This window comes from Ascaphus truei, chromosome 3 (genome assembly GCF_040206685.1).
Source record: "Ascaphus truei isolate aAscTru1 chromosome 3, aAscTru1.hap1, whole genome shotgun sequence".
Lineage (NCBI taxonomy): Eukaryota > Metazoa > Chordata > Amphibia > Anura > Ascaphidae > Ascaphus > Ascaphus truei.
This window is the reverse complement of record NC_134485.1, coordinates 324,898,636-324,970,724: the sequence shown is the minus strand read 5'-3', so window position 1 is coordinate 324,970,724 and position 72,089 is coordinate 324,898,636. Positions and strand designations below refer to the sequence as shown.

At 44.0% G+C, this 72,089-nt stretch overlaps 3 protein-coding genes across 8 annotated transcripts in view; all 3 read right to left on the bottom strand.

Annotated features, from left to right (window-relative positions):
* Window positions 1–13,288: 13,288 nt before the first annotated feature.
* On the bottom strand, window positions 13,289–42,145 carry CS (citrate synthase). Its single transcript, XM_075591297.1, has 11 exons — window positions 41,921–42,145; window positions 23,766–23,813; window positions 23,530–23,637; window positions 21,684–21,749; window positions 21,462–21,593; window positions 20,789–20,977; window positions 17,783–17,982; window positions 17,495–17,624; window positions 17,305–17,406; window positions 16,933–17,142; window positions 13,289–15,217 (listed from the first exon to the last, which is right to left on the bottom strand). The coding sequence occupies exons 1-11, from the start codon at window positions 41,969–41,971 to the stop codon at window positions 15,047–15,049; spliced, it is 1,407 nt and encodes a 468-aa protein (XP_075447412.1). The 5' UTR covers window positions 41,972–42,145; the 3' UTR covers window positions 13,289–15,046.
* Window positions 42,146–58,076: 15,931 nt separating this feature from the next.
* CNPY2 (canopy FGF signaling regulator 2) lies at window positions 58,077–65,727 on the bottom strand. 6 transcript variants are annotated; one of them, XM_075591296.1, is made up of 6 exons: window positions 65,425–65,646; window positions 64,011–64,131; window positions 63,708–63,823; window positions 62,144–62,341; window positions 60,466–60,562; window positions 58,080–58,699 (listed from the first exon to the last, which is right to left on the bottom strand). In XM_075591296.1, exons 2-6 carry the CDS (start codon window positions 64,111–64,113, stop codon window positions 58,656–58,658), a joined length of 558 nt encoding a protein of 185 aa, XP_075447411.1. In that variant the 5' UTR covers window positions 64,114–64,131; window positions 65,425–65,646; the 3' UTR covers window positions 58,080–58,655. The 6 variants fall into 6 exon arrangements, with proteins under 6 accessions (XP_075447410.1, XP_075447408.1, XP_075447407.1 ...); XM_075591295.1 differs by lacking the exons at window positions 60,466–60,562; window positions 65,425–65,646 and adding an exon at window positions 65,657–65,727 and having other exon boundaries at window positions 58,077–58,699; XM_075591293.1 differs by lacking the exon at window positions 60,466–60,562 and having other exon boundaries at window positions 58,077–58,699; window positions 65,465–65,646.
* Window positions 65,728–68,955: 3,228 nt separating this feature from the next.
* Window positions 68,956–72,089, bottom strand: part of SKIC8 (SKI8 subunit of superkiller complex) — a 12,021-nt gene continuing 8,887 nt past the window's right edge. Inside the window, exons 10-11 of the mRNA XM_075591290.1 lie at window positions 71,777–71,855; window positions 68,956–69,401 (exon numbers count right to left, since the gene is read on the bottom strand). Coding sequence (XP_075447405.1) covers window positions 69,312–69,401; window positions 71,777–71,855 — 169 coding nt within the window. The 3' untranslated portion in view covers window positions 68,956–69,311. The remainder of the gene's footprint in view (window positions 69,402–71,776; window positions 71,856–72,089) is intronic.

Below are 72,089 nucleotides of genomic sequence, written 5' to 3'. Positions count from 1 at the left end.
AGATGTCCTCGGCTGAACATGCTAAGAGTTACATATGTGTATTCGTGGGACCAAGCCGCAACTAACGAATACAGACACCTGAGGTTCAGCCGGTTCGAAGAGACAGATATTAATATCTCTCTTAATTTTAATATTACACTGTAATATTTAATCTCGTTGGGAGCGTCATGCGTGCCGGAATGTATTAATATGTTTCGCGTGCCGGTAGGTACTACTGAACTGAAGTTATGAAGTTATTTAGATAGGAAAAGCAGTTTGTAAACGTCCTTGGGTGGGAGGAGTTTTACTCTGAGGAAAACTGTCAACTTCACCGCTGATTTATGAGAGGGGCTGGGTTTAGGTTGTGTTCAATGGGAAATAATTGTATAAGAACCAGGCTCAGCCTATGACTATTGTCTTTCATGTCTGTTGTGTCTTGATGATTATGAAGATTGCTGTATGAACTGCCAGTCCAGATGGGACTGTTTCATCATTCTATTTTAAGTAAGTGTCCATATTTTGCCTGTTATTTGTATATCTTGTGTGTTCACCTTTATCAAGGAATAAATTATATTTTATCATATCTAAGTTTCGTCCCAGTTCAACCCAGTTATATATATATATATATATATATTTGGTGTGTATTATTAATAGCCTGTCACAAAGCTCCCGTCACAGAGAGGAGAGAAGATCTAGACAGTGTGAGCCTCAACGGAGGGAAAAGCAAGAGAGGGAGGAATAGGAAGGGTTCAGTAGCTTCAGATAGAGGAGAGTGGAGCCCCACACCTCAACCCCTGCCATCAGGGCACGGAGTGTAGGAGAAAGAAAGGCTACAATAAGAGAGGGCAGCTTCCAGCGCAGTCAGACTGAGTGAGCTAAGTCTCAGTTATAACAAAGAGAAGCAGAGAGTGAGAGAGAAAGAAGTCATGCACAGCAAGGAACTTATTAGAAAGGGAGCGTGCATTCCAAAGGGCACAGGAGAATGGGAGAGAGGAGGGAGGGTGATAGGGATGGGTATGAGGTTAGAGGGGTTGACACCAGAGGGAGTGGAAGTTGCATGTGGGAGGCGAGGAAATAAGGTCATGAATAGGAGAGAAAACGAACATTACATTAATTATAGGAATCCATACCATGCACTTAATGTATCCCTCTAGTTATTCCAGTAATATGACAGAATAACCATGGAATATCTCATTATTTTACAGGCTCTGAGTTGACATAACAAATTTACTCTGGTCCTGTTTATTGCAATCTCTACCTTAATTTGCGCCCTAGGATAAAATACAAAGAGACAGTGTAGATCTTAATGCATTGTTCCTGGCAAAATGCATGAAGACAGTATGGGCAGGCAATCTGACATAGCTAATGGAATTACTGGTATTTTTACCTAGAAGAGCATCTGACTGGCACACGCAACATCTTCTGAGTCCAGCGGCTGCAACGGGAGGAATTATGAGGACTATACTTAGATTTAAATGTACAAGTGAACTCAAGGACGTACTGTACAGTAACATGAGACTAGGAAAATAGGGGGAAAGTCAGGTGGCTGTTCAGACAGCCCTGCAGTTCACAACTCTGTGCTTCGTCCATCATTCCGGCATTCAGATGTTAAAAATAAAGGGGTTATTTGTCAATCTATCGGCTACAGGTCCAGTAAAAAATAAAATAAAAACAGCACTGCATTTATAAAAGAAAACATATCCCACTGATTTCTAAAAGATTTTTTACTTGCATAAATCTGGTCTTTTTCCTAACATTTTCAACTAGCTTCGCATCACACATTTTTCATAAAGAACCCCCAAAGAACCTTCAGTTGTGTAAGTGGAATTAAAAATGATGGTACTGCACTTAAATGATGTACCCTCAGGCAAAAAAAAAAGGGTAAAACATGCAATGACCAAAAAGTAATATTCTGAACTTTGTTTTATTAGGTTAAATTTTATTTCTTCTTAGATGATTACATCTTTCAGGGGTTAACTATGGTCAATTGAGAACCCAAACAGAAACCAAGTGGTAGTTTTACATTTAGTTTTGTAGATCAGGTTTACTCTGTAATCAGCTGGTGCTAAGGAGACGTTTCATTTTCAATGACGTCCCTCTCTTTTGTGCGATAGTGATGTCATTGTGTATTGGGGAGGACCTGCCCTTCCCTTCTCCACATCACCAGCTTGGTTCTTGGACAGGGGGGGTGTAGGTCAAAGGTGGATTACACACTCAAGAGACATGAAGTCTGATTTCTCAGGGTCCTTGGAGTAGCAATCCCCCTACTCTTCTTTCATATTCTGGAACTGAGCTATGCTATTTATAGCTCCAGAGCGTGCTTCCTGCCGCCACCATTATATCTACTGCAGGCATCAGTGCCATGTTTTAGGCTGAGTCCCCAGTGTAGGCTGCGGCGAGCGCTTCGGACATTTGATCATACATATATATATATATATAATATATATAAAAGTATACATTACCGCATAGCAGCAAAAAGGAGACAGCACTCAGGTGAATGAAAATGAATGTATTAAATACAGCACATAACTCCAACGTTTCGATCCCACAGGGGGATCTTCCTCAGGGTGCTGCAGTAGCAGTTACAATAGCAATATTGTATATATGACCAAATATCCATGTGGACTTTGCTATATTGGTAAAAGCAACAGAATGCTAAAAACTAGGTTTATAGAACACAAAAGCAAGATCAGTCACTGTGCTGAGGAAACCGCTCTCATTAAACATTGCTCTGAATTTAGTCACACAGTCTCCTCACTTAAATTAATGGGGATTGAGCAAAAAAAAGCCAAATCCGGAAAAGAAAAAGATGTTTTATTGCTGCAACGAAAAGTGTAGCCAGGTCCCCCGGTTTTCCCCTTACCTCCGCTGAAGGTTGGAGAGCTGCGGGGGCGGCCGTGTCACCGGGGGCTCCCGGAGGTGTCCGCACAGGGCGCTGCCATTGTGAGAGGTTCGCGCATGCGCGATGACGCAAGAGTTGTGGCGGGCCCCTCCAGACAGTTGCGCGTGCGCAGTATCCAGCGCGCGAAGCAGGGCCAATCAAGTAAAGGCTCTGAGATGGGACTACAGATCCCATGAGCCTTAGCGACGCGCCATCTGACCATGCCAGCCAATAGGGCTTAAGGGTTAGCTGCAGAAGGGAAGTAGGAAGCTGACAAGGGACCACGTTAGTCAGTAGGAGCCACGAAGGGAAAGGGGTAGGAAGTGTCTGTGCAGAGAGGCAAGTAGCCTCTGCACTAGGACAGTAATTCCCCTAGGCCCCAGATAGGCCCTGAGACACTCTGTAGATTGTGGCTGCTACAGGGACAGGCCCCAGGATAGGGAACCTGCCCCATTAGAGCTGCATAGCAAATGCTACACAGCAGATGCTACAGACCCAGAGAGAGAGAGAGGACTGGGACCAGGTCTACCCCACAGAGGGAGAGACTATCTTCAAGGCGGGACAACCTCGGATGGACCATAGCTCCGGTGGAGTCCAGGACGTCGCGAAGAAGAGCGGGGATCGCGGATCCTTTTCAAAGTTGTTTGCGGGCCTGGGTGCAGGAGCACCCGGCAGGTATCTTAAATAAGTGCACCAACATTTTATACTATACCGGTACAACACAGGTGCTGATCATGCCTAAGGTGGGGGAGTCATACTTGGGGGACACTAAAGGGCTAAGTGACTGAGGGACTCCTACGGCACGTTGGAGGGTTGCGCCCTGCGAGGTGCATTGGATAGTTGTACTCTTAGTGAGCTAGGGTATGCTATGTCTATATATACATTAGTGATAAGAATATTAGTATTACAGTAAAGACTATTGTATTTTATGCTACGTGTGTACTGTTATTGGGTCCTGTGAGGGGCAAATCCCACTCCGTTGGGATCCCTCCCAGGTGGAGGCGTTGCACCGAGTGGTAAAACTATATCGCCCCAGGCTCTCCGTGGCAGAGGCTCAGGCCCTGCAAGCCAACAGGTAGGAAACAGGGGGAAACAGGGCTACAGAAGCATACTGGATCCATACATTGGATACTGTATACCGCAATGGATTGAGTGACTTCTTATCATTAGGTTGCTTTATTGGGGAAAGATAGCAATAATCAATTTATCTTCAGATATAGGTTGCTGCCACTGTCTGCTGATATGGATCCACCTCTGTAAGGTCAGTTTACCTCTGGGATTCTGTAACATAACAATAAATATAATTGTGAACTACTGCAAGAAGAGTACTATTTTGTATACATTGTTTCACTATATTCACTGGACACAGTAGGGTTAAGGTTTATTTTGGATAGAGACTGTTTACATCCATGGTGCTGATTTAGCCCTTTCTTGTGTTTTATGTACTCGGATCACCAATGACAATATGCAGATGAGCATCACCACGAGACGGCAACCATTACCCTGGGATACGAGATGCTACAGCGGCGAAACTGATCACTGGAGGATACAGGATCAGACAGACCAGGCGCCTCCAATTGATGACGAGGAACGTAATGACATTGGGGGACCAGGAGGATAGGACTGCTGACACGCAGCGCAAGAAGGATGCGTTCCACGCTATGGGAGACATGACGACGTTGTGGGACCAAGATGACATGATAGCTATCATTCAGCGCGCGAGGGAGGCATACTACAGTGCGGCAGCAGGTAGAGAAGCCGGATTGATCTCAACGCGGACTACGACAAGAGGGAGTAAAAAATACATAAGGAGACAAATGCGCAATAGCTGGATGACACACAGCGTGAGGAGGTGGGGCATCTTCACGATCTGATAGATGGCGTCGCCAGATGATGAGGACTTACTTCAGCACATATGAATTTCATCAACGATGATTAAACAGAGAGCATTGTGGGTGCTACATAATGGACTTCATAGGACTCAATCATTATGCCACTTAGACTTCACTTGATAAAGACCGTTAAGGTCGAAACTTTGTGTTTAGCTCAATAAATTAGTTTGAATACATCAAATCCGTGTGCCCTTCAGCTACTACATGTATTGGATTGGATACAATAACCAAAAAGAAGGGCTCAGCCTAATTCTAATAACAGTAATCAAAAAAGAAACAGGGTGCTATAGGAAAACTAACACTTATTAACAGAGTGGGTCCCAGCAGAACCCGAAAAAGTTCCTATATCTAGCACTCACTGTGGAGAAATAGTAGATGAGTAATTACTCAATGCGATATTAAAGCTGCAGTTCAAGCTCCCTTTTTTTTTTTTTTTTTTACTTCAATAGCTTCATGTGGGCAATCTCTACTTACCTAAAGAACTGCATAGCTGCCGGTCAATTCGATCTCCATGTATTGATCGGCGTAGTTTGGCGACATCTTTAAATATGGGGAATGTATTTCCTCTGTTTCTGTCACTCAGTGGAAGCTCATGAATATTCATGAGCACTCCTCCACTGACATGTGCAAGAGGGAGGGCAGGGCTCACAAAGGGGTGTGCCAGGGCTTGTGACAGGACATGAAGGGGCAGTGCCTTAGCAAATGGCTGTTAAAATAGAATACAAGAAAATTGGTCTTTCAAAGTTGTTTTTTTTAAACAGAAAATGCTAAAAGTATTTTTTCTTACTACAGAACTGATTTATTAAAAAAAACCCACACATGCAGGATATTGACTGAACTGCAGCTTTAACATCCCCAACAAGTAGGTGAGGATAACCATCCGCTGACATATATAATACATATATGTCCACATAGGGCTAAAAGTGAAGAAAAAAAACCAATAACATTTTAATCAACATAGAAAAATCACTCATGAACACAGTGTGTGGTGTATTAAATCCCCATGGGAAGTGGGCGTCACCTATATATCAAAAGGCATACACATCAAATAGCCAGATGTAAAAAAATAAATATATATACATATATATAATTATATACCCCATACACATTAAATATAAGGCAAATGGGTGTGTGTGTGTTGTCATGTGACCAGTAACCTTTACACATGGCGTAACAGTGGAGTGTCAGATGACTGAGCGGATTGTTGTGGACTGCGGAGTGTCTCACAGGGTGTTGTATGAGACAGTGTGAGCTGCAGAGTGACAGTGTGAGCTTCAGAGTGACATTGTGTGATAGTGTCAGTTGCAGAGACATTGTGTGACAGTGTCAGCTGAAGAGTGACATTGTGTGACAGTGTAAGCTGCAGAGTGGCAGTGTGTGAGTTGCAGAGTGATGACAGTGTGATATACTGAGTGACGCAAAGTGTGAGCTGCAAAGTGACAGTGTGTGAGCTGAAGAGTAACATTAGTGACATTGTGCAGCAGAATATGATCAGTGAAAGTGTTTAATACAAAGAGATACACACTATGTGATACTAAGTGACCATGATTGCCTTGTGTCTATAGTACCAAGAAAGACCAGTGTGACAGAGTCACGGACTCAATAGGCTGGAACAGTGAATTCAGAGACGCTGCAGCCAGTACACAGAGCGTTAATCTCCTCAGAGAGAGAACAGAAGCAGCTGAGGATTGATTAATCAGGCGCTGGACTCCACAGAGAAACAGGGATGTGCTTTAAAAGACACAGGAAGACTGCTTTACTCCACAGAGAGGGGGAAGTGAAAGTTCTCCCAGCCGGGGAGAGTCTGGCTGTATTGGACCCTAGGACTGATGGAAGCAGGCCTGCGGGTTCCAGCTGGGAACCACACCCAGGATAAAGACAAAGACTGACAGATAAGAAGGTTTTCTTAAAGAGGCAGTAGCACTAATGCTTTGGTTGCTGTTTGGTGGCTAATAAACAACTACAGTTTAAAGTTTAAAAAAAAATATAGGGCAAATGGTAGATATGCCAATGATAACAAAATAGTGCCGCAGTGATACACTATTTGGTAATCATTGGCATATCTACCATTTGCCCTATATTTATAGTCATCTACTATTTCTCCACAGTGAGTGCTAGATATAGGACATTTTTTGGGTTCTTCTGGGACCCACCCTGTTGGATTGGATACAGCCTATCGTTCAAATATAGGAGCACCGGTAATTGTATCTTTGGTTTTATTCCATTTGATTTTGGTGTGCAGCATTTACCCTTATTCGTATTTAAAAGAGAGCAGGCAGGTCAGAAACTTTTAAATAACCGAAAGGTTGGTGGTTCGGGATCATGCAGGGAACCATGGCCGGACCCTTTCCCAAACCCACCCATACATACATAACATAATTTCACCATTAAGGGTGGTCCCCAAAATGGCACTGGGGAAATTTAAGGCTAATAAAGCACCCATCATATCCCAGGGCCAAGTGAGTTTATGAGGCTTTTGATCAAGAAGCATGTCATGTACAAAACCAATCATCGATAGGGCCATCGACATAACAGGGGCACTAATGGCAAAAATATACATAGAATCAATTTTTCAGCTATTGCCACTGCACCCAGCAGTTTGAGGCTCCTGGGGTGCAAACTAGAGGGGTAATACTATGTGAATATGTGTCTTTTGATGGGCTGCGCCATTTCATGCGCCTCTTGAGATCTTTGCATATTCATACATTGGTGCATGGAACAAAAGTCAGGGAGGGATACAAATGCGCATTACCTAGACGATTTCCTCCTGGTGGGACTGCCCAACTCCCCAGTATGTGGGGGGCTGTTACAGCATAGCGTGAAGTTCATGAATGACCTAGGTGTGCCTATAGTGCAGGACAAAACTAAAGGCCCTGTCAACACGGTATCATTTCTGGGTATAGAAATAGATACAGTGGCCATAGAGTCAAGGTTACCACGGGATAACGTGTTGAAATTGAGGGGCCTGATTCAGGGATGTAGGAGAGAAAGGTCACACTGTAGCAAATGCAGGCAGTACTGGGCCTTCTAAATTTCACATGCAAGGTTATACCCATGGGCAGGATTTTCGGTAGAGAGAACAACCACAGGGGTAATCCATATACTGCATCGCATGAGGGTCACAAAGGAGTTGAAAGCTGCTTTAAGGATAAGAAATATTTTCTTAAAGGATTTTAATGGAAATAAATTATGGATAGGCAGATGCCAGCGCAAGCAGGAGATTTAGGCCGAGTCCATGGTTAGTGCGTGCGAGTACGTTCGCACGGCGTCACACATGCCTGTAGCAGGAGATATTTTGAGTCCTGTCCGTAGAAGCAATGGAGAGGCGTTGGGTGCATGGCCGTGACGTCACGGAGCTGGTTCGCCCTCATTGGGCGAACCGCTCACGTGACCCCGACATTGCGCAACAATGACATAATTTTGTCTCTTGTAGCGTCACTCTTCCCTACGCTCACGTGCACTATACACGATGCCATTCACCAGTGTTTCGTCGCGCGGTCAACATGGACGCGGCCTTATACGAATGCTGCAGGGTCCCTGGTGCATACATTAAAGGGGAATAGTTTGCGGAGACAAGGCCTCAGACATGGGGATGGGGGAGAGAAGACAGGATTAACAAAAAATATTGAATTTTTAGAGCTTTTTCCCATAATATTAGCAGTGGAGATATGGGCCAGGAAGCTGAGCAACAAGCACATAGTATGTGGTCGGATAACCTAGGGGTAGTGTGCGCAGTAAACAGCCTATCAGCAACATCACGCCCAGTGATTAGGCTCTTGTGGAGGCTGATATTGCGATGGATGATATACACGTCACACGGAGACTAAACACAATAGCAGAAGCCCTGTCACGGTTTAATTGAGCAGCGTTTAGCAGCTAAGGCTTTCGAACTGATGGACCTAGTACAAAGGTCGCTAGCCCCCCAAACCTGTAAATCCTACCTGTGCTTGACAATCATGGCTCGCATTCTGAAAAGCATCCAGGACGGAGGGTAGGACAGGCGGCAGCATACAGCTAGCCTAGAAACATGCCGGGATAACACGTGCCAGGGCAGGAATCATGCAGGCGGGGTTCAAGTTTTTCCTAAAACTCCACAACCTCAATAACCAAACATTTTATAGCGAGGAGAATCCAGATAGGTTGGGAAAGAGGTGAAGGCAGAAAGGCAGACAAAAGGGAACCAATAACGCTAGCCAGGCAGGAGGCGATTATCAGGGCTACAAAGCAGGTGTGCACAGGTGGAAGGGGAGCTTTTCAGAACAGCATACGCAACAGCATTTTTTGGCACCTTCAGGGTCGGCGAGCTGGTGGTGGCATAAAAAACGAGGACTATTTCAGGTTTCTTGCACGCAAACGTAGTCATTAACAAAATGACGATTGAGTGCAAAATACACAGGTCCAAACCAGATCAGGGCGGGAAGGGGACATGGGTCCACTTCACAAAAAACAGCAATTTGAGGCTCATAAAACATTACCCTGAGGGCAGGCACAAGGCAGGGGGCAATTTCCTCATTGACCAGGGCACGACCCCGCTCACCAAGTATCAGTTCCAGAGCGTCATCAAAAGTGCGTAACCACAGGGGGTATGTACCCCAATTGGGACACATTTAGGATAGGGGCCGCAACAGCAGGGGCGGAGGAGGGCTCTTTGGTAGAGCAAATCAAAAAGCTGGGGTGATGGAAGTCCAATGCATATAGGTTTTACATCAGATGCAAAGGGCTCACAAAGCTATAACACAAATGTATAACACTTATGTTGGCCACGAGGTGCACCGGGGAAGTGTGGATAGTGGGCCACTCATTCGTTTATTGAACGCATGAGAGAGCAACAGAACATGGACTCTGCCTGCATCTGGGCCTAGGAAAAGAGAGAATTAATCTGCGATGGTTGGGGAACAGAGGTATGCGCTGGGATGACCTGCTACCAGCCCTGGCAAAGGCCGCACCCAAATTTAAAGGTAAAGTCGGGACAAGATTCTGTTGCACCTAGGCGGGAACAATTTGGCACAAAGCAAAACGCTGGAACTGATTTACCGTTTAACTGCTCCCATTTAAAAGGCTCTATGGAGGGGGGTAGTAATCATCTGGTCGGAAATGGTCCCAAGGATGACATGGAAGGGGCAAAAAACTAGGTGGGTGTGGACAAAGCCAGGAAAATATAAAACACAGCTATGGGCATATTCATCCTCACTTGTGTGTGTGTGGGGGGGGGGAGGAGTACGCAAACAATGGGAGATTAATACAAAAGACAGCAGTTGGCAGACACGACGTCGTGCATTTTTTGGAAAATGGCCTAGACACATTCTTTAGGCATATCAGGCAGGAAAAGACGAAGGGCCAGGTAAGAAAGGTAACGGTTTAGGGTGGTGCGTCGGCACCAACTTATCCGGTCCAAGGTTGTGGGTCCTCCGGTGCCGGCAGGCCTGCTATGCCCAATCAACGCGTGGGAAAGCAGCACAGCTGTACAGTTGGGTCTACGCAGCCACTAAGGGGTACGTTGAGCCAAAGCACCCTGAGCAGCCAACAGGTGGAGGGCTGCTGATAGGTTGCCCCCTTCTCCTTCGCTGTGAGGGACGGAGTATGGCCATTTTATAGCTGGCGAGGAGGTCCCACCTTTTGCCACGTTGAGGCAACAGGCATAACGGGCTTCCAGGCAGTTTAGGGTTTTTAACATGTTAAAAATAAAGCTGTGACCTTTTTCATCATACGTAATGTGGTCGTTTTATTTATTCCTGTGTTGGGGTATGTATGGCAAAGGAGGATCAGAGCATCAAACCTTTAATACACCATTATCTACCAGTCACATACTAATTGACTATTTATTCATAGCAGGTTTATCATACTGATTGTGGTGCCCCCCCCCCCCACCTGAGTATCTGTTATATACACACTATACTTTTATTTATTATAGGGACTTGCAGAAGTTAATGCAGCTACGCTGCTCCCCATTACTATGCCTGCTACGTCAAATTTAAAATAGTTCTCATGTAAGATAACATGCAGCAACAACTAAGAAATCAACAGGGGAATCACCTTTATTATTCAATACAAGGACCTTTGTGCTATATTGGTATATAAATTACCCACATAAAGATAACCATATATAACCATGCATTATCTGGAATCAGGCTAACAGAATAAAATAGATCTAAGAAATTATTAATGTATGATGTTAAGACAGATTTCTCTTCAGCATCACTCCAAAAGGTGGACGTCTTCAAGGGTTCTCCAGGAGCTGCTCCCCTCTGCACAGACAGTGCTAAGTGTTAACATCAGAGATTGCTTGCAACGTATTTGGTCAGCCCTGTCATCTGCAATTTTTATTGCCCTGGACTACAGGGCTTGCATTGCAAAGCTGAACTCATTCATAATCGCCTCAAAAGCAGCAACAAAAGGGTGTCAACCGTTTGCTAATGTTACAGCTGCTCTGTTACAATCCAAAACACACCTATCTTCTCATTCCCCCACACCCTATGTTTCCACCTACCCTTTCATATAGACTGTAGGCTTCATGGGGACAGGGCCCTACTTACTACTGTAACCATGTATGGTCATGTTTGTTATTTTATGGTCTTTCATCGTCCAACCCCATTGTACTGCGCTATGGATTATGTTGGCACATTATAAATAAATAATATTTGATGTACTTATCCCTATGTGTAATACAGTTTATTGCAAGGCTCTTCAAGCAGTTCTCCCAAGGAGCTAGATTAAAAAAAAAAAAATTTGAGTAGAAGGGTTACAAGCTTATTAAAATTGAATTTTTTAGATACATTTAAAATCATGCATTATATTTCAATATTTTGAATGCATTTAAAATATCTGTACCATATATTTATAAATATATATTTATATTACTTTAATTTACAAGTGAGTTAGTGTGCAAAATTGCACTTTGGCTCGGCTAATTTCATACTAATTGCTCGGACAGTGGAAAGTCTAAGGACCTTCGCAAGCCATCAGTTGAAGAGCTCTGCTTTAAAGAAGCACTGCTGGTGACTATTTAGAAATCATTTTGTTAATAGGTTTGAAGCAGGGGGTCTATGGAGCTGAAACAAGTTAATTTAAGCCCTGGGGACCCCTGCTTTCCGAGATACCCCGGAAGGAGGTGCTGGTAGCAGCCCAGGCGGGGCTATCGAAATGGCGACTTTAAATGTCCCGCAGGCCAATAGGAAGCTGTGACTTCATCCCCGCGGCTTTCTATTGGCCTATGGGATGCAGAACATTTAAACAGCAGATACAAGAACCCCCTTTCACGGTAATTATCTCTGGAAGCAGGGGCTCTCGGGAGCCGAAATTAAAGTGGTCCAGCTCTGCGGACCACTGCATCAAACTTATTTTTAAAAAAAAAAAAAAAGGGTCCCTAGGAGTGCTGCTTTTATGTATTATGTACATAAATTGGCAGACTAGGTGAGCCACAAGGGGGCATCTCTTCAATCTGTTTCTATGTTCTTTGTTTCGTGTGTTACCTCTGTAAAAGGCTCCATATATGGTTGGCATTACATAGAATATCTACAATAGTAAGAGCTTTCTTCAAGGGTGCATTCAGAATATTACAGGGGCAAGCTGGAGAAACAACGAGAAGCACTGAAATAGGAGCAAAAAGCTCCAAGGAATTAAGATGCAATATACTGTATATCGGAGAAAGTACCATATTACACAGTACGTTTAGTGTTGTAATGAGCATTCCATTCTGTTCTACATGCCAAGCTTCAACACACGGGATCCCCATTACTTATTGCATTTACTAATTGCACTCTATTTTCAGTTAATGTATTTATTTTATATTACTATGTTTTACCCAGAGTCCCACATTGTACTACATAATAAAGAGCAGTCTTAACAATAAAAACATAAGAAATAATGCTGTGTATTGTCCGAATAGCAACTGCATTCTTTCATGTTGTGCATATGAAAAGGTGCATAGCGGTATCACATTTTTATTATTTTTCATACACTTTTCCAAAAGCTGCCTCGTGGGAATAATGATGCAGGATAAATATTACACGTCACAACTTTGGGAGAACTGATGTTTCCAGTATAAATGGACTGTGTTGTTGTAAACATAACCGAAAGGAGGTGTACATTTTTATTGAAGTTCCACAACTAATAAACCATGCCCATTTAACCACTTCGGGTTTCAGATCCTTTGGGGCAGCAGAAGAACCAGGGCCACCAACAGAAAACTTTGGGCTCAGAACAGGGAGGGAAACTATGGCCTGAGGAAGAGTGACAAGGTATGAGTCCAGGGAGGTGAGAAGGTATAGGCCCGGGAAGATGGGAGAAGGTATGGGCCCAGACAGAGGAAGGAGAGAAAAGATTGGCCTGGGGGTGGGGAGGGGCAGGGTGCGGAGGAGTGTGATGGTACCATGTGGTCCTTCCTGCAGTCTCAGAGGAGACTGCTAGAGGCCTTCCTGGGGTCCATAGACAGGCCTACATGCAAGTGCCCACAGATGTGTCTGTCTGACCCCCGTGGACAACCATGAGAGGAGTTAACCATGATTCCCCAAACAAGATTCTCAGTGTCACACAGAAGTGATGTAGTTGTTAATAAAAACATTTATTTTGCATTTTTACAGAACAACCTTAAGTCTATTGCGAATTGGAACATTCATCCATAATTGTTGCACAGCATTTGCTGGCGTGTTTGTCTGCACGGACGACAAAGTGGGGCAGGAAGAATCACTGAGGAATAGGGAGATTGTTGGTGGTGGAGGAGTGTATTAAATATTGTCCAAATTCATTAGGCATGTAGATGACAAATGACGCTGCACAAAAAGAAAGTTGCAAACAAAACAGAGGACTTGGGTAAGGATAGAAGAGAGTTCATTTCGCTTTGTTTTACGTCCGCGGGAGGTGGGACCTACAACCCATTGCTCTGCGGACAGGTCATATTCTGCAAAAACTTCATTAAGGATTTTCGTCCGAAAACAATCTGAACGGCTGCTTTGACTTATATAGAATTACCCCAAAGGTCCACAAGACAAGGGAGGGACAAGTCAAGGTAATGGAGGCAAAAGTAGTCTAAAGAACAGAAGTAAAACGGGGCTGAAAACGTGACCGTCGCAGTTACAGTGATTCTGCCTTTCAACACGCACAAGAAAAACACACATTGCTCTCACATTTTCGTGGTCTGACAGGTAACACGTGAGGCGAGGCAGGAAAGAGAAGGGATAACTTACATTAAAAAAAATAAAGCCGCAAGCTTTACTTAAGGAGGGACCAAAATCAGAAAAGACCAACAGCTGCAGGTATACACAGCAAACGGCCCTGATGGAAATTTCCTGGATCTCCTCCTTTATAAACAAGCTCAAGTGATAAGTTGATGGAAGAAAAACTATGCCACTGGGGGACAAAATCCTAGGAGAGCAGCCAGCAGGTAGTCTAACAGGGAAGAATGGCCAGGTGATGGCATCTACCATGACATGATTCCTTTCCCTCCTACCTTAATGAGTGTCAGAGAGGTCTGAAATATAATGCTTTGCAATGTGTCATACATGCCAAGGGCACCAGAGGGGATACATTGGTGATTTCATCCTATGAGTTGCCTTGCCATGTGCCCCTCTGGCATTTAATGGGGTTGAAACCTGCAGTTCATGAGATCAATACGAATATTTACTAAGCAGTGCTGTGCCAGAAGACATTTGCTGGCACCCACTGAAGTGAATGGGACATGAGGTGTTTTCCCGCATAACACCGCTTAGTAAATATTGGCCATAGTGTTTCAGAACGGAAAATTAGGCTTATGGTATTTGTGCCACTAAACTCTTAAGAGATGCCCATTCATCTGATAAAGAACTAGCCCACAACTCCCATCAACAGAAATAAGCAAATGTATCTTTTAGTGGGCATTTGTTTTTGAGTACTAGCCAGGCTGCTTCTGTATGGTTTTAATACAGTGCTAAATGAGCACGGGTACATTGTGTTATGAAGGAGCCCGGTAAAATCGATGTATTCTCCTAGACATTTATCAATAGGCAAAATGAAGAGGATTGTTAGGTGTGGAATGGTGTACGATCTAGAGAAGCTCAGTACCCCCTACCCTCCACAAGGTCGGATTTCTACCGGCAGCACAAGAAACCCTTTCATGATGGAGAACTGAATGCAGCTCTCCACCAGGGAAGGGGTAAACAGTAAGTTGAGATGTGTTTTCAGCATAAATAACCAGAAGTGTTGTCTTGTCAGCGCTCAGAAAATAGTGGGGTGCAAAGCAGTCTGTTGAAACGAAAGGTGTACTGTCTTTACAACAAGCCCTCCACATGGAGGGGTGACGCTCCTGCACTTCTCATTCCGATTAACCAGACTTGGGTCCGACCAGCTGCATCAGGCCATCTGTGCTCATGGATTTGGGCCTCTCGAGAGGGAAGCTGAGTGCCCGGCTCCAGATGAGCTGAGCCAGTACACCCAGGGCCCGTGACACCCCAAAAAGAACAGTGTAGTAATTCATCTCCTTCATGCCGTAATACTGCAGAGAGAAAGAGAGGAGGTTAAAGGAAGGATCAAGTAATTGCACGAATATAACAAATAAAATATGTAAGAGAATATTAGGAATATATTTAATAAGATTAAAAACACTGCTCTTTAACCCTTTCGCTTCCAGATGGGCCAACAACACATTAAAGGTTTGTGATAAAGAACACATTCAAAATAGTTGAATTGTACATGATTTGTTTAAAGGAAGATGTAAAAACCATTCAAACAATAAAGCTGAAAAGGGTTCGTTTCTCCTCTTTTTAAGGCATTGATAAATAATGCACTGTTCTTTGTAAATTATTTCTTAAATAACTAGCATCATTACACGTAATTTCAAACATCTTAACTAATGGGTCTTCAAAACCATAACCACAATTTTCCTGGATTAATAGGCAGTTAAACCGAGGAAATGAAGCAGGACTAAAGTTGCTGTTTTGCAGGTGTGTGTTTCACACAGGAATTGTAGAATGATGCAGGGCAAGTCTGATGTTAAATGGAAAAGCAGTGTGAATGCGGGAATCAGTAGTGGAATAGCATGACATTAAGATTTAATTGGCTTTTGGGGTATGTTTGTGAGCTGATTACTATCAATTGAGAGAGAAATTATAATCTAATTAACTATTTTGTAAGTCTGAGTTGATTAGACAAACCCCTCCCTTAAGTGTTAGTCAAATGCATGTGAATAGGGTACTTAAGTCACTGTAGCATGGCTGTTTAGCCATAAGGCTGTGTAACATCAAAAGCGTCACATCAGAAGTGTCTACAAGAGTTAATTTTGGAGTTGAAATTGTAAGTGAAGATTGGAGGAAGATCTGGACTCTGCATTACAACGTTGCCACTGTGAGACATTAACTTTTAACATCTGTGATTTATTTGTACACTTTGATCCTCCAGTACCTTGGAACTCTCTCCTCCTACATCTCACTACGCCCTCCCTATTTTTTTTCTGTTTACTGTTTCCTCACTCATTTGTGAGCATGTCTGTTCTCTACAACATCTCTACTCCCCACTGCACCATTATTTATACACCTCTCACCCCTCAATAAAAAACACCCACACAAATCCTCTATTCACACCCTCTATCTACTCCTTCCTGCTACTGGGGATCTCCGCTAAGCCTGAAGCCAGGCATACACACCTGATCTCACTCATGCCTCCCTGCCACCGCTTCCCCTGTAAATGGTGTTAACCTTTTCATTTAACACTGACCTTCCTTAAATTTTACCCCACAAATCAAGCATTCCAATAGCCTGCCCTCATGGCTAATGTCCCACACTCAGTCACTCCTACCACCCATTGTGACCAAGAACTGCCATCTACAGCACTTACTCCCTCACCTGCTGTCTCTGTAAGTTTCCCATTAAACCTCTTAGATTGTAAGCTCTTCGGGGCAGGGATTTCCTTTCCTATTGTCTGATTTTGCTGCACTTATTGTATAATTATAATTCCCTGTACTGTATTCTTTGTGAAGCGCCGAGCACACTTTTGGCGCTATATAAAGACATACAATACAATGACATTGCTGCAGGACAAAGTTACAGTTAAGTGTGCAGCTGTGTAACAGGATTCGTACAGGAGTACGAGTGGTGCAGACAAAGCAAGAGGAGATATGGGCAAGGTTGGAATCACAGTTGGGAGGAAGGTAACAGGATAGTTTAGCACCTGCCTGCTGTACAAAGGGAGCTCATGCTGTTAATCCCTTCCTACCTGTAGGAGGACTCCACTGTGAGCATCCACATTAGGCCAGGGGTTCTTGGCTTTGCCCTGTTCCAGCAACACATTGGGCACAATCTTGTAAAGCTGAGCCACCAGTTTGAACATAGGGTCGTTGGGAAGGTGCTTCATGGCAAACTCTCTCTGGCACATGTAGCGGGGGTCAGTCTTCCGTAGCACGGCGTGACCGTACCCAGGTACCACCTTGTAGAAAAATGGCAGATTAGATACTGGCGATAGTCACATTTCTGGCTCTAGAGATAACTTACATTTAAATTAGTATTTTCAGTTTTGCTACAATGGTGCTGTGGACTGCTTCCATTTTTGTGGCTCTAGACTAGAGGTTAAAGTATAGGTTGTCCATACCCTGCCAGAGTTCAGTGTGTTCCAGATATAATCTCGAAGCTGCTCATCTGACACCTCCCCACCTAGATCCTTCTGCAGGCTTGTCAGCCACCCAAGGACTTCCTGTAAACAACAGAAGATGGCAATGAGAAACATAAGGGTTTCAGAAATAATAGTTCAACTGACGCTGGTTGGTGTAGGAGACACATACTTGGTTGGCCAGTCCATGCAGAGGACCTGCTAGTCCATTCATTGCAGCAGAGAAGGAGAGGTAAGGATCGGAGAGGGCGCTGCCCACCAAATGGCTGGTGTGAGCGCTAACATTGCCACCTTCGTGGTCACTGTAAGAAAAGATCAGGAAAAGTCAGGGCTTACATCTTGTACTGCAGCAGCTCACACACTAAATAGCAGGGAAGAATTCCAGTACACACACACACACACACACACACAACGTGGGCAGTGCCAAAGCCTTGATTACGCAAGCAGAGACATAACTTACCTATGGATGGTGAGATAAAGCCTCATGAGTTCAATGAACTGTGGCTCTGTATAACCTAGCATGTTGGTGAAGTTATGGGACCAGTCCAGGTTTGAGTCGATGGCTCCGATGCTGCTTGCCTCACGGTACAGATTGCGGTAGATCTTGGCGGCAATGCAGGGCAGCTTGGCAATGAGATCCATAGAGTCCTCATATATCAACTACAGATAGTAGGGAAATGCAGAGTGTCAGTTTATATGTATAAGTGTGTGTGTGTGTATATCTTAATATATCAATTTGAAGTTTGTATGGTTGTTGGTAGATGTGGTGAATCTGATTGGTCCTCAGCCTCGGGCCAATCAGATTGGTGGCTCTATGACTTCACCCAACTGCCACTCTTCTCCTCACCCGCAGCTCACCTTCCCCCTCGGCCTCACCCAACTGAGACACACACACACGGCCAGCAGCAGCATCCCCATCCACCCCATCACGTGCGTCGCCCTGCACTGGCTCCCGGACGGAGGGGAAGCGCGGCGCTCCTGCCCCAGCCGCCAACTCCAGGCTCCCCCCGCTCGCTCCCAAAGAGGAACGGAGGGGAAGCGCGGCGTGGCCCTCTTAAACCAGCCGCCAACTCCACGCTCCTCCCCCCTCACTCCCAAAGAGGAACAGAGGGGAAGTGCGGCCCTCCTGCCCCCCCGCCAACTTCCCAAGCCCACCTCCTGCCCCAGCCAGATGCCACAGAGATATCAGGGCCAGGAGAGGAACCGTCTGCCGCCAGGAACCACCACCCACCCGGTCAAGGTAAGTCTCCCACCCACCCAGTCAGTCACCCAGTCAGTAACACACCCACCCAGTCAAGGTCACCCACCCAGTCAGTCAAAGTCACCGACACAGTCACGGTCCCACCCACCCAGTCACCGACCCACCCACTCAGTCACCCACCCACTCAGTCACCCACCCACACACACACACTGACTGACTGACACACTTCCCCCCTCAGTCAGCTCAGCTGACAAATACACAGGGGGAATCACAGCTGGCAACAGAGGGGGGGGGGGGGAGAAATCGATGTGAACTGGGGGGGGACCAGAGCTCTGAACAGGGGGGGGGGGGGGTAACGGAGCTGTGAAAGGAAGGGGGGGGGGGCATATTGATGTGAACGGGGGAGAAAGAGAGGGGGGAGACAGTGGAAGAGAGACAGGGGGAGCCAGAACATTAAATCCTGGGCAGCGCCGGGTATATCAGCTAGTATGTATATAAAACTTTAGGATACGAATCATACATCAAGGGCCATATTCACCAAGCAATGTTCTTTCAATAAGGCACTTTCCGGTGCTGGAAGACACATTGCACCGATACAAGTCAATGGGCTTTAAGATGTCTTCTTTCAGTGCCAAAGTATCTTGGCTGAGGATTCAGAGATAAAAGATCCTCGAGGTGTGCTCGGTTTAACTAGAAGCAGGACCTCTGAGCCTCACTCATTCCTTACTGGGCAACAGGTTTACGAGATAGACAGGAGGTGGATACGTGACGAGTTAACATGCTTAGTTCAAGGTGTCCTCTGATATTGCTATCTACACTTCCACTTATTGGTAGGAAAAAATGTAAATGTCCAACTGACTGCACACTGAATATTTGGTTACTATCAACTAACTCCCCAATTAGAGATTAACCCAAATCTTTTCCTCCTTTTATTTTCTTTATGTTGCAGTAACACAAATAGTACAACTCGCTGTCCTGAAATCTTGCAATAAAATCCAGGTCAGAAGGACTAGGAGTTGGGAACATGATGCAAAACAGATTTCCCCCCCCCCACTACAAAGACGGACATTACCCCCTCCCTATCACATGGCCATATTTGTGGTACAATTTAAAAACAGAGCTGTTCTCAGAAGTTCCAACACTGTCATTTTCTAAAATGGTTTCAGCCTCAAAGAGGCCGATACTTGGTGCGTAAAACTTTGCTGCCAAGTGCATATATGAAATGCTTTGCATTTCTTCTGTGCGTGTAAAAACAAGCATGTGGGAAGAATTCTCACGGTGAAAGACCAAGAGCGGGCTGAAATTGAGCAGTCACATGACTTGCTTTGGCAGGTTCACATTTACAAACGGATGCCTTTTCTAAGCTTTCTACTTCTGCAGTACAATTATCTCCTTTGGTGCTAGAGCAGCATGCAACACATTGCAGGCCTTTCCAGCACTGCACGTGTTAATTAGATGGAAACCAAAGTGCTCACTATACAGCTATGCGAGAGACCTGTCACACAGCCAAGGACATAGATGAGTGGGAAGCGGGCGGCCGTGGAAAATCCTGGCCCTTCCCCCACAAACTACAGTTAGTATAAGCCGATGCAAGGGCATCTGCGCATGACCTTGAGACATAGACCTCTAAATAGAGGAGCCGCAGCAGCACGGGAGCAAGCCGTGGGTTAACAACCCCCCAGCAAGTATCCCTCAGTAAAACTAGGTGATGAAAAGGTCTATAAAGACCAATTTCGCCCCATGTTACAATTATAAAGCAACAGTGCGTAGCAAGCAAAAATATTACTTTACAAAAAACATTTCTCTAAGTTAGAAAAACGACAGTATTTCATAAACCAAGTAGAAGATTTTTTAAAAATAAAAAAGGTTAAGTAATATATGTTTGCTTGATTTAACCAGCAAGAAGAACAAACAAACTAATCTAATTTGATAGAAAAGCGGCCATTGTTGCTATATGCATAAGGTGATGCAGGTCTCTGCAGTGCAAGTGTTAAAAACGAGTCATTTGAAACCATGCAGGCAGCTTTCTTCCTCAGTATTGGATAAGACATTGGGCCATATTTACGATATCTACACCTTCTGGAACTGGAATATACAGTGCAGCCTAATTTAAGTCAATGGCAGCAAGGTGTCTTCCTATATCGAAGGCTGCATAATAGATACGAGCCAAAATACATTGCCTCTCATTAAAGACACCTCTGGTCCTTAATCTAGTAATACTGGAGCTCAGATCTAGACCATTTCTCCTTCAGGCATGGCTCTTACCTCCCAGTACTTGGCTCGGTTAATTCCTTCGGCGTAGGCTCGAGCGAAGCTGCTCTCGCTGTTTAGTGCAGTGATGGCAGCACTGAATTGGGACATGGGGTGCAGGTTGGTAGGGAAGTTGTCCAACATGGTCACCACATGGGAGGGAAGAGCAGCTCTCTTGGCCCATTCCTTAGAAACCCAGTTGACCTGGAAGGAAAGAGGAGGAGTTACAGGCAATTTACAGAGGAAACGAGACAAGTGATAAAAGTGCAATTCTTACTTACACATGGCTCGTTTTACCTATTTCATTTTCTTATCAGCGAGTTAGTTGTAAACAATAAAAATAGTGTTTCAGAGATTGCGATAACACACACATGAAGGTCGTGCTACAATGTACAAACAAACCTGAAGACAGAACACTGGCACTCGGGAACAACATTTAATTACAGTATGATGAAAGGGAAAAGTAAATAATAATTTAAATACCATATGTATACTATATAAAGTAGGATTGCTTCCAGGCCATGCAGAGCAAAGTCAGATATACAATGCTGTAGTTCATGGTAAAACAGAGATGGGCATTCAAAACGTTTCCTGTAAAGGGAAAAGTGCTCACATGTCTAGGTGAACCTCAATGACGGGTGCTATTTGTGAGTGTCAGAGGCCCTCCATTTTTTAACAGGATTTTTACCTGCTCCGGAGTGGGCACCTCTCCTGTCACCAACAGCCAGAAGAGTCCCTCGGGCAGTGGCTCATCACCTCCAGGAGCCTTGGGCAGCAGCTTCTGGCACTCGGGGATGCTGTAGCCACGGAAGCGGATGCCCTGGAAACAAATACAGCAAGACATGACTTATGGGAATAGGAAATAGGACTGGCAGTTTGCATATAGAGGGAGTCACAAGTTCATCCTTACCTCATCAGGATCAAGGACAGATGTCTCATAAACCAATCCTTTCATCCCTCTCATTCCACCGTATACCTGAAGAGGAGGCAGGGGAAGAAGGTGGTGTTTAATGAATTGGGCTCTGCACAAGTAGGTCAAGTAAACAAAACTATATTTTCACATATACCTTGCCTCACCAGTATAAACTGTACTGTCAGACAGACATATCTTGATAAAGAACATAGAACTGTAAAGGTGAGTTTTACTGAAAATGTGTGTCAGTCTTCTGCTTAAATGGTTATGTATAGGGAGTATCTCTGCCTGGTATTGTTTCCAACAGTAATTTTTTCAACCTTCATTGCACTTTCCATGTACTTTCTAGAGTTATTTTTTGCTTTTTGGCACCCATTATTGCTAAAAATGAAATGATAAAGTGAATAGGATTGGTGATCACTATCAGAGGACCTGGTACCACATCCATGCGCTTTAAATTCATTACAAAAAAATCATTACATTCATTAGAATATAAACTCATTAATATCAGAATTGGGGAAACTTAAGATATACATTTATTCAACTAAGAGTATGGCCGAATATGTTCTTTTGATTATCTGTTCATATCTCCCTTGTCTCACAAATATCCAATGACATGTTGATGCCACCCTACTAACATCACTGGTCCTGTGGGGAAGCAGTGACATGAAACATACAAAGTATAGAGAGTTTATGTAATTCAAAAGAAGGTTGTTTTTTTTATTTTATTTTTTTATTGTGTGCATTTACGAGCTGGGGTCCATAGCCTGCAACAAGTCATTTTCTAAATTTTCATTCAGGGATAATGATACTAATTATTACCAATGCAGTGCTTTGTAATGCCTTTCCTTCCTTTTTAATTTCCTCTCAATATAAAGCAGTGGTTCCCCAACTCCACTCCTCAAGATCCCCCCTCCCCTCCAACAGGTCAGGTTTTAAGAAATCCCTGATTCAGCACAGGTGGCTCAAACAGGGGCTCAGTCGTTTTGACCGAACCATCTCCATGCTGAAGCAGGATAATAGGATATCCTTTAAACCGGAGCTATTTGGGGCTCCTGAGGACTGGATTTGGGACCCACTGAAATAAAGAACAGACCCGGCTCTTTTAGCTTGCACCCCACATTGGAATAAGGAATTCGGAGGTGGGATTGATTTATAAAATGTACCTGTAACTATGCCAATTTGAAAATACTTTGCACAATGCTTTCTAGATTACACAACAAGAGTCTTTATTTGATCATGAATTATAAAAAGAACTCAAAACAAAGATTGGCATCATTGTCCTAAAAAAAAGACCCCGCAAACTACCAAATATTATCCAAAACCTTCCTTTCGGTACAACGAACTAAAAAGATGATCATAATTTTAAATGGAAAATATTTCTATATAATAACTGTATTAAAGAGGCATTTCCCTTTAAAAAAGAAAATGATTTCCCCCTCAGGAGGGAAACAGCACCTCGAGAAAAATACCCCAAAAAAGGTGCTGCCGGTATCTACTGCAGGTTTAAAGGTCCTGCTTTGCAGCTTCCGATTGGCCCGCGTGACGCTGGACCTTTAAATTCACCTTATTGCATTCCCATCCGGAGATACTACCAGCAGTCTGTACAGAGAGGTATTGATCATATTACCTACCAGTTTTCCAACAACTACAAACAGATTCGATTTTTGCCCAGGGATTTAGTACGCCTGTTTTGAAATACTCGGTCTACACTGCATATAGTAGTGTGGAAGAGTACAATAAACGTTACAGTTTGGTTTAATACGATAGATATCAAAGCTATTTATTGAGCCATGATAGATTTGCCTTCTAGCACTTGAATTAATACAGTTTTGTTACTCACCATGTCAACTGTGATCTGTCCAATGACGGTCTTGCCATGTTGCTGCTTAAAGTTCTTGATTCTTGTTTGTTCTTTGGGGATGAGGTCTGACAGGACATCTTTTAGGTTCTAGAAAGGGCGTGAGGGGGAACAAATAAAGGCACAACATTTGGCAAGTCTCCAAAGTGGAAGTTATCCATCAGTGGAGATAATCAGTCTACCTCCAACTCATAAGAAAACAAAGAACTGTGACTTACTGTGGAAGAGCTTGCTTGCCGAGCAGCAATCAGAACACAAGGAGAGTTCTGTTTGGAGAAGAAAGAAGGGATTGTACCCATTATTCAGATGTTTGGCCAACAGCAAATACAAACACCACTGCTCCCTGCCAATGAGTTTACAAAATGAGCAAGCTAGCCCATAGACGGAATATTCTTAATATATACATATACAAATGAGAAACCTTCCCGAGTGTACTAGCAAGAATAGAGAGTTTTTCCCCCTTGAGAGACAAACTTGAGGCAATAAAATAAAAACATGACTCCCTCCTCAATACGGTTTCATTGAAACATTAAATCCAAAATAAGAACAAATATGATTACATATAAATCACATATCAGCATCCCTAAAGGCTCATTGGTAGATGAATTAGAGGCTTGTTAGGTAGGCGCTCACGGAGGAGAGAGAGGGAGCTATATATAGATATTTCTAGATTCATATATATCTATCTGTATAGAGATATCCATCTATATAGACAGATATCTATATACATACATACACAGGGCTCGACAAATGCACTCGCCCCCTCGCCTGGGACGATGCATTTAACCTGCTGCGGGGTGCTGTGACGACTCCCGGCATCTCTCTGTCCAACTTCAGTCTCTCCCCCTGCATCTGCCGTGAAAATGGCTGCGCGGCGTCAAATGATGCAGCATTGCCATGGCCATTTTCACGGGAGATGCAGGGGGAGACACTGAAGTTGGACAGAGTTGCAGGAGAATGCCGGGAGACTGCGCAGCAGCCCGCCGCCGATAACACTTGACAGCGGGTAAAGTGAGGGGGTTACAGACAATTTTTTCTGGGGGCAGAGGGGGAGAGGGGAACCCGAGTGGCTTTTCCCCTAATTTGTCGAGCCTTGTACATACCTATATAGATCTCCCTCTATAGATACAGTATACCTATCGAGACGGATATATACACACACACACAAATCACGTGGGTGCTTGTTCATCTGGAATTACCAAGAATGCCAAATCATTGTTATAGACTAGAAAATCGTGTGGTTTCGTACAATTTAGAAATGTAAAGCTTACCAGGCATTGTTTTAAAAAGGGGTTTCACCTAAAAAGTCAGCTAATTATTAATTACTCTGTACTTTCAACCTAAAGCTTACTACATATTACCTTTAAAAAGATACCTTATCGCAGAATTAGGTCCAGAGGTCTAAGAAAAATCTGCCACAGTAATATAAATAGATGCAGAATACCTGATATAGACACGAAGATTAGAAATAGCTTCCCACTTGTTGAAAATAAAGTATATAACGTGCAATTCTTTACATATTCTCATGTATTAAAGACTACGAAAACTAAGCAAAATGTGTATATGTCAGGCTTATTTATGTAACGATCGCACATGCTAATAACAGTCATATGAGCATAATAACCAAATAATTCCATTCACAAATGAAATTAACGATCATGATAGTTTAGAAGCGTTTTCAGAAGAAAATTATGTGGCGTTTGATACACTATTTTGCTTTTAGAAGGTCCTGCAGATAATGGGTTAAACAAAGCGAATTCCCATAATCAAGGTCATTAAACCAATGTTGGAGAATGGATAAGTGTGTGTAATATGGGTTAACTCTGAATGAAATGTGCACTAAAACAAAAAAAGGGTGTGGGTGCATGCACAATTTTTTTGCAGGAACCCAGAAAATTGTAATTATATTCAGCACCATTTTACAACAGTCCGTATCACTGCAACTTGACATGGTGCATGCCTTTCATAGCCTCTTACAAAAGCTGTAATTCCATTGTCCAGTTTGCAACACAATTTACATTTTTTATCTTACCATGAAGTAATTAAAACAAAGATATATTTACACAGCAGCATCATTTCGTATTCAGCCCAGCCCTTGACCTTACTGGCGAGTTTACAAGCTCAATGCTGCTGAGAGAGGCGTATAATGACAATGGTGTGTGGTTACTTGGTCAAACAGAGTTGCTATGGGAGACATTGAAAGGTAGACAACCCATAAAAGCAACGTGTGATATAATCATACTCTGCAGGTTCCTGAAATACCGGCACCACATTCCAGCACTGAGCTGTCAGATGAGCACTGCACCAGTTCTATCTGCACCAGCCAGCTGCAGAACAGGTGGGTACCACAGAAGGCCGTGTATATCCAGGAGGAGGTCTGCGCCAACACGGAACACGTCCCCATTAGCAAAGCGAGAGAGCTCCTGCATTTTCCTACCAAATCTCGCTGGAGAGTTTTCAAACGAGTAGTACAGGAGTTGAATTAAATTCCAGAGAAAATACTGGCTGCTCTTAACTTCTTCACTGCCAGGACCTGCGACACATTTGCGTTCATTCCTACACATTGCAGGAGTTAAGCGTCATAAAACCTACTACATTTCATTCGCATTGGGCTGAAATTCCCTAAAATTTGTAGGACACAGACTGCAATCTAACCTGTGGCTACATACTTACTGTATGTACTGTTGTATGTGACATTGTTCCCCCAAATAACAGATATCCCATCACAATGCAGAATATTACAATCTACAAAAAATTCAATGGCAGTGTTTGTGCAGAATATCACAATATATCCCATCATAACCCTTCAAAGGGTAGCAACGCCTGCTACATCTGTACTACCAGACAAAGACAGGGTGAGTAAAAATAATAATAACTTTATTTCATAAAGCACTTTTCTCCCACTGGGACTCAGATCGCTTCACAATTACAGTATAGTGCACGGTAGGCAACACATAGGGATTTTACAGACACGCGTGGCACGACCCCAGTGATAAATACAATAAATTATATATAAAATGAAAGCATTTTTAATTGCAATATGCAGCCAACCTATTTCAGATTAAACACCTTCCCAGCCAGAGGGGCACAAAACGCGATGCCTGCCCGGCAGTGAAGGAGCAAGAGTCACAAGACATTAGATTAACTAAAGGAAGTACAATGGGGATAATTGGGCTCCAAAACAGCACAGCCCTTTAAAAACTAAATTGAGTTTTAGTATCAAAGTAGTTTTTCTACAGAGAATCGTTTGATTCAACATCCGTTATTGTGCGATAACAGGTGCAATAACATCTGCACATATACTCTTCAATTAAACACCTACAGGATAGAACATGTACCTATTGCTATAGCAGCTGTTCAATACGCTGTGAAGCCTGCTTCCCCGTGCTGGATTACAGTTTAGCTCCATCCATTTGGTGAACTCTTCTCCAGCACTGGCAAAACATCCAGTTTATTGAATAAGGACATACATATGCTATCAAATGAAACCCGATACCAAGTGAGCATGAGAAAGCTTGGAAGGAGCTACTCCAGCACTTAGCAACGGCACTACATTGTGAACAAACTGAGCCAAGCGGAAAGGTTTCAACTAGCAACCTCCAATGGTTGTGAAAGGCACGTAAAGATTGTTGTTTCGTGCTTTAAGACAGCAGTGCACAAATTGGGGGGTGCAAAATTATTTGGGGGGGGGGGGAAGCGCGTGCGGCAAAACCTGGTGTGCGCGGGCCAGCAGACGCTGTGCGCGGACAGCCAAGAAGATGTGCGCGGGCGGGTGGCCAAGAAGATATGCGTGGGTGGCCGAACAAGCTCAAGCGCCGTGCTGGTTGCTTCTCTGTGCTCTCTGCTTGCTGCGGGGGCGGAGTCTTCACTGCACACAGACAAACCCTCCTCCTGTCTGTTTTCCTGCCCCAGTTTGCAGCAGCACACGGGGGACCGGAGCATGCTTAATACTCCCCCCCCCCCAGGTGAAAGTGTGTGACTTTTATGATTGTGTGTTGTGATTGAGTGTGTGTTGTGTCTGTGTCGTGATTCAGTTTGTGTTGTGATTATGTGTGCTAATGTTGCGGTGTGCAAACTGGGGGTTGAGGGGGCGCAAGATTTAGGGGGGGGCGCAGGCGGCGTGCGGCAAAACCTGGTGTGCGTGGGTCGGCAGACTCTGTGCACGGGAGGCGGCCAAGAAGCTGTGCGCGGACGGCTGAACAGAATAGTGCAGGTGGCAGCCACGTGATGGGAAGGGAGGTAGCAAAGAGGTGAATAAATGCCCCCTCCCCCCCTCCCTCAAGGATTGCCTTAGTGCACGTAACGTATGTTCTCCCAAGCTTGGTGCTTGGGGAGACAAACAAAATTGACTTTGAAGCGCGCTCAGCAGCAGTCAATACACACACACACACACACACACACACACAAAAAGCCCAGATCCATGCCCCCCGTTCGTGCTTGCAAAATTATGCAGGACACCCTGTGCTCATGCTTGGAGAGTTGGGGATGTCACCGCTCTCAGCGGCAGCGTGGACGCAGCCTAATTTTGCAAGTGTGAGCTGTTGAAATATGCAAGTATTTAGACATATTTGTATTTACATTGTATACCGTTTAATAAAGGTTTTTTTTTTTCTCCATGTGATTGATTACATCAGGCAGGGGGGGCCCAGAGAAATTTCATGGATGAAAAGTGGGGCTCGGTATAAGAAGTTTGCTCACCCCTGCTTTAAGATATATCTGATAACTTTTCAAATAGAGACCTTCAACCTTAAAAGCACAACGATATACTCTGTATAACACACAATGCTGCTTTTACTAGGAGCCATTTAAGGAGTCATATTGTATGTAATGGGGTAAGGACACTGCAAATGTTTCAAAGCAGCAGTGAATTGGGCTGGGAAATTGTACATTGAGGCCGTGTTTAAGGCGACTTCCTGAAAGCGGACATTTGCTGAATGAGTTCAAAGGGAAATATGTGCTCAGAATAAACTATGTTTCTAAGAATAATTGTGTCTGAAAAATGTAAGTAGGAGCTATTTGGCTGTAAAGAAACAGTGTTTTGCCACAAGAGATGTGCTTCAATAATAAAAATAAAAAAAAACATTTTTATTAAAGAAATTCCCCCAAAGGCAATTTCTATTTTAAGTTCGCCATCAAATAAAATAATTGATTAGATTGCAGCCACTCATTGAGCTTTAAAAATAATGTGTGCAGAGCGGAGTACACAGTCATTGCTTTATATGAAAATTTTATTATTACTACTATGATTTGAAGACCAAACCAGAGGCCTGAAGAAGGGTCCTGTATGCTCATTTACAAACAGAAGTTAGAAACATATTACATCAGTAAGCAGCCACTTTGTCTTTTTTTCCTCTTTTCCAAAAATACACTCTGTATCATATTGAAACAACAGGAATACAGTGCAAATGCAGTTCAGTCAATATCCAGCATGTGTGTTTTTTTTAATAAATCAGTTCTGTAGTAAGAAAAAATACTTTTAGCATTTTCTGTTTTTAAAAAAACAACTTTGAAAGACCAATTTTCTTGTATTCTATTTTAACAGCCATTTGCTAAGGCACTGCCCCTTCATCTTCTGTCACAAGCCCTGGCACACCCCTTTGTCAGCCCTGCAGTGCAGGAGTGCTCATGAATATTTATGAGCTTCCACTGAGTGACAGAAGCAGAAGAAATACATATGCCATCTCTAAAGATCTTGCCAAATTTTGCCGATCAATACATGGAGAACGGATTGACTGGCAGCTATACAGTTCTTTAGGTAATTAGAGATTGCACACATGAAACTATTGAAGTAAAAAAAAAAATTTAAAAAAAAAAAAAAAAGACTGAACTGCAGCTTTAATAGTTACAGAAATCATGTAAGGAGAGCACACGGCACAGCAGTAGACTGCTCTTGGGCACAGAATAATCAATGCCAATGACAGAAGTAGCCACTAATGCAGAAGGATGCGCTACCGAGTCAGCACTTTCACTGCCTTGCTCCGACTGCCCCACCTTCTCTTCCACAACAGTATTTAAATCCGATTAGCAGTTGAAGGCTAGACCGGAAGCCTGCACAAGATGCACAAAATAAACTGCAGAGAACAGAGATAAGAGATATAATACAAACTTTTGTGCTGCTGATTGTTCATCATATCCATTGCAATGGGAAAGCCAAGCTTGGACCAAGCCATACGGAGTCAAACATGTGACCACCGTTTTCCACTTTTAGGTAAAGCTCTACACACCATTTCATAAACTGGTCAGCTGAGCCCCACAAGAGACTCCCTGCAGCAGAAAGCCAAACACATCCCACTGCCATTTGCCAGTCTACTTCCTGAATTACAGTACGCAACAGCATATTATAAAACATAATATGAATCAGCTCTGTTCCCCTCAACCTCCCTAAAATAGATGCATTTTAATCAATTTCTACCGCTCTGCCGAGAACAAGATCTACAGTATGCAACAGGTTGAAATGTGTTATTGTACGATAACGGATGGAATAGTGTTTGGTACATCTATTCACAAATGAAGACAGCTACACATGCCAGCCCCCCAGAGGCAAGACGCAAGTAACACTGATACACGTTTAAGTTTGTGAACGGAGGCATAGAGCCTAAAACCACTCTGCCCAAGGTCCCGACCTCCCTGCAGCTGCTGTTTTTATTTAGCAGAACTCAAGATCACCTATTTGGGGAAAGCTTAAATAGATTTAGGTAACAGTTGCACCATTAAACCAATATGGGAGCGATGCAGATATGGAACATCCCCAGTACAAGATTAATTACTACAGTGTCTTTTTTTCTTATTCGGAGTAAAAATCATGCTCCACTCATACATTTTCCTTCTGTTATCGAGATTCATTAGAGAAGGAGCGGCTCACTGAGTAAAGACACTGACTGGCACTGAGTTGGAAGCAGGGGAACCTGGTTCAATTCCTGGTCTCGGCTCCTTGTGACCTTGGGCAAGTCACTTTATCTCCCTGTGCCTCAGGTACCAAAAACATAGATTGTAAGCTGCACGGGCAGGAACTGTGCCTGCAAAGCGCTACGTAATACTAACAGCGCTACACAAGAACAAACAATTATTATACCCAGTCAAAGATGTCTAATGCCTGGCTAAGTCACGAGTAGTGTCTACTATCTGCATTATATATGGTCAGCAAGGCAGGTTTGTCAATGATCATAAATATTTTTATTTTCTTCACTAGATTCATTCAAGTTCTAGAGAGAGCAGCGCAGGATTGAGCCTATGGACCAGAAAACTTCCATTAATATGTAATGTTGCTGTTGTGTCCTCCAGGCCCAAGTTCACTATCTATGCTAGATTCATTGCAGAACCCACTTAAGCCAGCTAGAAGTGTCCCTTTTTTATCAGTACATAATACACGTTGTATTCCCTTTACAAGGAGTAAAGTTTAAAGATTGGTGATCAGCCAAGCCCAACCAACCTTCCTGTTTTCTTAGGATCTTCACGTGCCTGTCACAAAACAGCACCATAGCAAAAGTACATGAAAGTAGCACACTGCTGCCAATAGCTGCTTCCAAAGTGCATTTTGTCATAGCAACCTTTAGATATTGCATAACCAAACTGACAGTCACTTTGTAGGTGCAATATACTTATCAATTAAGCCGTTGAGTTGGATTTGTTATCTGAAGTAAAAGATTCCATTACCCCACCTTGATCGTCCAGTTAATAACTCTCAGAAAGCAACATTCACTAGTACTACAAAATATAAACATAATCTATTGGCCCACACCCAACATCACCATACACCCTGGACTACTCAAAAGCCTTGCACCATCTACTGAATGCTAGTAGAGAACTCTAAAAACCAGCACAGCAACCACTTCTCCTCCCCTACTTGTCTCAGTGTTCATTAATGATCTTCCCACAGCTTGTAAGGAAGCCTCAATACACATGTATGCAGATGACACAATCCTATATGCACACAGCCATAGCCTCTCTGACCTTCAACACATACTTCAGTCTGACTTTTTGAGACTCGAAAACTGGATTTCCCAGAACAAACTGTTTTTAAACACGGACATGACTGTAACAATGGTATTTGGGACCAAGAGTAAATTTTTAAAGCTTCCAGCGACTGACCTCCTGATTAGAACCAACGCTAACACCACCCTAACCCCTGTCACTAGTTTTAAATACCCGGGCTTATGGTTTGACTCCCATTTAACATTCGGGATGCACATTAATACCCTGACAACCAAGACCTCTGCCAAACTAGGGGTACTTTACAGGAACAAATCCTCCCTAAGTCTCCTGGTCAGAAAGCGTATCGCACAGCAGATGCTAATGCCAATTATTGACAATGGAGACATAGTATATGGCTCGGCACCTCAAACCCACCTTCGCAAACTTGACACCCTCTACAATTCAATTTGTTGTTTTGTTCTCCAATGCAACTACAACACACATCACTGTGAAATGCTCAAAGAACTAGATTGGTCATCACTAGAGTCTAGGCGCAAAGTTCACCTTTCCTGCCTTGCCTTTAAATTCTTTATGGGCAAGCTACCCAGCTACCTGAACAAGCTCCTCACCCCTACCACATGCAGCACTTATCACCTGAGATCAGACTCCAAAAGACTGTCATGGTCCCACGGCTCAACAAAGTATCCGGCCGTTCCTCCTTTTCTTACCGTGCACCCCAAAACTGGAACAACCTACCAGAGACTCTCACTCCCGCCACCAGTTTAAGTTCTTTCAAATCTAAGGCTGTCTCACATTTTAATCTGGTCTGTAACTGTTTCATACGCCCATAATATATATTTTCTTTAACTGTGCATGCAATGTCTTGTATATAATGTATACCCTGTTCATTTATGTAACTGTATTTGTAACCATGTATTATTTGTCTTAACTCTGTGCCCGGAACATACTTGAAAACGAGAGGTAACTCTCAATGTATTACTTCCTGGTAAAATATTTTATAAAGAAATAAATAAAATAAATATTAGAATAATTTTATCTAAGACACACCTTAACCCAGCAAAGATCACAGTGCCACTAACAAAGGAGGATGAAACAAGCCCAAACTCATTGTGCATAAAAAGGTTAGCATCCCAATGACCACTTCCCATATCATGTGTTAACTCAACTCTATGGTATTCCCATTATTTGGGCAATGTATCCATTTTCTCTACTCCAGAAACCTGTAAAACATTGTAAAGCAATGATCTGTAAGCACAGGGCGATCCGCAACTTTAGAGCTGGATCTGCACAGGCATCTAGTGTCGCCAACAGATATATATGGTACAATTTTTTTTAAATAAACTATCACAGTATAAACTATAAAGGTTAACACGTTCATGTTCTCCATAATGCCTGTACACCGTCATATCTGGATGAATAATAAGAATATGTGGAAGGAGAGGCAGGGTGGACTGATGATTTAGGCCGAGACAACACGTGTCGGTCCACACCAATCTCTGCTATACAGGTTTAGCAGACACACACTGGTATTCACAAGCCGGTGTTAATTGGCATCAATGTAAGCCACCCCCTCGAGCTTCCACAAACCGATACAGAAAGGACACAGAATAGATGTACACATCTTCCAGTCAGACCCGCACATGAGCAGTGGATGGGAACATCAGCCACCTAGTGGTCAAAATGTGATTGTACTAGTGGGCACGGAGTACTACTTACAGTACTACTTTCTTAATTTACAGTCACAATGTTGCACTACTTTGACAGACTAATCATTCCACATTCAAGTAAGCAATGTGGGTTGTAGGAAACCTGGTCCCCCCTTTAGGCTTTCTAGGCATAAAAAAATTAAAATGTATAATTCTTTAAAAAATATACTTAGAATGTTTTGATGCTTGGCACAATACCACTAGTTTTGAAAGCCAATTTGAATACCGATTTAACCCCGCCTGTTCTAGAGAAGCCTACGGTGCACGCATTAGGCTTTGGTCCCGCTGCGTCAGGCGGTGCGCGCGGCCGCGTGCGCGCTCCTCACCAGCAGGGGTCTCCTTCCGGAGCCGGTCCCAGTCCCCCCTCGCTGCACTACTCACAACGCGCTGTGACGCGTCAGCCGCCAGGGGATGCAAGAAAATTGTGATCCCGAGCGGTGACGCGGCACGTGGTGCGCTGATGAGCCTATCAGAGGCGGGAGCTGTCAGAGAGCTTCCTCCACAAGGTAGGGGGTGGTGTGTGCGTCAGCGTGTGTGCGTCAGCGTGTGTGCGGAGGGCATTTGTGGGGGAAGGGGGAAGGAGCGGGAGCTGCTTACCTTCCAGCAACCCGCAGCAGATCCCTCCTGCAGCCCGGGAGACCGAGCCCGTGAAGGGAGGGGGGGGGGGGGAGTAGCGGGTCCCTCCGCTCAAACCACGGCCGCTGCTCCCTACAGACCGCAGATAGCGGTCTGTGCCTCTCAGCGCGCTGCCTGAGGGAGCGGGGCCGTAGCCTTACGGGTCTCCCCGACAGTGAAAGAGTGAAAGTGTCACCCAGCTGCTTTAGAGTGAGGTCCCAGTCAGCACTGTGGAATGCGCGCCCGGCGGGGGGGCGGCGCTCGCACAGCTATCTGCGGTCTCAGAGGGGGGGCGGGGGGAAGAGAGGGAGCGTTTGACAGAGGGGGCGTGGCGGTGGGTTTGCAGGGGCGTGGCCATGACCTCACATAGCTGGTTCGCCCTCATTGGCTGAACTGCCGGCAGGGGGGTGGCCACGCCTCCGCCGCAAACTGATCTCAAATTCCCCTGCTTGCCTGAAAACATGTCGCGCACCGCTGGGGAAAGGTGCGCGACAGGGTAGGAACTGGGACTGGATTTACTGGGGGGGGGGGGGGGAGGTCTTATGGTGGCAGCGACGTTGCATCAAAACAAATGCATTGCCGCCGTTGTGTGCGCTTATTGTAAGGACGGTGTAACGGCTTGGTCACGATCGCTGGATGTCAACTCAATTTGATTTTTCCAGCGACCGCAGCCTGACGCCACCGTCGCTATAAGCGTAGCCTTAGAAAGCATAGCCAGACAGATAGTACTGCAAATGCCGAATGGCAAAATCCCACTACTCTATAGTTACATTTACTTTTCACCAGATCACATACTTCAGTCGTTATCTTACAGAAATACAGATGTTATGTATTTTCAGGATCTCTTTAAAAAACAAAACAAAAAAAAGGTGAAAAAACGCCCATCATTGTACATTAGGCAAGAACACCTCAAGAACTCGGCCTCAACCGATAAAACACTGGCACGAATGTGGCACTGCTTCCCAAGATACAGCTTATGGTAAAAAGAAAATATATTTTGGTCTTAAATTTAAAACATTAGCATAAATTATTATTAGTATAAATTATTGTTCAAGCTGCAGGAAAAGTGTAACGATGTGTGTTTTCTCACTATTAGAGAATTGCCAATGTATTTGAGCTTGCACTTTTTAATCAGTTGCATAAGCCCACACCTGCTAAATGTTTGCAAACATGCCACCTTCCAAAGAAGTCTCCATATGAAAGACATCAATCTGAAAAGGGATTTTTTTTTGATGTTATTACTACAATAGGAATATTTAAATGCAAGAGAAACAGACACAGAGCAGTGAAGCCGGGATTAGTTTTCAACGCCTGGTTTACGTAATAAAAGTTTGCAAGGAACGATCGCTAAGGAGACATTGTTGGAGAAACAGAAAAGTAAACTTTGCAACTGACTACAGTATTTACTATTGTATCGACTGTTTGTCATAGAAAGAACGTTCTGTCATACCACAATGTTCGAAGAACTGTAATCTGTCACAAAGAGGATGTCTCTACTACGTGCACATATTTAATAATGTCCCCCAAAAACTGACCATTTACTGTATTACAATGCGGTCACAAGATATGAATAGTGCCAGACATGTGCCAGACAAGCACCACTTACATTAGGTAATGCCGTTTTTCAGATCTACAAATATCTGTCTTTATTCCCCTTTTCCTATGGTTCTAGGTCTTGTGCAATTGTTTCAAATTACTAGGCTTATCTAATTTCAGTTGTGAAAATGCTTCAAACATTTACTGCATGTAGACACACCCTCTAATTTACAAAAATAAGACACAGTTGCAATAAAATGACAGCCAGTCATATAGCATTTACTTTCTCATTTTTAATGAGTCTGTTTCTAAGTTTTTTTTGTGTACTGTTCATAAAACGCAACAACAGTGGTGGAGCAAGCAAACAGTACAAAAAGCGTTGCTTTTGTCAGATGTTTGGGGAGCACATATCCAACAGATGAAAGAAGGTAACTTGATTTAAATGGCGCTATAAGAAGATCGAACTTATAAAGTAGTTTTAGGATATTTTCAGGGGGCAGCTAGGAAATATGTATTACTATTTCTATAACAAAACTACTTGAGATTTCCACAATGTCATATTTGATCACGGTGAAAAGGTTAAGTGCTTAGGCCCAGAACCACAAAATGGTGCTAAGCTTTAGGACACCTTTAGTCCTATTCAAATAAATAGCAATAAATGTGTGCTAAAAGGGAAAAAAAAAATTGTGACTGCTAGTCTCTCGCTCCCACCATTCCCTCCCCATTTTTTTATTACTGCTGTTAATATTGTTATTTTTATTTCTGTAATGTACAGTTGATTTATATGTGTTGGTTCTATTGTCCCTTACCCACCCTTTTTATTTCTGTACCCACTTCCCACCCTGAATATAATCTAAAAACAAATAACATCTGTTTGAAGAAAGAAAAGGTGTGCTAAAGCGTAGCACCTTTTTTGGATCTGGGCATTAGTGAGCAATGCAGGGGGGGCGAAAGACTGCATTTTTCCGACTGGGAAAACCATGGTTTAGCAATGCACACAACACAGTCCTTTCTGCTTACATAACAAATGACCACCTTATGCAAGGTTTCTTATGCAAGGCACGCCTTGTACACCCACACTGTCAGTCATTGATTGATCAACGGAAACCTGGTCCTGTGCTTCAGGTGACCATAAACAAACCCTACACATTTTGGTTCAACATCTCCCTTACCTTCAGGCTACAGTTTACTTATGCTTCGCTACCAGTAATTTGTCTTTTCTGGTTTTCACATTTCAACTTTTTGTCCCTGTGCTTGTCTGCTAATAAGGGCAAAAAAGTTTAAGATATGGATAGATAGGATAGATATTAAACTTTTTTTTGCCCTTATTAACAGACAATGGTTTTTTTTAACATTTCTTTGATAAACAAATATTCTGGGAGGTTTTTTTTTTTTTTACAATATCTATGTAGTGTTTCCCAACTCTTTTTTTTTTTTTTTGTACAATCTTGCTAGAAGAACTTCTAATTCACAAATCTCATTGCTTAATCATCAGACTATTGCTAACAAAACTGTGTGAGCAATCCCAGGCAGTATAGTGTCCTGAGCTCGGGGATGAAGAGGGTGGGGTTGGGGGGTTTAGACACACACAAGGCCCAAAAGAATCAATATGACATAATGAATAGAAAACAAACACCTCGGCAGTTTCACTACAGGAGCTTAAGGATGACAGCTTGTGGCGTCAGAGGGGTCTTATATCATAGCACCACATGATAAATATGGCCCATAATATATCCCTCATTGGCCAAAATCTGGTAAAAAAAATCTTGCAACATTTACATTTCAGATCAAGTGCTGCAATGAAAGAACAGATAAGATAACCAGCACAGACAGTGGTGTTTGGCTACTATTAAAGCTGCAAACCAAACAATATCCTACATGTGTTTTTTTAATAAATCAGTTCTGTACTATGATTCTTGTTGCATTTAAAAAACAAAAAAACAACACTGAATTACATTTGTAATGTATTATAACGTAACAAGCATTTTTTGTTTCTATAGGAACCATTTACAAAGTCACATCCCCTTCCTGTTCTGAAACAGGCTCTGGCACACTTCTTTTTTTAGTCTCTCAGTGCACTAATTCACTAGTATCTAGTGACTGCCTGGTCACATGATCTTTCCCACAGAACTTTTTATCTTTGGTCCTCTTCTGCTGCACTGACAGCCATTTAGTGAACCCGAGCCGAATCTTCGCCGATCGATCACAGGAGAACGGATTGATAGGCAACTTAGCTAATAACTTATCATTGTGGACTGCTACTTTAAACCAGGGGTGGCAAACTTGAGGGGGGGCGCAAGATGTTTTTCAGGGGGCACATTGGTTACAGAGCCCCCGCGCTCTTCCCCAAAGCGTTTAAATAAAATGCCGGGGAGCGTGTGAGGCCTCTGTAACTTAATTACCATGGCTTCGGGCGACACAGCCATGGCAACGCGCTTCAAATGACGCCGTGGAGGTCACGTGATGTCATTTGCTGCCGGTTCCTAGGTAAGGGGGCGCATGAGCACTGTAGCTGAGAAGGCACGGGGGGCGCAGAAAGTTTGCGTACCCCTGCTTTAAAGTATATCAATGCCTCAGGCAGTTTGAGTTTGTGTCAAAGTGTCAGGGCCTTTGAATAAGCTGTTCACAAATCCTACCTGGAAAGTAATCATCCAACCTAAAATGTCACCAGTTCACTGAAACAGATAGCAATTTAAGACTACTTTTGAAAGCCGTAATAAAGCTACCATGTACTGTAGAATCCATTGGTTTTCAACAATGCACGAATCCTTTACAAATAATATAAAAAAAAATTCATAAAAAGAAGTAGACTTATAAGAAGTTCATAACATCAGCTGTTTTAATTACTATTTTGAGCTGACATATTAAATAAAAGATTTAGCAAAAAAAGATGAATTATGGTGCCTTGACAAGTAGAACGTCCTATTACAACATGTTTCATGTAACCCCTGGCATGCTACCACGGTTGCTCAGAATAGCACCTGGGGGTAAATACTGCTTTGACACTTTGCCGTGAAAGGAACCTGCACTGAAATAATGACCTGGCAGGTGTACACACAGTGTCCAAGGCAGGGCTAAACCAGTGCGCCAAATGGGGACAAATCAAAAAACATTTACCAGTAGAAGGGCAACAAGCTTATTACACACATACCCCGGTTTAAGGATACTCGAAAGTAAGGACATATTTTCAAAATTACCATATCACTGTGTTCGTACGCTCGCTTCATGAGTACGGACACTTATTCTGCCCTACGGACCGCAGTAGTAGTGACGCACCGATTGCCCTGGCCCAAGAGGCACATGGCAGCTCGCGCATGCGCCAGTCATAACGTCCTGAACAGCAATACCGGCTCCCTACCTGCACCGAAGCATCGATAAGTGGGGAAAAAGGGAGTGCTTCACTTTAAGTACATTTTCGCTTTACATACATGCTTTGGACCCACTGCATACGTTAATGTGGGGTATGCCTGTATAATATAATTTTAGGTACATTTAAAAACTCAAATTATATTTCATAATTTTTCAAGCATGTATAACATCTGTACCATATATTTTCACATTAGATTTACTTGCGGGTATGTGCAAAAAATGCACTTTTCTCCCGCTAATTCCATACTAGTTGCTTGGACATTAAAGCCCTTGGCAGGGCTGCATTTGGCCTGTCAGCTGAAGAGCCCTGATCTAAAGTCTGTTGATCAGGCATGAAATGCTGCACAAGGTTGTTAAGAGACTAGAGGGCAAAGTGATGAGGACGCTAATGATACCTGTGGCCAACTCTGTGATAGCTTCTACCAGCTAAGGCAGGCCTGCACAACTCCTGTCCTCGAGGGCCGCAAACAGGACAGGTTTTCAGTATCTCTCTACTTCAGCACAGCTGGCTCAGTCATACTGAGCAACTAATTGAGCCAGCTGTACTGAAGGATATCCTGAAAACCAGGCCTGTTTGCGGCCCTCGAGAACTGAAGTTGTACAGACCTGAGCTAAGGCAAGGGTTTTATTATAGTGGAGGAAAGGTATCAATCTTACAGTCATTAACAAAAAGGTGAAGTGAGCAACTTTAGTGGCAGCTAGGAAGATGTCTACACAAACCTTGTATGACCTTCACAAACTCACATACTGTATACTACATTTTGCTGGTTCCTCAGCCCACCACACCTATAAATGAATTCCAGTTAAAGGCACAAGGACAGAATGTTGTATGCAATGTCACTGTGTACGCCCTTGCCAAAAAGAAGACATGTACAACTCCCTATGATTTTTTTTTTTTTTTACAATAGCTTTATGTAAATGATTGCACAAGTGTATTGCTTTGTAGATATCACTTAACACAACAGTGGTTCTTTTTATAACCCAATTCAAAGATTTAAAATCAGCTGCTTTAAAGGTGGTAGCAACCAAATAGAAGTAGTAGGCCTCAGATGATGAAGCAATGTTACATGTCCAGAATTAAGTCTTACCTTCCTGACCGTCATAGCCACTGGATATCCATTGGCACAATATACATCTATCAATAACAAAGTACCTGCAGCAGCATCATTGCAGAGGATTGCATTCACATGTTCCACAGACAAAATACATACAAATATACTAATAATGAGATGTGTCTAAGGGGCACATACATTAAGTGCTGGTACAGGTTATCGCAGGCGTTCCGGCTTTGACTTGAATGTGAGTTAACGTCGGAATGGGTGTAATAACCCGTACAGGCACTTCATGCATGTGCACCTAAGAACTATATGATGATTTTAAACACATCACTTTGTTTTCGCTCCAATTACAATTGATTAATAATAATGGTGCTCATCTGTCCCATTCATTCTAAGGGGTATATTCTATAAACTGCGAGATCGCTAATCCGTGCGGTCAGACACAGAATCTCCATTGACTTTAATGGTTCTTCCGTGTCAGACCTCACGGATCAGTGACCTCTGACTTTATAGAATATGCATCTTTGGCATTATCACGGTTTAATGAATAATACCCAATCAGGTAATGCTTTAATGCTGTTCCACACACCCCTTTTTTGCAATGAAAGATTATGTATATTTATATTAGAAAAATAGTATTTGATGGCAGATAAAAATGAATTGGTCCACCTAGTACAATCCCATTCTGTGTGCGTATTTATATATATATATATATATATATATATATATATATATATATATATATATATATATATCTCAAGATCATCGCTACCACCATACATTTGTAAATGTGGGGAGGCCTCCAGCAATGATGGGTTACAGGTATCTTTTGTAGGGAAAATGAGTAGCCTAGTAGATTCTATACCCTTGAGAGTTCAATAGGCCACCAATGGATGCTCAGCAAAGAGTTTCTGGTCCCTCTGACTCTGAAGAGGTCAAGACCCTTCAACCAACACTTCAGACACGTGAATGAACTTTACAAAACGTGGACACGAATAGACTATCCCCTAAAAACCTTACTCAGGGCCTTGGAAATCCATCTGGCCAAATGAGTAAGGCTTAGCTCAGACAGGCTGCTTCGCTACCCCGCATCAGCGCCTCTCTGCCGGGCGATGTGTGCTCATCCCCAGCAGACAGAAAGACGCGATTGGAGGCGGGACCACGTCAGCCATTTAATAAAAAACAAAGTGTTTGTGATTGGCTGGCAAAGTACACGTGACGCGGCTGGCTCTTGAAATCACAACTTCAGTTGTCTTTTTGAAGTGAAGCAGCGACGACGCTGTACTTCACTGCCGGGTGCCGTTTTCAGTTTGAAAACCTCCACCCACCAAAGCGAAAGAGTGGCGGACGTGCGCGCGCTATCGCAGCCTGTCTGTACTCAGCTTAATGTAGGTATATTTGTAGTGGGAGAACCAGGTTAACACATCACTGGCAGTCCCTCTTGCCCTCAGACAAGACCTTATCTTCCCACTGCGCATTAGGCCGAGCTCATTGTTGTGGCGCGGGCTCCCGTGCGCGCTCCTGCAGCCCCAGCGATGTGTGCGCTAGCTGCAGGAGATCGGTCGCGGCGATATGGGGGGGGGGGGGGTGTTGCATAGCAAACGTCATGGAGCTGGTTCGCCCTCATTGGCTTAATCAGCTCACGTGACGCTGACGTCACACGACTGCAGCCCCAAATCTCAATTTGATTTGTGGCGGCAAAATGTAGCAGCGCCGACGCGCCCAGCACCACGGGCACTTGAAGAACTACAATAGGCAATAAGGTAAGAGTCCTGGAAGTGCGCGCGGACGCAAGCGCGTGCATCTAGCGAAGCCGCCACCATGAGCTTGGCCTTAGATAGTAAGCTCTTCGGCCGGGGGAGGGACTGCAGTAAGCCTTGAGCTGGATACATGGTGAGGATTCCTGTCGCAGCGAGGTGGGTGAAGCCGCAGCCCCGGCCTCCTGGTCAAAGGGGTGGGGAGGGGAGGGCATCCCATGCGGAGGCAGCAGGACAAAGGGTAGAAGATGGAGATGACATACGGCTCCATGCGGCCTCCTCCGGCCCCTGCACCCGGTGTGGTGCGGCGAGGAAGCCGGGTACAAACCGAGGGCCTCCCACACAACCTGCGGCTTCCAGCCGTTTCTCTCCCAACCCCCGGCGAGGCCCCAGGGCTCACCTTAACTCCTAAGATGCGGGCGCACACACGTCCGGCAGTGAGGAGAGACATGATGGCGGTGTCCGACTTGACAGCGGGAAGAAGAAGCGGCGGTGACAAGAGCCGGAGGGGCTGGACTCAGCTTTCTGACAGGAACCTGCAGAGCCGAAGGCGCCTGACAGGCCGGACCCGAGACAAGGTTGAAAGGAGGTCTCTGGTCCCGCCTACCGCACAGTGACGTCACCGGGCGAGGACTTCCCCCCTGCCGCTGGTCGCCATCTTACTAGAGGAAGACCTTAACCGCCATCTTACTAGAGGAAGACCTTAAACCGTTTAAACGGACTCAGAAAACTGTAAAGACACACGACACAAAAAAGGTGTGACCCGAGGGTCTTTCTGTGCCACATTTTACTCCGCCTGTAACTTATCTTGCAGCAGGTGGTTAGACAGCACTGGATTCGTTATGCAGTGTGCTATCACTGCAGCCCCTCCCTCACAGTAAATGACGCCGGTGTCCCAGTGAGAGAGCGCGATGTTGAAGCTGGTACAAAGGGCAACCCCGATTGGTTAAAAGAAATGTCCGCGTGCTGTAGCGGTTAGTGAGAGCGCGAAGAGAGATTGCTATGAATGTGTAACCGTCACTACGGCGGCTCGGAGCTGTGCACACAGCAATGTCACCGCTCACTGCAATACTGTACTAATGTCACCGCTCATTGCAATACTGTACTAATGTCACCGCTCACTGCAATACTGTACTAATGTCACCGCTCACTGCAATACTGTACTAATGTCACCGCTCACTGCAATACTGTACTAATGTCACCACTCACTGCAATACTGTACTAATGTCACCACTCACTGCAATACTGTACTAATGTCACCGCTCACTGCAATACTGCACTGTCTTTATCACATGTATGCTGCTTTCTATTCTTGAGATACACCGTATAGGAAGTTTGATGCAACGGAATACCATACTCGGAAAGGCTGCTAATTTCCCCCTTTTATGAGACATCATTGATTGGGGTTGTCCGCCTTGCTCTGGGTGCATTTTGTGTCCAATTACAACGTAACAAAAAATGTTAAACTTGATGAATATGTATTTATTCAACCCAATTTATTACACTTTGATTTTATACAAATCCAGGATTTTAGTAAAGATAAAAAAAATGGATGCCATGTAAGTTGGTTAAAATCAAAACAAATGGAAAAACATGTAACACCCCTACACCCCTCCCCCCCACCCCCGGCAGCAGGGGGTAGGGTGTACATGTGTGAACAGGGTTCTGCTCCGCTCCCGATGGGATTAGAGTGTCAGCTACTTGGTCAGTTACCTGTGATCTCAGGGTTCTCTGGTGGGTTCAGGCCTTGGCTGTAATGGAGGGTAGTTGGTGGTTGGAAGAACAGGACAAGATAAGACATAGGGCGCCAGGATCTTTTGCAACTCACAGGTATTTTATTGTCAGGCACAACTGTTCCAGGCTTGCACAGGATCAATTGTTTTCATATAGAGCACAATACTTATTAGACAGGTTCCCTGTATAATGCTCTCTTCAGGGCAAGTTCCACACATCTTTTGGCTTCCTATCTCCTAGCACACTGACTCACTATCTACTAGCTCAATAATTCACTCCTAACTCCTCAAGGGTCTCTCCCTTAACTGCCTGAGCTAATAAATAATAATACTGTAATAATATTATCCCTTTTTAAGGGATAATGAGAACTGTTCCTTTTTAACTGTGCTAACTGTGTCTCTCCACAGTTATAACTCTCATCTCCTTTTACTGTCCTAATCTTAACTGTCTCAAACAGCTAAAGGGGCAGAACTCCTAACGTAGGGCCTGTCCCTGAAGCAACCACAAACTGGGGCAATGGTAACAGTTATCTGGGGCCTATGGGGTTAACTGGCCTAGTGCAAGGGGCTACTGCTCCCCTGCACCCTCACTCACCCAGATCCCTGCTCCAACTGCCACTCTTCAAAAAACTGTCTTAACTGTCATCTCTCACAGCTTCACTGGTTGCCTAGCAACATGTAACTGCAGCCTCTCTTAACTGTCCCTATTCGAAACTGCCAGCACGAGCTCCCTTGCACTGAAAAGGCCTTAATTGCAAATGCAGCCGCCCTATTGACTAAGCCGCAGCATGTGACATTCCCCTGAGGCTCATGGGACTTGTAGTCCCTGTCTTGAGCCTTTCCCTATTAGCCGCCCTCGAGGGGTCCTACTGCGCTTGTGCGAGTCCTGCGCACGCGCAATCAACTACAAAATGGCGGCACCCTGCAAAGGGAGCCGCCGGAGCCTCCGGCAACCGCTCGCCCTATCTATGGGCCGCAACTGTCGCGCACCTGATTGCTTCCCCCCCGGCAGCACCGCACCTCTTGCGCATGCGCGAAGCTCCATAATGGCCACCGCGCATGCTATCCGTTCTGCTCATGCGCGGCCAATCGTAACATGGCCGCCGTGAGTCGTCCCGCGCATCTGCGCATACACGAGCCCTACGCGCGTGTGCACGCATAAGAAACATGCCAGCGCCCTGCATAGGGCGCCGCCGGAAAGCCCGTCGCCACCCGAAACAGCCCCCCAAACCAGCGGAGGTAAGGGGGGGAAAACGGAGGACCGGGGAGCCAGAGGGGACCTGGCTACACATACATTTTGGGGGTTTGCAGCTGTAATAAAAGAAAAAATGCCTTTATATTTTGCACTATGTTAATTAGACAGGAAGAGGAGCAGCAACAGTAGATTTTTATTTAAATATGGTTCTAATTACCTCAGATCTTATGTTTCCACTTGAGTGAAGTAGCTTTTTCTACATTTAAAGCTGCGTTTCAAGCTGTCGTTTAAAAAAAAAAAAATTTAAAAATTCATTCAATACTGTATGTGCATCTATACAATCTACACACTGATAAGTGATTAGCTAAGTTTCTGATCCCCCCGTTCTCCTATAATCGATCGCTGAAGATTCGGCTCCGGGTTCTCTAAATAAATGGGCCCTCTTCTGCTGCACTGATGGCTAAAGATTTGTGAGGAGGATCATGTGACCAGGCAGGTATTTGATTCCATTGGTTCACTGCTAGAGAGGGCAGGGCTCAAAAAGGTGATGCTGTTTCAGAAGAAGAGGATGACTTTGTAAATGGTTGCTATAGGGACAAAAATGCTTGCTACATTAGAATACATTATAAATGTCTTTAAAATTGTTTATTTTTGAAGTGAAACTTCTTTAGCGGTACCTACCACACAAACATTTCCCTGGCAGTAAATTGCCTTGAAGGTGACGGAAGTACAGTCCTGGAAGTGACATCACTGCGGGCAGAAGAGGCCATCAGTGACACCATCTCCCACCAGTCACCGGAGAGGAGGGGGCTCAAACGCACGCACGCGCATCACACAGGTGGTAGCCAGCGCATGCGCAGAAGAGGAGGTTGGAAACCGTGCCGCGCATGCGCAGAAACCCCTATTGATCTTCCCATCTGCATGCGCAGTAACGATGTGGCCGGCGTGTGCAGGCACGGCTGGCGCGTGTGCAGGCGTGGCGTCATGCATCTGCATAGGCGTGGCCGGTGCAGTGCACGTGGAGTCACGGCCGGCACCACGCGCGCAGTCCAGTCTTGCGCACATGCCTCGCACATGCGCAGGATCCCAGAAGTCGCCCACAAATTCTATAAATCAGCCGTCTGGACCCCTTCCAATGCCTGGCCCGAACGCTTTGCTGCACATGTGGGCCCCCTTCCTTGTCAACAGTAAGGTCAACCGGCACAACCCTTCCCAATGCCATACAGAGTCACCCACACACCCAGGTCAGTCAGTCACCCACCCAGGGGGTACCGAGCACGCGCGTTCTAAGTGAAATGTCTTTGCGTTTTGTCACTGAAATTGTGTTTTGATTTTTAATTACAACCATCACCATCACATATACCATTTCTGTGACAAAACAGTGACAAAAGGCAAAGAAGTTTCACTTAAAATGCGCGTGTTCGGCCCACACACCTTTTTTTTTAATTTTTAAACTGATTTATTAAAAAAAAAAAAAATTTAAAAAAAGTGTGTGTGCCGAGCACGCGTATTTTAAGTGAAACTTCTTTGCCTTTTGACACTGTTTTGTCACAGAAATAGTATTTGTGATGGTGATGTTTTCAATGAAAAATCAAAACACAATTTCAGTGACAAAACGCAAAGAGGTGTGACTTAGAACGCGCGTGGTCAGCACACACACACACCCTGTTTTAGCTATTTGCACTTGTGTGTGTGTGTGTCGCCCTATGCTGTGGAGTCCTGTGCGCGCCGAGCGCTGGAGGCCTCTGCGCTTGCGCGCCAAGCTGCCAGCACTGACGTCGGCGACGGCCTCTTCCGTCACCTGTTTTTATCAGAGAACCAATAAAGTTAGGGTGAGGTACAAGCGCATGTCTCCGCTTCCCATTTTTACAAGCGAACTGAAAAGTATTTTAAAATATTTATTGGTGTCAGATTTCAGCATTATCATAAAACATTTATATAATCATAAATGAGGCATTATTCACCCAGATGAAACCCCTTAAACAGATTTCTGCCTTTGGCACACTTTGGTTGTAGGAGGGATTGCCCCTTTAAAATGTTAAGTGCCTGAGAGTCTCTGGCACTTCACGATCACATGACCACACCTTGGGAGTGAGCACATGACCGAGGGGTCTCACTGATGACAGAACGGAAGAGGAATCCTCCGTTCCTCGGTGTAACACGGACTTATCCCTGTTTAAATAAAGCAGCCTCAGAGCTCTGAGACTCCAGCAGAGAGACAGTTAATTGCAACCACTCAATTAGCTAGTCTCCACCAGGACTAATGAGAGCTCTGTAAAAAGACGCATGTGAGACACAGGAGAGGGATTCCTGAGCTCACAATTGGGCTGACACAGGAGAGCAGGGAAGCATGCACACATAAACTGTCTTGAGAACAAAGGCTGTGCTGAGATCAAGACACTTAGACCTATATTCCTGGACACAGAGGTCCCAGGAACCTACCAGAGACTGACATGAAGGGCCACCTGCCTTAAGGTACCTCCTGGGACTTTGGGGTGATAGGCTGGTAATGGGATTAGCCCTCCAGCCCTGCAGATAGGGTCTGGGAAAGTAAGTTAGCACTTACAAAGGGATAGGGGTTTGTTGTTTGTTGTTTTGTACATTTTTGTTTGCTGTGATGTTTAAAGGGACAGGCTCAACAAAGCCATATATTAATTTCACCCTAAACTGTCTCCATTAATGTACTTCTGCGCACATCTCTTACCCTCGGCCAGTCAGATCGCGTTCAGCGCAGAATGCAATCTCCCTTAGAAAATGAGCAGATGACATATGACGTAGCTACTACATTATGGCCCCTGGAGTGCCAGATCCTACAACGTGTCATAATAGCTAGCTACGTTATGGGGTACCCAAGGGGTTAAGTTACAATTACATTACTTCGGCTGTCGTAGAAGCAGGGATTGTTCCAGATACGTAGATGTAACAAGAAAATCAATTCTGCCATCACAGCACATTGGGAAACTAGTAGTTGGTCATCACAACATTTGATATTTGATTTGTCGAGACATAAAAGCAAGCACAGCTTTTTAGGTAGGGGTTATACTCTCAACATCACCAGAGGAACTGTGCACAACACACCCCCCTGACATACTGTACTTGTCTGTTTAATAGCTTCCGATGTGTGTGATGACAGAACTACTTTTACTTCACATATAGGAGCAATCCAAGCCGGCACATTCTTATTGCGGTTTTATTTTTAACGAAGGATTGACGCTTGGGGGCTGAACCCCATTCATTTCAGCTCCAATGACACCCTGCTTCCAGAGATACTTACCTCAGAAGGCGCTGTGAGTATCTCTCTGCTTTTTAAAACTCCCGTGTCACGCAGGCCAATAGGAAGTCGCACCGGATGACATCACAGCTTTCTATTGGCCTGCAGGAGCTTTGAAAAGCGGCTATTACGTGATCCTTAATAGCGAGGCTGAATGGCTACTGGCACTCCTTACAGAGGGAAGTATCTCTGGAAGCAGGGGGTCCCTGGAGCTGAAATTAATGAGATTCAGCTCCAGAGACCCCCTGCTTCAATCCTAAATTAAAAAAAAAAAATTGGATTGCCTCTTTAAATGGCAGACCCACACAGCAGGCAAAGATAACCTATCAATGTAATTGGCTTCCTTTAAAAGGTTTGTCATAAATCAAGTTAAACTAGTGTGAAAGATGAAAGCATTTTATTCACATTGAATGCTATAAAGTTCTTTTTTTCCCCTCCTCCCTTATACTTATTGTGCTCGTCTGTATGCTGATAATGAACCTAATAAAAAGATTTGTGGAAAACAAAACAAAACACTGTTTTAATAAACTCATACTTCTGGGGAAACCTTATACATGTGTAGGAAATGGGTCTGGGATACTTGGGCTCAAAAGTACTGCACAGTCTGATCAAAGAAGATCATGTCATTATTCACATGAATAATTCTCTATGTAAAAAAAAAAAAAGTCTTCCCATGACTTCCTGATATGAATACATTCCTGTGAACAAACTCCGCTGCCAACTCAAACAGAGTTAATGATTAAAAACAACTAGTCTGTCCTCGTACTGATGGAAAGGGAGGAAGAGAGCAGAGTTCCCCCAGCATCCCCCCCCCCCCCCCCCAGTATGTCTTCCCTCCCACCCCCCCCCCCCCCCCAACTGAAAAATACCCATTTTGGGACATGTTGTTTAACTCAGTTGAAAAGTCATGTCATGTGCCTATGACATTGTCGTTATCATTTGGATGTATGTTGTTCTCAATAAAAAAAAAAGTGATACAAAAAAAAAAAAGCAACACAGTCTAACACCACTTCGGATTTTTGGGGGACTTGGGCTGAATGGTTTGAGGAGCACTTTGTTGTGTGCGTATGCAGAGCTGGACAAGTATAGAAGAAGGTATCGGAGGCCCAAAGTGATGACGTGATTTTTTTTCCCCCAACGTCAGTGGGTTAGGTGACCTTGTCCTTTAAAATGTAATTCATATGCACATACATCCCCTAGTGACAGGAATCTGAACCATAAAACAGATAGCACGCGGGCACACTCTATTTTTATCTCCGCATTGCACTCGTATAGCTAAACCATCTGGAGAGAGGTTTTTTTTTTCAGTCTCGGAGCATGTGAGCTAATTTAGAGCACAGGGAAGTGACAAGATTTTTAGTAGTAAGAGCTGAGCAGTAACAGGGAAAAGCTGGCCAAGGAAACAGGCAGGGTTGCCACCTTCTGTTGAATGCTAACCCGGAGACATTTTTTCCAATTCAATTTCAAGAAATGTAATCCCATACTCATGGATGTGATATTAATTCGGGCCCCCCCCCTGCCTGATGTTATCCTCGTCACATGAAAAAAATCATCGGTAAACAATATAAATGTGAATACAAATATACGTAAAAATACTTGCATAGTTCAACATTTTGAAAATGGCAAAACATGACAAATTTTGTATGTACAGGCAGTCCTCATTTTACAACACTTCACTTTACAACGAATGGCTTATCCAACGCTATGCAATGCATACCTATATTCATTTTTAAAAACGCCAAAACGGCTTATCCAACGCTCTTACGACGCTTTGCAACGTGTGTGTGTGTGTGTGTGTGTGTATATATATATATATATATATATATATATATATATACACATTCACATAAACAACGTTGCAAAGCATCGTAAGAGCGTATATATATATAATATTATACTATATAATATGATATTATACTATATAATATATTATTTATTATGTTATATTATATATATAATACAGTATATGCACTATAATTTATGTGTGTGCTGCATATCTTATTGCCTGCATAAAATATTTGGTGTATTTTACTGTTAAAAATGCCTTCAGGAACGGAACCTTTCATTTAAACCGTGTTCCTATGGGAAAATGTGTTTCATTTTACAACGTTTCGCCATCCAACGCCATTTTGAGTAACACAATGTGTCGGATAACCGAGGACTGCCTGTATATCTTTATTTATATAGCGCCATTAATGTACATAGCGCTTCACAGTAGTAATATATGTGACAAGCATATAAATAACAAATAATACAAATAACAGACCATGGGAATAAGTGCTTCAGACATAAAAGTAACATTTAGGAAGAGGAGTCCCTTCTCCAAAGAGCGTACAATCTAATTGGTAGGTAGTAAGAACGTACAGAGACAGTAGGAGGGAGTTCTGGTAAGTGCGTCAGCAGGGGGCCAAGCTTTATGTATCATGTGTATATTATTAGACATGGTGCTACTCAAGACATGGTGCTACAAGCAAGTGGGTCTTAAGGTGGATAGAGACGGTGCTAGTCGGGTATTGAGGGGAAGGGCATTCCAGAGGTGCAGGGCAGTCAGTGAGAAAGGTTTAAGGCGGGAGAGGGCTTTAGATACCAAGAGAGTAGAGAGAAGACATCCTTGAGCAGCACACAAGAGTCGAGATGGTGCATAACAAGAAATTAGGGCTGAGATGTAAGGAGGGGCAGAAGAGTGTAAAGCTTTAAAAGTGAGGAGGAGAATTGAGTGCGAGGTGCGGGATTTGGTAGGAAGCCAGGAGGGTGATTTCAGCAGGGAAGACGCTGAGACAGATTTAGGAAAGAGAGTGATTCTGGCAGCAGTGTTTAGGATAGATTGTAGGGGAGACAGGTGAGAGGAAGGAAGGCCGGACAGCAGGAGGTCACAATAATCGAGACGGGAGAGAATGAGGGCCTGTGTCAGAGTTTTAGCAGTCGAGAAACAGAGGAAAGGGCGTATCTTTGTTATATTGCAGAGGAAAAAGTGACAGGTTTTGAATGTGAGAAGAGAATGTGAGAGTGGAGTCGAGTGTGACCCCTACGCAGCGTGCTTGGGCTACTGGGTGAATGATAGTACTTCCAACAGTAATGTGGAAGGAGGTAGCAGGGCCAGGTTTGGGAGGAAGTATGAGGAGCTCTGTTTTTGCCATGTTAAGTTTAAGTCGACGGAGGGCCATCCAGGATGATATAGCAGAGAGACATTCAGAAACTTTGGTCTGTACAGCAGGTGTAAGGTCAGGGGTAGAAAAGCAAGTTTGTGTGTCGTCAGCATAGAGGTGATATTTAAAATAAAAATATATATTTTAAATAAATCAGTGTAGTAGTATAAGAATTTTGTTTTTAACAAAACACATAAAACCCCAGCAAACTCTTTTTGGGAACCCCTGAGCCCCCACAATATATGTGTGTATGTATATATATAAATATATATATAACAAACAAAGAATAGACTGCGCTCCTCAGGTGTAAACTCAGACTGATTACCAAATGATTGTATTAAGTGGATATAGCAAAGGTGAATGGCAAAGGTGAATGCAACAATAATATGGATGATTGACTCACACTAATAAAAATACATGCAATATGTTATAATAAAATGCTGAGTGCCAATGTTTAAAAAGCTGCTGTGAACACAAATATATGCCAGTGAACCATACAAATATAATAAAATGGCATGTGTTGGTAGTTATGACTACTGCACTAATGAATCCCTCCTGGATGATACTAAATAAATGATGAATGGAAAAATACAGAAAGAATGACACTAAGTGTGTCAAAAATAAAAATAAAAATGAAAAAATATGAAAAATGTAAAAATATATCAACCAAACCAAGGGTTCATGCTAGGATCTGGCTGCTCTCATCAAGGACCAACGAACTCCCAGAAATCTGTGAACAACAAGAAAGGAAAGCGCCCGATCCTAGTGCAGCATGAAAAAATACAATTTAATAAAAATGAATAAAACCAACAAATGCGAACTCACAAACACAGGATAAATAAAAGCATATAATGAGTATACTCATTCGCCAACCGCCCACGATGTGCCTTGGATGGCGCGCCCTCTCTCTGTCTGGGTTTTCTCAGCTCTTCCGAACCGACATCCAGCAGGGGATACAGGAAACAGCTCACCACAATGTGACCCGGAAGTCCTCCACAATGTTAGTGTATTCCGTCAGAACATATTTATAGTGATGAGTCAATCAACCACTTGGTAGCTAATTAGTATAAACACATGTGTGATGACAATTAAAGGAACAAACATTAATTGAAGACAATGAGTGTCCTGTTCATAGTGCACAACACCTTGCAATATCAATTAGTTATATAATTAAAAATTGGCAGATCAATAGTGTTATCAAATGCCTAAAACAAGTGTAAATATGTAGTATATATAAACAATATTGCATGAATATACTATTATGATAAAATTCATTCAGGACTGCATTCAATATATTTATCACCCATAAATATGTGGTTGATTGACTCATCACTATAAATATGTTCTGACGTAGACTGGTCAGATATCCCCTGATGAAATCACTTTATGTGAAGAAACGCGTAGGGAAGAGCGTTTTTTAGCTGCTGTCACACTGTGATATACAAATTTACTCTATCCTCACTGCCCACCTCATTACGGACTGCCTTTGGGAGTGCAGAGAGACTTCTCTGATCAGCCCCTGCATCGCGGGGTCACGGACTGCAGACCTCACATCCGGAATACACTAACATTGTGGAGGACTTCCGGGTCACATTGTGGTGAGCTGTTTCCTGTATCCCCTGCTGGATGTCGGTTCGGAAGAGCTGAGAAAACCCAGACAGAGAGAGGGCGCGCCATCCAAGGCACATCGTGGGCGGTTGGCGAATGAGTATACTCATTATATGCTTTTATTTATCCTGTGTTTGTGAGTTCGCATTTGTTGGTTTTATTCATTTTTATTAAATTGTATTTTTTCATGCTGCACTAGGATCGGGCGCTTTCCTTTCTTGTTGTTCATAAATATATATATATATATATATATATATATATATATATATGTATATAAGTGTCAAAAAGGAGAGCTATTGAGCGTGACGTTTATAGTAGTATAAGAATACTGACTGCAATTTTTTTCTCTCGCCCTCCCTCCTCATCCCCTCGCTCCCCCCCTCCTCAACCCCTCTCGCTCCCCCCCTCCTCAACCCCTCTCGCTCCCCCCTCCTCATCCCCTCACTCTCCCCTCCTCAACCCCTCTCGCTCCCCCCTCCTCAACCCCTCTCGCTCCCCCCTCCTAATCCCCTCTCACTCCCCCCTCCTCATCCCCTCTCGCTCCCCCCTCCTCATCCCCTCTCGCTCCCCCCTCCTCATCCCCTCTCGCTCCCCCCTCCTCATCCCCTCTCGCTCCCCCCTCTCGCTCCCCCCTCCTCATCCCCTCTCGCTCTCCTTCTCCCTTGGATGGATAGGGCACATCAAGCAGGACTACTCCTTCCCTGGTTCTGGTTACAAGGGCCCATATTATCTGCCAGCAGACCTTTTCTCTTGTATTTCTCCTATTGGGATGGTCCCAGCAGTTGTAGCGCCACAGTTGGGATGCTCTCCTATTGTGCCATTTGTTTAAGAAAAACATCAATTTTGCAGCGAGAAACAGCATTGTATGATATTATACCCAGTGATCCAAGTGTGATGGTTGTAGGTTATCACTACTTATTGTATTCACATCAGCATACCACTACTTCCTCAATGACAAACTTATAGGCAACTTACTATTTAAATAAAAAAAACTGTATTTATTTTAGCAAGCCCCTTTCTACGTTAAGCACAGATATTGCATAAATCTCTCTAAAATATCTCTTTTCTACAATGTTTAAAACAAACATTTAAGATATTTTAAAGTCAGGTCAAGTGCCGTAACTTTTTTTTAAACCATTTTGGACCACGGATTCCTCAAAATTAAATAACTATTTTTGAAGAGAAATGCCCGAGATCTTGTTTAAATAGAGGTAACTCAGCAGTAGCAAGTTGTTTTCTAACCAGTTTGCCTAATCCCTTTATTTGTTGTGAGGTGTGACGCAGCGACTGATTTTTGCAGTTTGGCAACCTGTCTACTTGAAACCGGGCAAGATACAGCAATCGGAATTCCCCCCCAAACACTGACTGGAGCTCAATAAGCTGCATCAAAGGTACAGTCCTATGTGCAGAGGACGGTGACGTGAGGACATGGTGGGGGAGATGTATCAAGGTTAAAAAAATAATTTAAAAAGACATAAGTTTGTTTTGATGCATTGCTCTATTTTCTGCTCTCTTTTTGTGTTAAATGTATCAAAGTAATTCTTACATTTGAGGCAAATTGTTAGGCAGAAAACTGCGCAACCTCAGACTTGGCAGATTGTTTTGACGCAACAAGATTCAAAAGTGGTGCAGGGAGACGCAGAGTTTGCTACATCTCAATCTGCATCCTGTAACTCCTCACTAACAATCCCTATTGTCACTCCCCAAATGGCACAAAACCTGGAGCATGACCTATGTTTTTTTTGGGTAGGTCTCGGTTGTAGGTCCGGGATGGGTGTCCTCCCCAAGTTTCTACACGCGCTCTAGTATGGAGTTTCTTGGCGAGTAGTGCGTTAGAATTTTTTTTTTTAAATAGACCATGAGTGAGGCAAGAAAAAATTAACGCAATTTGCACCAAATTTGCTATGATACATCTCTTCCGTTATGTTTAATGGGTTGAACAGGTGTGGCTGAAAAGGAAAACAATACAACACTGTTTAAATGAGAATGTTCACAGGTAGTGTTAGGACCTGCTTACTGGTCATGCCGTGACGTGGCTGCAGGGTTATAACGCTTTGGCCAAAGGGTTTAATTAAACGACCCTTACTGATGAGAATACGATCATTGAGGTATTTAACTGTGTATTTTGTCACATCAGATATTTTTGTCTTTTGTTGCATACATTTGGCCACACTCAATAGCACTCCTTTTGACATACAGTTAGGTCCGGAAATAATTTGACAACGATACAAGTTTTGTTATTTCGGCTGTGTACCAAAATAAATTTGAGTTACAGTTAAATAATGAATATGAGCTTAAAGTGCAGTCTATCGGTTTTAATTTGAGGGTATTCACATCCAAATTGGAGAAAGGGTTTAGGAATTACATCTCTTTAATATGTAGCCCCCTCTTTTTCAAGGGACCAAAAGTAATTGGACAATTGACTCAAAAGCTGTTTCATGGACAGGTGTGGGCTATTCCTTCGTTATTTCATTATCAATTAAGCAGGTAAAAAGGTCTGGAGTTGATTCCAGGTGTGGCATTCGCATTTGGAAGCTGTTGCTGTGAACACACAACATGCGGTCAAAGGAGCTCTCAATGCAAGTGAAACAGGGCATCCTTAGGCTGCAAAAAAAAAAGAAGAAAATCCATCAGAGAGATAGCAGGAACATTAGGAGTGGCCAAATCAACAGTTTGGAACATTTTGAGAAAAAAAAACCGCAATGGTGAGCTCTGCAACATAAAAAGGCTTGGATGTCCACAGAAGACAACAGTGGTGGATGATCGTAGAATCCTTTCCATGGTAAAGAAAAACTCCTTCACAACATCCAGCCAAGTGAAGAACACTCTCCAGAAGGTAGGCATATCATTATCCAAGTTTACCATAAAGAGACTTCATGAGAGCAAATACAGGTCGTTCACCACAAGGTGCAAACCCTTCATAAGCCTCAATAATAGAAAGGCCAGATAAGACTTTTCCAAACAATATCTAAAAAAGCCAGTCCATTTCTGGAACAGCATTCTTTGGACAGATGAAACTAAGATCAACCTGTACCAGAATGATGGGAAGAAAAAAGTATGGAGAAGGCTTGGAACGGCTCATGATCCAAAGCATACCACATCATCTGTAAAACACTGTGGAGGCAATGTGATGGCATGGGCATGGGCATGCGTGGCTTACAATGGTACTGGGTCACTAGGGTTTATTGATGATGTGACAGAAGACAGAAGCAGCCGGATGAATTCTGAAGTGCATAGGGATATATTGTCTGCTCAGATTCAGAGTGTTCTTTTTGGCTGTTACAATGCCCTAAAATAAATTTTTGCACCTAGGATATTTTGTGGTTTGCAGTTTGTGGTTTCCAATCTTCAGCAGCAGCAGCAGATGCACCGCCGTTTTCCCTGTACTCTGCTCAGATTCAGCTAAATTCAGCAAAGTTGATTGGACGGCGCTTCACTTTACAGATGGACAATGACCCAAAACATACTGCGAAAGCAACCTAGGAGCTTTTTAAAGCAAAGAAGTGGAATATTCTGCAATGGCCGAGTCAATCACCTGATCTCAACCCGATCGAGCATGCATTTCACTTGCTGAAGACTAAACTTAAGGCAGAAAGACCCACGAACAAACAACAACTGAAGATAGCTGCAGTAAAGGCCTGGCAAAGCATCACAAAGGAGGAAACCCTGCGTTTGGTGATGTCCATGCGTTCCAGACTTCAATCAGTCATTGCCTGCAAAGGATTCTCGACAAAGTATTAAAAATGAACATTTTATTTATGATTGTGTTAATTTGTCCAATTACATTTGAGCCCCTGAAATAAGGGGACTGTGTATGAAAATGGTTGCAATTCCTAAACGTTTCATACAATATTTTTGTTCAACCCCTTGAATTAAAGCTGAAAGTCTGCACTTCTATTGCATCTCGGTTGTTTCATTTCAAATCCATTGTGGTGGCGTACAGAGCCAAAATTATGAAAATTGTGTCAGCGTCCAATTATTTCCAGACCTAACTGTATATGATGTGGTGGGTTCTGGGGTTAGAGCTTGCTGGAATTGTGTGTTTTTTTTTCTTCCAACCAAAATGATACATAATCCATCTATCGCCCACATTACAAATGCTAACCGCACTTTAATAATTGTAATTAGAATTTAGAATGCCTAGCTCACTGACAATGTGGGCACTTTCTGTACTGTTGTCACAGCATGAACACAACGGCACACACCATTGGACTAGAGGCCAAATTGTGGATCAGAACTATAACGATTGTTAATCTAGCATGTATATCTTGCAATGTGTCTGATAGTCACTCAAGTAACATCCTTCCACTTGTTGAAATAAATTTTTCTTTTGTGATTCGATTCAGAAAAACTTGCTGGTCTTTTCCCTTAAATGACTGTGCTTGTATTGCTTGTCTTCCCCCACACCGAAAGGAAATAACTGGTTGTTCCTCATATGTAATCCTATAACAGATAGGCGTATTTTACAGCTATTAAATATAAGAAATAATTTGAGATTTTCGGTCTTCATTAACATTTGTTTGGGGGGAAAAAACCCCAAACCGTGTTTAAGCTTAAAATCAGAGAGAGGGTAGAATGTGAACACAAACGTGTTAACCTTTTCAATGTCAGAGAGGGACCCGTACCTGTAACCCTTCTCAAACGCAGCAGGGCAGCTTTCTTTCCACGCTGGGGTCTGTAGGTCTCTCCACACTGAAGACAGAAAGGTTAGGGGCAGATTCTATATATGCCAAAGCAGCCAAATCAAGCTGTTTGCAGCCAAAATTCCTCATTGTGTCAATGGGGCATTTCGACAAATAGCAGTAAGATCAGAACATCAGAACCCTTATTCTTTGGCTGCCATAAGACAAGCACATTGGCCAGTAATTGGCTACAATTGTGGAAGCAGAGATATTAAGTTTGATAATAGAACCAACAGCATGTGACCTCTTTCCTGGCAGTATGACACATGAAGAGTACATGTGTCTCCGAGGGGTCACAAAAAGGTTCCCGTGCATATTGTACTCGTTCAGTGGGAGATGGAGGACTCGGAGGTATAAGTACAAGACTAGAATGCAGGTCACCAGATACGGTGATATAGCTCCCGAATGTACTCGGAAATTCAAAATAATAAAATGTTAACATATTACAATAATGTGAACTAATATTTACTGTGTAGATTTAAAATACTCGGTGGTAGAGACAGTATCCACCAGTAATGTGAACACTGCCCTCTGCAGAGTATGTGGATGTGATGCAAGTTACCTTAGATACTCTATACCTCCTCTTATTAACATGTATGTGTTAATAGCACCGTAAATGTATATGTTGGACACACGTTGCTGGTGCCTACACAAGTGGCAGTATTAATACTGTACATATTAAAGCTGCACCAACAGAACGACACAACCTTTGCACCTTTCATTTTGTGTTGCTGAAACATGCAGTGTTCCAGCCACCCAGCCCCCCCCTACCCGCTCTCTCTCACCAGCAAAACATAATTGCTCTTAGTTACAGGCAACATACTCCTGGGAAAAACATGCTGTCTCACTGGATGCAAATCTGTTCTAAGAGAAAGCTGAGCTTGTACCAGGGAGAAAAGTTAATTTATAGTTTATTAAAATCATAAGTCTAAAATGGACACCAAAAAAAAAAAAAAGCCATTAGGGTGAGATCAAAAAGGCAGACAAGAAAAACCTCTGCATGTTTTGATACCATTTAATCTCTTCTCCTGTGTGGCGTTGTTGTAGAGCTGCCTACAGCACAGGCTTCTTCAAGCTGATACTTCTCGTGGAACAGGCTTCCCCTCCTGATAGTATAAATGTCTCCTTTGCTGTATGGAATTGTTGCCGTCTCATCCGCCACAGGGAATGTGTGTTCTCTACAGAGCCGAACTTGTAATAAATAAATGACTGGCTCGTCCCACTACCCATTCCACTAACGTAGGTTAATGAAAGCTTCGTTCGCTTCCTGATTATTTTCTCCACATGCAAGTATCCGTCATACGCAACAGCTCTTTTCTGAAATGCTTCACAAATCAAAAAGCCACAAGTTAACGCAAAATGCTTTTTTTTTTTTATGTAAAAAATATATAGGAGGGAAAAAAAAAATCCCTTGTGCTGCATCCCCCGTTATCTCCTCCTCTGTAAACATAATGTGAAACTTTGCGGTCCAAGTGAAAAAGTTCTGCAACGCAGAGCAGGTCAAAGTTCATCGTGAGATATATGCACAGCATGGTCACACAGATCTGTATGTAGAGAGAAGAAACCAACAGGAATTAGTAATGAAGGATGCTGGCAACATGTGCAATATGGTAATGTACTATAACACCCACATCCCGCTCATTCTAATCACACGCTTTAATCCTATGCACGCAGCTACTACGTCACGGAGGGTGGCACTCCAGGGACGCCGTGATGTAGTAGCCATGTCATAACCCCGCTCGTTGTTCAAGGGGAGATGGTGTTCTGAACGGGATCTGTCCCGAAAGTGGAACTGAAGGAGAGGACCCGACCCCACTTCCGTTTCATCATCAGCGACAGAGCGAATATGTGACCGTGAGTGCGGCACTCAGAGTTAAAGGCAAGCTACATCCCCCCACCCACAGAAAGTTTTTTTCCATAGAAAGTGTTTATTTTATAAACTTATTGAAGTTATGAATGTTAAAAAAAAAAACGCAACAGGTAGTATGGTTCAGGAAATGCCAGTAATTTCATATGACTTTCCACTCCTCCATAGATGACAGGTAGATACAATGCAACTCAATTATTGAGCAGCAGAGATACTTAACACCAGTGATAGTCTCACTGTTAAAAACGTCTCAAATTAAAACTCTATATTAAAATAACACTTAAACATGCCCTTGGCTCTTGCGGTTACTAAATGGTCCCTGTCACAGGCAGCCTCAAACGAGCACAAGAAGTGATTGTTGTACAGCAGAGAGATGCAGAGTGTGGCAGCACATGGGAAATCAATGACGTTCATGACTTCATCGTATTTAGATATTAAAACAGTTTATTACCTTGCATGAGAGGTTTTCTAGTGTTTTCCCAGTGGCAGAACTATAAACCGGTGGGCCCCAGTGCAAGATTAAATAAAAGCCTCCTCTTCCCCACCTATGGAATGGGTGCGGTGGCAGCGATGGAGGGATGGGGGGAGACCAGCCAGGCGGCGATTGCGGAAGTTGGGCCCGACGTCCGTGTTATACTTCCTCCACCCGCTCCTGGTAAGGCCCTCGGAGAGCAGGTGGGCAGAACTGCGGAAACGCTGTCCTGGCTGCTAAAATAAAGTGCCAGAACAGCATTCCAGCTCGTGGAAGATGGGCCCGTAAAGGCAGCGGAGCCTAGAGCAGCCAAACCAGCTGCACGTATGGTAGTTCTGCCACTGGGTGTAGCCTACCTTTTATAGCCCAGCACATTTAAACTCAAGCTGAAGCAGCAGGGATGCTGAACAATTCCATTTGGGCTGTCCACCTTTTCAAAAATATTTCTTCTGCATCCAACTTTGAAGATGTAAGACCCACATACTTAATGTATCACGTTTTACCAGCCAACTGCCACGCAATAAATACAGGAGGAAAATAGGGACCGCAGAATTAAAAAAAGGCACAGATCTCAACATTGGTAGGGAAGATCAAAATCCTATACCAGTTATTCTGACCTTGGGAGTGTCACCATCTCTGCATGCCTTTAGCACCAAAACAAAACCACTGTTTGGTGTAGGGATTGTCTGAATTCTGCAGACAGCACAACGTACACTGCTGATGAGCAAGTTCTAATCTTATACGGCTAATAATGCTGGGTTGTGCAAGAAGTTGAAAATGTGAGCCAGTAAGGCCAAGAGAAGCCTGAAAGGATGTCCACCTTTGGCGTACCAAGGTCTAGCTGTGCAAGTGCGACTCTTCACGTACCGCTCGTTTACTAACCCAAATCGAAACGAATACTTTGCACAACTTGCCTAGCAGCATGCTCTGGTCATATAAAAAAGGGGATACGGGTGGCAGGGTAGGGTTACCTGTACGCTTGCTGCAGAGCTTGTCCTTGACATTTTCGGATTTGTGAGAGAAGAATTCAATCAGTTCATCCTCATACTCTTCCACAATGCGTTCACACTGAAAACAGGAGACGAAACACGTCACAGTAACGGAGGTTTGCAGGCACAGTCTCAACCAAGACGCTGGTGTGAAATGTACCCTCACAAGGGCATTTAAAGAGCAGATCAGAAAAGTAGAGCAGTAGCCCAGACAGAAACTTGCATATAAAGAAGTTATTATTTTATTTATTATACAGAGCACTATAAGGCACAAGCACACAATCTAACTAAAACATGCTCTTTTTTTTTAATTTTTTTTTTTTTAACTCCAGGGACGTCCTAGTTTCTGAGACCTGGGGGGTGTTAAAGCTCCTGCTCGGGAAATAAAAATGGCTTCCGAATACCACCGGCCAATAGGAAGGCACGATGGATGACTATTGGCTGAAGCCTAAAACAAAGTATCTCAGGAACCTGGAGTAGAAGTAGTAATAAAAATCCAGTCCCAAGCTCTGAGGCTGAATTCCAATGGGCCCTACCAGAGTCCGCCCACATACAGGAGATAATGAACTACAATCGCTTGTGTGCTATGGAAGGGTTTGTCAGTAGTCCCGAGATACCAGTCCTGAGAGAACAAAATAGCTGCTGATTTTTTATTCAATGCGTAGTACGCAGGTTCTATGACAGTACTTTCTATTCTTTTGAAAGGATTTTACCTTTAACCAATTGCCCTGCACAGTTGCGTGCAGTCAAAGCATATTTGAGTAAATTCTTGGCATTGTAACGCCTGGGCCACATCTTGAACGCTCGCACGACCCTCCTTTGTGTGCAGTGACGTACATAAAAAAAAGGAAATCACTGCCAGGTTTTAGAACCACGGCACGCTATAATGTCATCTGTGATAAACTGTTTTGTTGGTCAATTCAAAACGTATCACAATCCATGGCAACGCTGCACTGCTCCACATTATCACGCCGACTACAATTTTGAAATTCTTGCCTTTATAGCAAAAATCCAGGGAATGCGAATGCTTCTTGTAAGTTGATTAATGACAGTCTACATGAGGCACGTGAAGCTGTAAGAATTTACACACACTGTAGTTTAACTACAGTTTTACCAACGTCTCGATCAACAAATAAGACCGACTACATACTGGACTTCCTTCCACTGATGCTACATTTTGATCCATTTACATTTTGGTAGCATATGCAGAACTAGCTGTAAGTACCCGGCATTGCACGGGAATTCTAAGAAACCAACCTCATCCCTCCCTCCCCATCACTTTCCTTTAATACCTGATGATGTCCATTATTATTTAACCATTTAAGCCCCAGAGAGCTTGCAATGGGTTGCCCTGCATTTACTAGACAAGTATTTAAGGTAGAGATGGACCTGCAATAACTGGATTGTATTAGCTCACTCTTGTTAACCTCTTCAGCACCACAGGAACCTGCAACAAAGTGACATTGATGGACTAGCAGAGTTGGACAGGCCACTGAAAAGCTTCAGCACTTCATGCTGTTGCGCTGGCCGTTTTGTACTATTCACATTGGCATCAAGTAATTGGGCCTGTGCAATCTTCTGACATCATGCCTATGTTTGGAGAAACATATACTACAGACCTTATATTCCGACCTACTTCCCAACACAAATCCACGCTCACCGTAAATTTCAGGTTCGACGTCACTTCTCTGTCCATGTTGGTATTGGAAGCATCCATCTTCTTGCCATCGCGGGACAGAATGCGCTCATAGGTTTTGCGGTGGGTAGATGGGTCAGTTCTCTCTCCATATTCTGTCATCTTCTCACACACGCGCTCCAGTACCTCCATCAGATGAGCTTCTGACCGGGCGTAGGGTGCCTAGAAGGAGTGGTGGAATGAGGCATTCATAAGTTTGGCGATCTTTCGCATATTTTCTAATCACAAGTGTGATGCACATCATTCACTTTACACAGCGCTGTGAATGTATGCCAAGGTGCTCGGTATAGAACAGATATTGCAAGCTGCGTGTCTAGAAGATGCAGTTTCTCACAAAGTGGGGAAACACTAACTGCATCAGCAATTCTATTTCTCTGGTACAGCAAATAAACACCACCAGTGTGCACATTCACGTCTCAGACAGGTCTGCACCCTGCCTTTTAACATTCTCTCTTTCGCATTCAGTGCTCCCACCGCAGCCAGGGATTCTGGGTAATGATATGCAAATGATCTCACACACACACTTTTTTGCGATAGAAATCCTTTAAAAAACACCAGCCTGCCGTTGCAAAAAAGGAACAAAGTTGCAATAAATCGGCCCTATGGAACGTTTGCTACAATTGGAATCACTGTTTCTTAACAATGTTTAATTGTTTTGACGATTTAGGCCCCCACCCCAAAAAAAATATCTCAGTAACAATTATCCAAGCATGTGCGGTATTGACTGCTTTTTATAGGTGCTGGCTCCACTGAGTAAAGAATACAGCACCTTCAAAGTGGCAATGTGTGTGTGGGTAGTGTTATTAAAACAATGGTTAGAAAATCTGTGTATTTAAAAAAAAAAAAAGAAGAAAGGAGCACCCTTTGATCAGGTTAGAGAGGCAAATTTGTAAAAGACAAAACAAGCTGGTCTTTCTAATGGGGACCATAGCTTTTTAAAATAGCATGCAATGATTGCAAGTAGTATGAATTCCATGCTATGTGATTATTGTTTATTTAATGAAAGAAGCAGTTCAAGCTTTTTGTTAATAGAATTGAAGGGGGTCTAAGCAGCTGACCGTATTGATTTCAGCTCCGGGGATCCTCTGCTTCCCGATTTACTTGCCTCCGGAGGGGGTGCCGGTATCTCTCTGCCATTTATATGTCCTGGGCACGCAGGCCAATAGGAAGCCGCAACAGAAGACGTCATAGCTTCCTATTGAACCGCATGACATTTAAGCCGTCATTATGAGAACCCCAACTAGCCAACATGGAGCTGCTCCATACCTCCGCAGGGGTGCCGGTATGGAAGGAAGCAGGGGATTCCCAGGACTGAAATCAACGGGGTTCAGCTCCAGGGACGCCCTGCTTCAAACCTATATTTTTAAAAAATGGGGACTGCTTCTTGTATACAAATACATTTTGATTCCTGCTACCTTTGGAGTTAGGTCACACACACAGTGGGTACTGCTGGAGCTTCCGCAAACTTACGGGTCAAAAAAGGCCAGAGTCAAGGGCCTACAACAGATTCACACGGTTATAACTTTACCTCAGTTACTGACTGGGTGCCATCGGGGTTTATCCGAAAAGATCCCTTTTGGATTGTCTTTTTGGGATCCACCTGAGAGATCTCCCACTCCAGTTCATCAACAAGAGCCCGGCAAACTGGCATGGAAGAGATGCACATAAGTGAGAGAAGGGAAAAATGAATGAAATGTGAAGAGCTTAGTGGAACACGGAAGAGAGTCAAATATGACGAACAAAAGTGGGAGAGAGGGGGGGAAACGTGCAAGACTAGGGTAATAAGGAAGAGAGGTGTAAGATCTCATACATATTACACATCACGTCTTACCTCCACAATGTAAATCTTGCCCTCTCCTGGCAAAGGTGCAGCTGAGGAGAGACAAAAATAGAATTGGGAGAAGCCAGCTGGACCCCTGGGACATCATCTTCATAACGATGTTACCGCCAACCTGCAATTTGTTGAAGCACAAAAAAAACCAACAGATTTTCTAGTTAATTATAAGTGATGCTGGTGAACAACAGGCGAACAATGTTTGCAACAAAGTGGAGCTAAGAGCTTTCCACTAAAAGACAGAATTGAGCAAAATATATGACACTGTGCAATTTTGTTTGACCCATCCTTTTTTCCTGTTCTCACCGGGATCTTTACACAGCACCACCAGGAAAGAGGACCTGTTTGTGATTCTCCAGAAGAATTAGCAACTAATCATGCACTTCCAGCAAAATGACATCACAAACTATACATGTTCTCCTTACACTTGTAATGTGTCAACCTTTTGTTTTAACAGAGGACCATCCATTATTGACACAAAGGCTCTGCATAGATAGTTGCAAAGGAGTCAAATATAAATAAATGGCCCCAGTTCAACATGCTGCGAGTCAGCCTTTGCATTTCTTGAGAAGAGTTAAACTACATTTAAATGAATCTTTCACAGCAAATGACAAGACCCTTGCACTGCGTGTAAGTTTGTAATGCGTTTATTTAAATGAATATTTCACAAGACAGTCTCAGCATGTCAATCTATGTGTGTCAACAGAAAAGAACACATTGCCCCATCGCTTAATGCCTGCAGTTAGGGATACATATGTAGGAAAGTTGATACGCATCCCCTAACCCCCCCTCACACTGCACCCATTCCTCCTGTACATCTTTTCAACCCCCTGCACCCATCACCCCCACCTCTCCCTCAGGCACCCATCACCCCCACCTCTCCCCCAGGCACCCATCACCCCCACCTCTCCCCCAGGCACCCATCACCCTCACCTCTCCCCCAGGCACCCATCACCCTCATCTCTCCACCAGGTACCCATCACCCTCATCTCTCCACCAGGTACCCATCACCCTCAGCTCTCCCCCAGGCACCCATCACCCTCATCTCTCCACCAGGTACCCATCACCCTCAGCTCTCCCCCAGGCACCCATCACCCTCATCTCTCCACCAGGCACCCATCACCCTCAGTTCTCCCCCAGGCACCCATCACCCTCAGCTCTCCACCAGGCACCCATCACCCTCAGTTCTCCCCCAGGCACCCATCACCCTCAGCTCTCCCCCAGGCACCCATCACCCTCAGCTCTCCCCCAGGCACCCATCACCCTCACCTCTCCCCCAGGCACCCATCACCCTCACCTCTCCCCCAGGCACCCATCACCCCCACCTCTCCCCCAGGCACCCATCACCCCCACCTCTCCCCCAGGCACCCATCACCCCCACCTCTCCCCCAGGCACCGGTCTTGTTATTACCGGAGATTTATTCCCTCGGGCAGCTCCGGCTCATACTAACCCCGAGGCCCCGTGTTAAGCCTGTCCTACTGCCTGCCTCCTCACCTGGCGCCTTCCTAGACTAGCCCAGATCCTGAATTATATTTCCCTTGCGCTCCGCCTGACTGCACAAAACGCACAGCCTCATTATCCCTCCTCTCCCCCCACTGAGCACACAGGCGGCATTCATTTGTGATAGGCGCACTGCAGACACCTAAAGTGGGCTCCGAAGGACCCCGATGCAGTTGCGTGGCGAGTCTCCACGTGTGCGGCGGAGGCGTGGCATAAAGGGGAGGAGTCCTGTATACATAAGAGGCGTGGTCATGAGAGTAGTAGAGATGGGGACGTCACGTTCAGCAGCATCCTGCAGACTTGCATCAGTATCACAAGCGCAGCACCTTCTATGCCATCATCAGCTGTGATCTTACAAACGACCTTAATTTAATTAGATTTTTTTTTTTTTGTTGTGTGTTGTGTGTTGTGTGTGTTTTTTTCTCCGTTCCCTTGGGAGATGTGTAGCTACGGTGTGTGTAGGGTACAATACCTGTGGCTCACACGAGGCTTGAGCCTCCGCCGCTGGGAGCCAGGGGTGTATGCTGGAACGATGCTCTGTAGCACCTCCACCTGTGCGGGATTCTATAGTGTAGAATGACCCCATCACAGGACACAATAAGAATACACACTTTGTAAAGCAGAACAGTTTTACTATATACCACTAATATCGTACAGCCTACCCACCAGGCCTCACACAGCGGTACCTCCCAAAGTACCTAGGGGACCTGGGCCACCCAACCAACCCGGTGTCCACAAGGTCAATTCCCCCACCCAATGTGTGCTGCCCACTAATGTGTGAAGGTGCGTTGGTGCACTTAGTTGGGTACCTGTCAGGTGTCTCCACACCCAGGTGCGCCGATGCTGTACTGATGATGGGATCCACGGATCCTTTTGCCGTAACCCGTGGAGCCTCCGCCTCTACGGTGGGTGGGTCCCGCAGGGATTGTACCACCTTTGATCGTCTCTGAGGTAGATGGGCGTCTGGTCCCAGAGCACCTGAGGCCAGGATGCAGCCGCGTCCTGGCTGTGTCCCCCCCACATAGCATCCCTATCTATGGGCCTGTCCCTGCAGCACCCACAAGCTGCGGGGAGTCAGGGCCTAGCTGGGGTCTAATAGGGGGTATCTGGCCTAGTGCAGGTGCCACAGACACCTGCACATATAACCTACCCCTTCCTTGTCCCAGCTTCGACTGGCCTGATTGGTATGGTTCCTAGCGTGCGCAATGTATCAATCGAGCCCTATTGGCTGCCTTGGGACAGCTGGTATCCTCTCTGAGGCGCATGGGACATGTAGTCCCTGCTGTGAGCCTTTCCTAGGGGCCGCCGCTTTGCGCGCTTGCACTGTGCATGCGCAACTTTCCCCAAGATGACGGCGCCCTTTACAGGGAGCCTCTGCGACGCAGACACCCGCCGCAACAGCCTTCCGCACTACAGCGGAGGAAAGGGGACCCAGAGGGGAACCTAGCTACATATACATATACAATCTTCCATTCTATAGTGAATGTATGTTGTGTTAGCACTTGTAGTTAGTTGGGTTGGCTTACACAAGTCCCCTTACATAGATAATCATGTTACCCGACTGTCACAATTCAAATATCGCTGCATGTTTTATGCTATAGGGCAGGGGTGCGCAAACTTTCCCGTTTCCACCCCCCCCCCCTTACCTTGTCTCCAGTGTCAAATGACGCCGTAGGATCATGTGTATGGCACCGTGACGTCACATGACCCCGCTGCATCATTTGATGCAGAGTTGCCATGGCGAAGTGTCGTCTGAAACAGTCAGAAACAAGGTAAGGGAAGTTACAGAGGCCTCACACTCTCCCCCAGCATTTAATTTAAATGCTTTGGGGGAAGAGTGCAGGGCATCTGTAACCACCGCACCCCCCAGTTTGCGCAACCCTGCTATAGGGTAGGGGTGTACAACCTTTTATCACCCGTGAGCCACATTCAAAGAGCCACACAATAATACTAAACATAACAGACGCACCCCCCAAATATTATATTAGTACAGTTGTCCTGTGCTTTCAAAACACAATACAATTCTTATCAAATAGAAATAAGGTTTGGGAAAATGTGTCATAATGCTGTATGCATGTACATTAAACAAAAGTAACAAACTGTATTTCCAGCACAAGAAATAACACAGTGCAGGCACCTCAGACTAACTTAATTTGCCGTTCAGACTAAACTCACATGGCATAGAAATAACGTCTTTTAAAGCTGCATACCAAGCAATATCCTACATGTACTATGAGGAAATACTTGTAGCATTTTTTTTACATTATAATACATTACAAATGTCAGAGTAATGTAACAAACATTTTTTGTTTCTATAGCAACATTTTACAAAGTCACATCCCTTCCTCTTCTGAAACAGGCTCTGGCACACCCCTTTTTGATCCCTGCCCTCTTTCTAGCAGCACACCAATTGTATCTAGTGACTGCCTAATCCCATTATCTTCCCCACAGCACTTTGCATCTTTGGTCCTCTTCTGCTGCACTGACAGCCATTTAGTGAACCCCCGAGCCAAATCTTCGCCGATCAATCACAGGAGAACACATTGATCGGCAATTTAGCTAATTACTTATTGTGTGGATTGTATTAATGCACATATTAAAGGTGGGGAAAACAGCAGCTTGGACTGCTGCTTTAATTGGGGCTCAAGTTGAGGTGGTGGTGGGGCTCAAGTTGAGGTGGGGGGGGGTTCCTCCTAGGCCTTCACTCAGGTGTGAAGCAACTCGCATGCACTAGAGGTGGCAACACTTCTCGCATGTCCAAGTAGATGAATTGTTGGGACTCATTCCACCGGGCTGCTACGCATATATATTGCTTTTTCAGCTTATGTTTGTTAATAAAACCTGATGAACAGTTAGGACTGAAAAGTTGATTTTACCAATGGGGAAAAAAAAATAAAATTCAGTTTCCATTGATTGCTTTTGATTTTTGTGCCTCGTCATCACAGAATCAGCGTAAGGCAGCGTTATCAATGCATTAACTTCCATTCAAGAGTACGGAAATGGGTACTACATCTCACTGCGTGGAAGAGTGGAGGAATAACGGATCCCTTTATTCCAGAAACTTTCCTTTCATTGCAAAATTCTTCGCTTCCATTAACTATTTGAAAGTTGGCATTTGGTGTTATACATTATTTCCCTTTTTTCTCCAGTAAGGTTATGAAATTCATATAATATTGTATTATTTTTTATATGAATTAAAGGCAATTCATCATATCTGAGATGGACCCAGAAAGTAACAGAAAGTTTTTTGTTTTTTTTACAGTGATTACTGTAATAGGATGCCATAGTGAATACATAATACCCACTATTTTAATAACGAAACAAAACAGGGTATTCCCTCACTTCTGACAATGAAGTTAGTTAAGGTGTTTAGAGTCAGGATTTATTGAGTGATTAACTCGTTTGTGTAAAATGTTGAAATAACTCAAATTCAGAGTGTGCGACAAATTAAAAGGTTTAATTCCTAAACCCACAAAAACATATAAAAAGGTTAACAAAAGCCAAAATTCTGGATAGTTTGTGGCCAAAACCAAGGGCAACCATTCTGTTTCAATGCAGGAAGCATTCTACAGGAGTCCATCAGTAGCTCGGTTTGTCGCTATGACAAGGGTGAGATTACATCCTTGTAAGCGCACTCCTTCAATTCGAGTAGCACACACAGTTTAATGATGTGAAGGTCTCGCTTCTACAGGAGGGTCAATACACACATCCGAACATGATGGTCTATTAGGAGCATGAGGGCTACAAGGTTCTCCTTTGCAGATCTCTCCAGATGTCATGTCCTGGACTGATGGGAATTATACGGGACAGTCATAAATGTGAATCTCCTGGTCATCTCCGACAGACACAATTTTGGAGCCATTTCTGTTGTACTGTACTCCCCAGACCTACAAGAAAGAGTTGTGTTAGTGACAGTAATTCACCATAATAATGTAATTGTAACAGTCATTCTACATGCAAGATACATTCTTTATTCTCCCAGCTCTACATTCTACAGGACTGCTGTACAGTCACATTACTGTGTGTGTGTGGTTGCATCCCATTATGAGAATGCAGTACTAACCATCTATCTTGGGTTAAACAGGAGTCGTCTAAAAAAGGAGCAGCAGAGGCTTTGCAATCTCTAGAACGGCTTTATATTTTGTTCTACATTCATTTATTCTGCTCCCCGCAGACATTCATTTTCTAATTGCATTAAATTGTACTCCATGTACTTGAATGTGTATTCTCTTACGTGCCGAGTACATGGTTAGTTGGTACTAGAATATATGAAAATATACATTCAGATATGGCAGGCCAAAAGGCCACAAACATGGAGAAACTTTTAAAAGCTTTCTTGTTAGCAGCACCATGCAGCAGGGTAGACCAGAAATATATAATAATAATAATAAAATAGTTTGTTCTTGTATATCGCTGCTAGTTTTACAGAGACATTTTGCAGACAAAGTCCCTGCCCCATAGAGCTTACAATTTGTATGTCTTTATTTATATAGCGCCAAAAGTGTACTCAGCGCTTCACAAAGAATACAATACAGGTAATTATAATTATACAATAAGTGCAGCAAAATCGGACAATAGGAAAGGAAATCCCTGCCCCGAAGAGCTTACAATCTAAGAGGTTTAATGGGAAACTTACAGAGACAGCAGGTGAGGGAGTAAGTGCTGTAGATGGCAGTGCTTGGTCACAATGGGTGGTAGGAGTGACTGAGTGTGGGACATTAGGCTAAGGCCCTGCTCCCAGAGTCACCGCACCCGCACTGCTGACAGGCGCTGCGCTGACATACACAGACCGCGATATGCGGTCTGTAGGGAGCGGGAGGTGGGCGGTTTGACAGGGAGGGGAGGCGTGGCTTGAGCAGAGGGACCCGCTACTCTCCCCCCCCTCCCTCCACGGACTCGGGCTGGAGCTGCTGAGGGTAAGTATTAAACACACACACGCAGGCACACACGCACGCACGCACGCACGCACTCACTTGCACTCATACACACACACGCGCGCACACACAGGCAGGCACTCACGCACTCATACACACACACACACACACACACACACACACACACGCTTTCACTCCACACTCCTCCCCGCTTCCCGAAGCCTCTCCTCCTCCCCTCCCCATTGGCTCACAGCCACACCACGTGACGCGTCAACGCTAGACATCACCATTTTCTTGTGTCCCCTAGCGGCTGACGCGCCACAGCGTGTAGTGCTCTGTGCCGCCAGGGGGGACCGGGACCGGCTCGCGAGGATTCCCCTGCTGGTGGGGAACTCGCGACATGGCCGCCCGCGCCAACGAGCGCAGCGGGACCGAGGCCTTAGCCATGAGGGCAGGCTATTGGGATGCTTGATTTGTGGGGTAAAATTTAAGGAAGGTCAGTGTTAAATGAAAAGGTTAACACCATTTACAGGGGAAGAGGTGGCAGGGAGGCATGAGTGAGATCAGGTGTGTATGTCTGGCTTCAGGCTTAGGGAAGATCCCCAGCAGGAGGAAGGAGTAGATAGAGGGTGTGAATAGAGGATTTGTGTGGGTGTTTTTTATTGAGGGGTAAATAAGTTGTTGGGAGAGAGGTGTATAAATAATGGTGCAGTGGGGAGTGGGGATGTTGTAGAGAACAGAAATGCTCACAAATGCTCACAATAGGAGTGAGGAAACAGTAAACAGAAAAAGAAATAGGGAGGGCATAGTGAGATACAGGAGGAGAGATTTCCAATGTACTGGAGGATAAAAGTGTACAAATAAATCACAGATGTTAAAAGTTAATGTCTCACAGTGGCAACGTTGTAATGCAGAGTCCAGATCTTCCTCCAATCTTCACCTCCAAATTCAACTCCAAACTTAACTCTTGTAGACACTTTTGATGTGACACAGTCTTATGGCTAAACAGCCATGCTACAGTGTCTAATCAAATCAGACTTACAAAATAGTTAATTAGATTATCATTTCTCTCTCAATTGATAGGAATCAGCTCACAAACATACCCCAAAAGCCAATTAAATCTTAATTTCTCTGTTTGGTAGAATGCAGCTCAATGACACATACCCCAATTTATGTTTTGGTGCCCGAGGCACAGGGAGATAAAGTGACTTGCCCAAAGTCACAAAGAGCCCACACCGGGAATTGAACCAGGTTCCCCTGCTTCAAGCTCAGTGCCAGTCACTGTCTTTACTCACTGAGCCACTCCTCCCATAATGTTTTTTTCACTGCAGTGTTTGTAACTGCTGTATTGAAGCACTAACGAAGTTGAGATGGCCTATTTATCTCACCTGGTCTTGGTGATCAAGGAAAGTGTGAACACACGTTCTGGTGGCAACATCCCAGACTTTTACGCTTTTGTCAGAGGAGCTGGGGAAAGAGGATTACAGACAATGTACTGCAAATTTAAGAGGCGACGGCTAATGAGACCCACTTTTATAATTGTACGTTTTGTTTGGAGGGAAAAACCTTACTATTCAATGGTCACTTCAGCCTTTGTTGTTGAGGAGTCTGGGAACGGACAGGCGCAAGTAGAATAAAACAAACTGCTTGTGTGTAATTATCCTAGATCAGTGTTCTTCAACAGGGTTTCCGAGGGCATCC

What these genes read in the sequence shown, in the direction of transcription:
- CS (XM_075591297.1), bottom strand. Translation starts at nt 41,971, where the DNA reads ATGTCTCTCCTCACTGCCGGACGTGTGTGCGCCCGCATCTTAGGAGTT. An exon ending in GGCAAGCAAGCTCTTCCACA is followed by an intron (nt 23,638 to 23,765) that starts GTAAGTCACAGT and finishes CGCCCTTTCTAG; the next exon opens with AACCTAAAAGATGTCCTGTC. An exon ending in CTGTCCTTGATCCTGATGAG is followed by an intron (nt 21,594 to 21,683) that starts GTAAGGATGAAC and finishes ATTTGTTTCCAG; the next exon opens with GGCATCCGCTTCCGTGGCTA.
- CNPY2 (XM_075591295.1), bottom strand. Translation starts at nt 64,113, where the DNA reads ATGAAGATGATGTCCCAGGGGTCCAGCTGGCTTCTCCCAATTCTATTT. An exon ending in GCAAGATTTACATTGTGGAG is followed by an intron (nt 63,824 to 64,010) that starts GTAAGACGTGAT and finishes CTTCCATGCCAG; the next exon opens with TTTGCCGGGCTCTTGTTGAT. An exon ending in GCACCCAGTCAGTAACTGAG is followed by an intron (nt 62,342 to 63,707) that starts GTAAAGTTATAA and finishes CACTCCTTCTAG; the next exon opens with GCACCCTACGCCCGGTCAGA.